Here is a 72,089-nt window from a genome sequence, read left to right as displayed (position 1 = left end):
ACTGAAGCTTGATTCTGGAACCCTGTAGCCTGGGAACTTGACTGAGGTTTGATGGCAGAAACCTGTGGACTGGCAACATGACTGAGGTTTGATTGTGGAACCCTGTGCCCTGGAAACATGACTGTGGCCTGCTACTGGAAACCCATGGCCTGGGAACTTGACATTGCTTTGATTCTGGAACCCTGTGTCCTGGGAACATGACTGAGGTTTGATTCTGGAAATCATTGGCCTGGGAACATGACTGACGTTAGATTGTGGAATCTTGTGGCCTGGGAACATGACTGAGGTTTGATGGAGGAACCCTGTGGCCTGGGAACATGACTGAGGTTTGATGGGGGTACCCTGTGGCGTGGCAACATGACTGAGGCTTGATTCTGGAACCCTGTGGCCTGGGAAATTGACTCTGATTTGATCGCAGAAACCTGTGGACTGGCAACATGACTGAGGTTTGATGGTGGAACCCTGTGCACTGGGAACTTGACTGAGGCCTGATACTGCAACCCCGTGGCCTGGGAACATGACATTGGTTTAATTAAGGAACCCTGTTTCCTGGGAACATGACTGAGCTTTGATGGTTGAACCCTGTGGCCTGGCAAGATGACAGAGGTTTGATTGTGGAACCCTCAGGCTTGAGAACATGACTGAGGCTTGATGGTGGAACCCTGTGGCCTGGCAACAGGACTGAGGTTTGATGGTGGAATCCTGTGGCCTGGCAAGATGACTTTGGTTTGATTGTGGAACACTCTGGCCTGGGAATATGACTGACGTTTAATTCTGGAACCCTGTGGCCTGGGAATATGAGTGAGGCTTGATTCTGGAACCCTGTGGCCTTGGAACATGAATGGGGTTTTACTTTTGAATCCTGTGTCCAGGGAACATGACTGAGGTTTGATTCTGGAACCCTGTGTCCTGGGAACATGACTGAGGTTTGATTCTGGAACCATGTGGCCTGGGAATATGACTGAGGTTTGATTCTGGAAACCATTGGCCTGGGAACATGACTGATGTTAGATTGTGGAATCCTGTGGCCTGGGAACATGACATCGGTTTGGATTCTGAAAACCTGTGGTCTGGGAATATGACTGAGGTTTGATGGTGGTACCCTATGGCCTGGGAGCATGACTTAGCTTTGATTCTGGATCCCTGTGGCCTGGGAACATGACTGAGGCGTGATTCTGGAAACCTGAGGCCTGGGAACATGACATCTGTTTAGATTGTGGAATACTGTGCCCTGGGAACCTGACTGAGGCTTGGTACTTGAACCCTGTGGACTGGCAACATGACTGAGGTTTTATTCTGGAACCCTGTAGCATGGGAACATAACTGAGGATTGATTCTGGAAACCTGTGGCCTGGGAACATGACATCGGTGGAATCTGGAACCCTGTGGCCTGGGAACATGAGAACGGTGTGATTCTGGAACCCTGTGGCCTGAGAACATGTCTGAGGTTTGATGGTGGAAACCTGTGGCCTGGCAACATGACTGAGGTCTGGTTCTGGAACCCTGTTCCCTGGGAACATGACTGAGGTTTGATTCTGGACACCTTTGTCCTGGGAACATGACTGAGGTTTGATTGTGGAACCCTGTGTCCTGGGAACATGACTGAGTTTTGATTCTGGAACCATGTGTCCTGGGAATATGACTGAGGTTTGATTCTGGATACCTGTGGCCTGGGAAAATGACTGAGGTTTCATTGTGGAAATATGTGGCCTGGGATCTTGAGTGAGGTTTGATGGTGGAACACTCTGGCCTGGCAAAATGACTGAAGCTTGATTCTGGAACCCTGTGGCCTGGGAACTTGACTGAGGTTTGATGGCAGAAACCTGTGGACTGGCAACATGACTGAGGTTTGATTGTGGAACCCTGTGCCCTGGAAACATGACTGTGGCCTGGTACTGGAAACCCATGGCCTGGGAACTTGACGTTGGTTTGATTCTGGAACCCTGTGTCCTGGGAACATGATTGAGGTTTGATTCTGGAAACCATTGGTCTGGGAACATGACTGATGTTAGATTGTGGAATCCTGTGGCCTGGGAACATGACTGAGGTTTGATGGAGGAACCCTGTGGCCTGGGAACATGACTGAGGTTTGATGGTGGTACCCTGTGGACTGGCAACATGACTGAGGCTTGATTCTGGGACCCTGTGGCCTGGGAAATTGACTCTGATTTGATCGCAGAAACCTGTGGACTGGCAGCATGACTGAGGATTGATGGTGGAACCCTGGGCACTGGGAACATGACGAGATGCCTGACACTGTAACCCCGTGTCCTGAGAACATGACATTGTTTTGATTCTGGAAAGCTGTTTCCTGGGAACATGACTGAGGTTTGATGGTTGAACCCTGTGGACTGGCAACATGACTGACGTTTGATTGTGGCACCCTCAGGCTTGGGAACATTACTGAGGCTTGATGGTGGAACCCTGTGTCCTGGCACCAGGACTGAGGTTTGATGGTGGAACCCTGTGGCCTGGGAACATGACATCGTTTTGGATTCTGGTACCGTGTTGCCTGGGAACATGAAATCGTTTTGATTCTGGAAACCTGTGGCCTGGGAATATGACTGAGGTTTGATGGTGGTACCCTATGGCCTGGCAACATGACTGAGGTTTGATTCTGGATCCCTGTGGCCTGGGAACATGACTGAGGCGTGATTCTGGAAACCTGTGGCCTGGGAACATGACATCTGTTTAGATTGTGGAATACTGTGCCCTGGGAACCCGACTGAGGCTTGGTTCTGGAACCCTGTGGACTGGGAATATGACTGAGGTTTTATTCTGGAACCCTGTAGACTGGGAACATAACTGAGGATTGATTCTGGAACCCTGTGGCCTGGGAACATGACATCGGTTGGATTCTGGAACCCTGTGGCATGGGAACATGACTGCGGTTTGATTGTGGAACCCACTGGCCTGGGAACATGACCGTGGTTTGATTCTGAAATCCTGTGGCCTGGGAACATGACTGAGGTTTGGTTCTGGAACCCTGTTCCCTGGGAACATGACTGAGGTTTGATTCTGGGCTCCTGTGTCCTGGGAACAAGAATGAGGTTTGAATGTGGAACCCTGTGGCCTGGGAACATGACTGAGGTTTGATTCTGGAACCATGTGTCCTGGGAATATGACTGAGGTTTGCTTCTGGATAACTGTGGCCTGGGAAAATAACTGAGGTTTCATTGTGGAAATATGAGGCCTGGGATCATGAGTGAGGTTTGATGGTGGAACACTCTGGCCTGGCAAAATGACTGAAGCTTGATTCTGGAACCCTGTAGCCTGGGAACTTGACTGAGGTTTGATGGCAGAAACCTGTGGACTGGCAACATGACTGAGGTTTGATTGTGGAACCCTGTGCCCTGGAAACATGACTGTGGCCTGCTACTGGAAACCCATGGCCTGGGAAATTGACATTGCTTTGATTCTGGAACCCTGTGTCCTGGGAACATGACTGAGGTTTGATTCTGGAAATCATTGGCCTGGGAACATGACTGACGTTAGATTGTGGAATCTTGTGGCCTGGGAACATGACTGAGGTTTGATGGAGGAACCCTGTGGCCTGGGAACATGACTGAGGTTTGATGGGGGTACCCTGTGGCGTGGCAACATGACTGAGGCTTGATTCTGGAACCCTGTGGCCTGGGAAATTGACTCTGATTTGATCGCAGAAACCTGTGGACTGGCAACATGACTGAGGTTTGATGGTGGAACCCTGTGCACTGGGAACTTGACTGAGGCCTGATACTGCAACCCCGTGGCCTGGGAACATGACATTGGTTTAATTAAGGAACCCTGTTTCCTGGGAACATGACTGAGGTTTGATGCTTGAACCCTGTGGCCTGGCAAGATGACAGAGGTTTGAATGTGGAACCCTCAGGCTTGAGAAAATGACTGAGGCTTGATGGTGGAACCCTGTGGCCTGGCAACAGGACTGAGGTTTGATGGTGGAATCCTGTGGCCTGGCAAGATGACTTTGGTTTGATTGTGGAACACTCTGGCCTGGGAATATGACTGACGTTTAATTCTGGAACCCTGTGGCCTGGGAATATGAGTGAGGCTTGATTCTGGAACCCTGTGGCCTTGGAACATGAATGGGGTTTTACTTTTGAATCCTGTGTCCAGGGAACATGACTGAGGTTTGATTCTGGAACCCTGTGTCCTGGGAACATGACTGAGGTTTGATTCTGGAACCATGTGGCCTGGGAATATGACTGAGGTTTGATTCTGGAAACCATTGGCCTGGGAACATGACTGATGTTAGATTGTGGAATCCTGTGGCCTGGGAACATGACATCGGTTTGGATTCTGAAAACCTGTGGTCTGGGAATATGACTGAGGTTTGATGGTGGTACCCTATGGCCTGGGAGCATGACTTAGCTTTGATTCTGGATCCCTGTGGCCTGGGAACATGACTGAGGCGTGATTCTGGAAACCTGAGGCCTGGGAACATGACATCTGTTTAGATTGTGGAATACTGTGCCCTGGGAACCTGACTGAGGCTTGGTACTTGAACCCTGTGGACTGGCAACATGACTGAGGTTTTATTCTGGAACCCTGTAGCATGGGAACATAACTGAGGATTGATTCTGGAAACCTGTGGCCTGGGAACATGACATCGGTGGAATCTGGAACCCTGTGGCCTGGGAACATGAGAACGGTGTGATTCTGGAACCCTGTGGCCTGAGAACATGTCTGAGGTTTGATGGTGGAAACCTGTGGCCTGGCAACATGACTGAGGTTTGGTTCTGGAACCCTGTTCCCTGGGAACATGACTGAGGTTTGATTCTGGACACCTTTGTCCTGGGAACATGACTGAGGTTTGATTGTGGAACCCTGTGTCCTGGGAACATGACTGAGTTTTGATTCTGGAACCATGTGTCCTGGGAATATGACTGAGGTTTGATTCTGGATACCTGTGGCCTGGGAAAATGACTGAGGTTTCATTGTGGAAATATGTGGCCTGGGATCTTGAGTGAGGTTTGATGGTGGAACACTCTGGCCTGGCAAAATGACTGAAGCTTGATTCTGGAACCCTGTGGCCTGGGAACTTGACTGAGGTTTGATGGCAGAAACCTGTGGACTGGCAACATGACTGAGGTTTGATTGTGGAACCCTGTGCCCTGGAAACATGACTGTGGCCTGGTACTGGAAACCCATGGCCTGGGAACTTGACGTTGGTTTGATTCTGGAACCCTGTGTCCTGGGAACATGATTGAGGTTTGATTCTGGAAACCATTGGTCTGGGAACATGACTGATGTTAGATTGTGGAATCCTGTGGCCTGGGAACATGACTGAGGTTTGATGGAGGAACCCTGTGGCCTGGGAACATGACTGAGGTTTGATGGTGGTACCCTGTGGACTGGCAACATGACTGAGGCTTGATTCTGGGACCCTGTGGCCTGGGAAATTGACTCTGATTTGATCGCAGAAACCTGTGGACTGGCAGCATGACTGAGGATTGATGGTGGAACCCTGGGCACTGGGAACATGACGAGATGCCTGACACTGTAACCCCGTGTCCTGAGAACATGACATTGTTTTGATTCTGGAAAGCTGTTTCCTGGGAACATGACTGAGGTTTGATGGTTGAACCCTGTGGACTGGCAACATGACTGACGTTTGATTGTGGCACCCTCAGGCTTGGGAACATTACTGAGGCTTGATGGTGGAACCCTGTGTCCTGGCACCAGGACTGAGGTTTGATGGTGGAACCCTGTGGCCTGGGAACATGACATCGTTTTGGATTCTGGTACCGTGTTGCCTGGGAACATGAAATCGTTTTGATTCTGGAAACCTGTGGCCTGGGAATATGACTGAGGTTTGATGGTGGTACCCTATGGCCTGGCAACATGACTGAGGTTTGATTCTGGATCCCTGTGGCCTGGGAACACGACTGAGGCGTGATTCTGGAAACCTGTGGCCTGGGAACATGACATCTGTTTAGATTGTGGAATACTGTGCCCTGGGAACCCGACTGAGGCTTGGTTCTGGAACCCTGTGGACTGGGAATATGACTGAGGTTTTATTCTGGAACCCTGTAGACTGGGAACATAACTGAGGATTGATTCTGGAACCCTGTGGCCTGGGAACATGACATCGGTTGGATTCTGGAACCCTGTGGCATGGGAACATGACTGCGGTTTGATTGTGGAACCCACTGGCCTGGGAACATGACCGTGGTTTGATTCTGAAATCCTGTGGCCTGGGAACATGACTGAGGTTTGGTTCTGGAACCCTGTTCCCTGGGAACATGACTGAGGTTTGATTCTGGGCTCCTGTGTCCTGGGAACAAGAATGAGGTTTGAATGTGGAACCCTGTGGCCTGGGAACATGACTGAGGTTTGATTCTGGAACCATGTGTCCTGGGAATATGACTGAGGTTTGCTTCTGGATAACTGTGGCCTGGGAAAATAACTGAGGTTTCATTGTGGAAATATGAGGCCTGGGATCATGAGTGAGGTTTGATGGTGGAACACTCTGGCCTGGCAAAATGACTGAAGCTTGATTCTGGAACCCTGTAGCCTGGGAACTTGACTGAGGTTTGATGGCAGAAACCTGTGGACTGGCAACATGACTGAGGTTTGATTGTGGAACCCTGTGCCCTGGAAACATGACTGTGGCCTGCTACTGGAAACCCATGGCCTGGGAACTTGACATTGCTTTGATTCTGGAACCCTGTGTCCTGGGAACATGACTGAGGTTTGATTCTGGAAATCATTGGCCTGGGAACATGACTGACGTTAGATTGTGGAATCTTGTGGCCTGGGAACATGACTGAGGTTTGATGGAGGAACCCTGTGGCCTGGGAACATGACTGAGGTTTGATGGGGGTACCCTGTGGCGTGGCAACATGACTGAGGCTTGATTCTGGAACCCTGTGGCCTGGGAAATTGACTCTGATTTGATCGCAGAAACCTGTGGACTGGCAACATGACTGAGGTTTGATGGTGGAACCCTGTGCACTGGGAACTTGACTGAGGCCTGATACTGCAACCCCGTGGCCTGGGAACATGACATTGGTTTAATTAAGGAACCCTGTTTCCTGAGAACATGACTGAGCTTTGATGGTTGAACCCTGTGGCCTGGCAAGATGACAGAGGTTTGATTGTGGAACCCTCAGGCTTGAGAACATGACTGAGGCTTGATGGTGGAACCCTGTGGCCTGGCAACAGGACTGAGGTTTGATGGTGGAATCCTGTGGCCTGGCAAGATGACTTTGGTTTGATTGTGGAACACTCTGGCCTGGGAATATGACTGACGTTTAATTCTGGAACCCTGTGGCCTGGGAATATGAGTGAGGCTTGATTCTGGAACCCTGTGGCCTTGGAACATGAATGGGGTTTTACTTTTGAATCCTGTGTCCAGGGAACATGACTGAGGTTTGATTCTGGAACCCTGTGTCCTGGGAACATGACTGAGGTTTGATTCTGGAACCATGTGGCCTGGGAATATGACTGAGGTTTGATTCTGGAAACCATTGGCCTGGGAACATGACTGATGTTAGATTGTGGAATCCTGTGGCCTGGGAACATGACATCGGTTTGGATTCTGAAAACCTGTGGTCTGGGAATATGACTGAGGTTTGATGGTGGTACCCTATGGCCTGGGAGCATGACTTAGCTTTGATTCTGGATCCCTGTGGCCTGGGAACATGACTGAGGCGTGATTCTGGAAACCTGAGGCCTGGGAACATGACATCTGTTTAGATTGTGGAATACTGTGCCCTGGGAACCTGACTGAGGCTTGGTACTTGAACCCTGTGGACTGGCAACATGACTGAGGTTTTATTCTGGAACCCTGTAGCATGGGAACATAACTGAGGATTGATTCTGGAAACCTGTGGCCTGGGAACATGACATCGGTGGAATCTGGAACCCTGTGGCCTGGGAACATGAGAACGGTGTGATTCTGGAACCCTGTGGCCTGAGAACATGTCTGAGGTTTGATGGTGGAAACCTGTGGCCTGGCAACATGACTGAGGTCTGGTTCTGGAACCCTGTTCCCTGGGAACATGACTGAGGTTTGATTCTGGACACCTTTGTCCTGGGAACATGACTGAGGTTTGATTGTGGAACCCTGTGTCCTGGGAACATGACTGAGTTTTGATTCTGGAACCATGTGTCCTGGGAATATGACTGAGGTTTGATTCTGGATACCTGTGGCCTGGGAAAATGACTGAGGTTTCATTGTGGAAATATGTGGCCTGGGATCTTGAGTGAGGTTTGATGGTGGAACACTCTGGCCTGGCAAAATGACTGAAGCTTGATTCTGGAACCCTGTGGCCTGGGAACTTGACTGAGGTTTGATGGCAGAAACCTGTGGACTGGCAACATGACTGAGGTTTGATTGTGGAACCCTGTGCCCTGGAAACATGACTGTGGCCTGGTACTGGAAACCCATGGCCTGGGAACTTGACGTTGGTTTGATTCTGGAACCCTGTGTCCTGGGAACATGATTGAGGTTTGATTCTGGAAACCATTGGTCTGGGAACATGACTGATGTTAGATTGTGGAATCCTGTGGCCTGGGAACATGACTGAGGTTTGATGGAGGAACCCTGTGGCCTGGGAACATGACTGAGGTTTGATGGTGGTACCCTGTGGACTGGCAACATGACTGAGGCTTGATTCTGGGACCCTGTGGCCTGGGAAATTGACTCTGATTTGATCGCAGAAACCTGTGGACTGGCAGCATGACTGAGGATTGATGGTGGAACCCTGGGCACTGGGAACATGACGAGATGCCTGACACTGTAACCCCGTGTCCTGAGAACATGACATTGTTTTGATTCTGGAAAGCTGTTTCCTGGGAACATGACTGAGGTTTGATGGTTGAACCCTGTGGACTGGCAACATGACTGACGTTTGATTGTGGCACCCTCAGGCTTGGGAACATTACTGAGGCTTGATGGTGGAACCTTGTGTCCTGGCACCAGGACTGAGGTTTGATGGTGGAACCCTGTGGCCTGGGAACATGACATCGTTTTGGATTCTGGTACCGTGTTGCCTGGGAACATGAAATCGTTTTGATTCTGGAAACCTGTGGCCTGGGAATATGACTGAGGTTTGATGGTGGTACCCTATGGCCTGGCAACATGACTGAGGTTTGATTCTGGATCCCTGTGGCCTGGGAACATGACTGAGGCGTGATTCTGGAAACCTGTGGCCTGGGAACATGACATCTGTTTAGATTGTGGAATACTGTGCCCTGGGAACCCGACTGAGGCTTGGTTCTGGAACCCTGTGGACTGGGAATATGACTGAGGTTTTATTCTGGAACCCTGTAGACTGGGAACATAACTGAGGATTGATTCTGGAACCCTGTGGCCTGGGAACATGACATCGGTTGGATTCTGGAACCCTGTGGCATGGGAACATGACTGCGGTTTGATTGTGGAACCCACTGGCCTGGGAACATGACCGTGGTTTGATTCTGAAATCCTGTGGCCTGGGAACATGACTGAGGTTTGGTTCTGGAACCCTGTTCCCTGGGAACATGACTGAGGTTTGATTCTGGGCTCCTGTGTCCTGGGAACAAGAATGAGGTTTGAATGTGGAACCCTGTGGCCTGGGAACATGACTGAGGTTTGATTCTGGAACCATGTGTCCTGGGAATATGACTGAGGTTTGCTTCTGGATAACTGTGGCCTGGGAAAATAACTGAGGTTTCATTGTGGAAATATGAGGCCTGGGATCATGAGTGAGGTTTGATGGTGGAACACTCTGGCCTGGCAAAATGACTGAAGCTTGATTCTGGAACCCTGTAGCCTGGGAACTTGACTGAGGTTTGATGGCAGAAACCTGTGGACTGGCAACATGACTGAGGTTTGATTGTGGAACCCTGTGCCCTGGAAACATGACTGTGGCCTGCTACTGGAAACCCATGGCCTGGGAACTTGACATTGCTTTGATTCTGGAACCCTGTGTCCTGGGAACATGACTGAGGTTTGATTCTGGAAATCATTGGCCTGGGAACATGACTGACGTTAGATTGTGGAATCTTGTGGCCTGGGAACATGACTGAGGTTTGATGGAGGAACCCTGTGGCCTGGGAACATGACTGAGGTTTGATGGGGGTACCCTGTGGCGTGGCAACATGACTGAGGCTTGATTCTGGAACCCTGTGGCCTGGGAAATTGACTCTGATTTGATCGCAGAAACCTGTGGACTGGCAACATGACTGAGGTTTGATGGTGGAACCCTGTGCACTGGGAACTTGACTGAGGCCTGATACTGCAACCCCGTGGGCTGGGAATATGACATTGGTTTAATTAAGGAAACCTGTTTCCTGGGAACATGACTGAGGTTTGATGGTTGAACCCTGTGGCCTGGCAAGATGACAGAGGTTTGAATGTGGAACCCTCAGGCTTGAGAACATGACTGAGGCTTGATGGTGGAACCCTGTGGCCTGGCAACAGGACTGAGGTTTGATGGTGGAATCCTGTGGCCTGGCAAGATGACTTTGGTTTGATTGTGGAACACTCTGGCCTGGGAATATGACTGACGTTTAATTCTGGAACCCTGTGGCCTGGGAATATGAGTGAGGCTTGATTCTGGAACCCTGTGGCCTTGGAACATGAATGGGGTTTTACTTTTGAATCCTGTGTCCAGGGAACATGACTGAGGTTTGATTCTGGAACCCTGTGTCCTGGGAACATGACTGAGGTTTCATTGTGGAAATATGTGGCCTGGGATCTTGAGTGAGGTTTGATGGTGGAACACTCTGGCCTGGCAAAATGACTGAAGCTTGATTCTGGAACCCTGTGGCCTGGGAACTTGACTGAGGTTTGATGGCAGAAACCTGTGGACTGGCAACATGACTGAGGTTTGATTGTGGAACCCTGTGCCCTGGAAACATGACTGTGGCCTGGTACTGGAAACCCATGGCCTGGGAACTTGACGTTGGTTTGATTCTGGAACCCTGTGTCCTGGGAACATGATTGAGGTTTCATTCTGGAAACCATTGGTCTGGGAACATGACTGATGTTAGATTGTGGAATCCTGTGGCCTGGGAACATGACTGAGGTTTGATGGAGGAACCCTGTGGCCTGGGAACATGACTGAGGTTTGATGGTGGTACCCTGTGGACTGGCAACATGACTGAGGCTTGATTCTGGGACCCTGTGGCCTGGGAAATTGACTCTGATTTGATCGCAGAAACCTGTGGACTGGCAGCATGACTGAGGATTGATGGTGGAACCCTGGGCACTGGGAACATGACGAGATGCCTGACACTGTAACCCCGTGTCCTGAGAACATGACATTGTTTTGATTCTGGAAAGCTGTTTCCTGGGAACATGACTGAGGTTTGATGGTTGAACCCTGTGGACTGGCAACATGACTGACGTTTGATTGTGGCACCCTCAGGCTTGGGAACATTACTGAGGCTTGATGGTGGAACCTTGTGTCCTGGCACCAGGACTGAGGTTTGATGGTGGAACCCTGTGGCCTGGGAACATGACATCGTTTTGGATTCTGGTACCGTGTTGCCTGGGAACATGAAATCGTTTTGATTCTGGAAACCTGTGGCCTGGGAATATGACTGAGGTTTGATGGTGGTACCCTATGGCCTGGCAACATGACTGAGGTTTGATTCTGGATCCCTGTGGCCTGGGAACATGACTGAGGCGTGATTCTGGAAACCTGTGGCCTGGGAACATGACATCTGTTTAGATTGTGGAATACTGTGCCCTGGGAACCCGACTGAGGCTTGGTTCTGGAACCCTGTGGACTGGGAATATGACTGAGGTTTTATTCTGGAACCCTGTAGACTGGGAACATAACTGAGGATTGATTCTGGAACCCTGTGGCCTGGGAACATGACATCGGTTGGATTCTGGAACCCTGTGGCATGGGAACATGACTGCGGTTTGATTGTGGAACCCACTGGCCTGGGAACATGACCGTGGTTTGATTCTGAAATCCTGTGGCCTGGGAACATGACTGAGGTTTGGTTCTGGAACCCTGTTCCCTGGGAACATGACTGAGGTTTGATTCTGGGCTCCTGTGTCCTGGGAACAAGAATGAGGTTTGAATGTGGAACCCTGTGGCCTGGGAACATGACTGAGGTTTGATTCTGGAACCATGTGTCCTGGGAATATGACTGAGGTTTGCTTCTGGATAACTGTGGCCTGGGAAAATAACTGAGGTTTCATTGTGGAAATATGAGGCCTGGGATCATGAGTGAGGTTTGATGGTGGAACACTCTGGCCTGGCAAAATGACTGAAGCTTGATTCTGGAACCCTGTAGCCTGGGAACTTGACTGAGGTTTGATGGCAGAAACCTGTGGACTGGCAACATGACTGAGGTTTGATTGTGGAACCCTGTGCCCTGGAAACATGACTGTGGCCTGCTACTGGAAACCCATGGCCTGGGAACTTGACATTGCTTTGATTCTGGAACCCTGTGTCCTGGGAACATGACTGAGGTTTGATTCTGGAAATCATTGGCCTGGGAACATGACTGACGTTAGATTGTGGAATCTTGTGGCCTGGGAACATGACTGAGGTTTGATGGAGGAACCCTGTGGCCTGGGAACATGACTGAGGTTTGATGGGGGTACCCTGTGGCGTGGCAACATGACTGAGGCTTGATTCTGGAACCCTGTGGCCTGGGAAATTGACTCTGATTTGATCGCAGAAACCTGTGGACTGGCAACATGACTGAGGTTTGATGGTGGAACCCTGTGCACTGGGAACTTGACTGAGGCCTGATACTGCAACCCCGTGGGCTGGGAATATGACATTGGTTTAATTAAGGAAACCTGTTTCCTGGGAACATGACTGAGGTTTGATGGTTGAACCCTGTGGCCTGGCAAGATGACAGAGGTTTGAATGTGGAACCCTCAGGCTTGAGAACATGACTGAGGCTTGATGGTGGAACCCTGTGGCCTGGCAACAGGACTGAGGTTTGATGGTGGAATCCTGTGGCCTGGCAAGATGACTTTGGTTTGATTGTGGAACACTCTGGCCTGGGAATATGACTGACGTTTAATTCTGGAACCCTGTGGCCTGGGAATATGAGTGAGGCTTGATTCTGGAACCCTGTGGCCTTGGAACATGAATGGGGTTTTACTTTTGAATCCTGTGTCCAGGGAACATGACTGAGGTTTGATTCTGGAACCCTGTGTCCTGGGAACATGACTGAGGTTTGATTCTGGAACCATGTGGCCTGGGAATATGACTGAGGTTTGATTCTGGAAACCATTGGCCTGGGAACATGACTGATGTTAGATTGTGGAATCCTGTGGCCTGGGAACATGAAATCGTTTTGATTTTGGAAAACTGTGGCCTGGGAATATGACTGAGGTTTCATGGTGGTACCCTATGGCCTGGCAACATGACTGAGGTGTGATTCTGGATCCCTGTGGCCTGGGAACATGACTGAGGCGTGATTCTGGAAACCTGTGGCCTGGGAACATGACATCTGTTTAGATTGTGGCATACTGTGCCCTGGGAACCCGACTGAGGCTTGCTTCTGGAACCCTGTGGACTGGGAATATGACTGAGGTTTTATTCTGGAACCCTGTAGACTGGGAACATAACTGAGGATTGATTCTGGAACCCTGTGGCATGGGAACATGACTGCGGTTTGATTGTGGAACCCACTGGCCTGGGAACATGACCGTGGTTTGATTCTGAAACCCTGTGGCCTGGGAACATGACTGAGGTTTGGTTCTGGAACCCTGTTCCCTGGGAACATGACTGAGGTTTGATTCTGGGCTCCTGTGTCCTGGGAACAAGAATGAGGTTTGAATGTGGAACCCTGTGGCCTGGGAACATGACTGAGGTTTGATTCTGGAACCATGTGTCCTGGGAATATGACTGAGGTTTGCTTCTGGATAACTGTGGCCTGGGAAAATAACTGAGGTTTCATTGTGGAAATATGAGGCCTGGGATCATGAGTGAGGTTTGATGGTGGAACCCTCTGGCCTGGCAAAATGACTGAAGCTTGATTCTGGAACCCTGTAGCCTGGGAACTTGACTGAGGTTTGATGGCAGAAACCTGTGGACTGGCAACATGACTGAGGTTTGATTGTGGAACCCTGTGCCCTGGAAACATGACTGTGGCCTGCTACTGGAAACCCATGGCCTGGGAACTTGACATTGGTTTGATTCTGGAACCCTGTGTCCTGGGAACATGACTGAGGTTTGATTCTGGAAATCATTGGCCTGGGAACATGACTGACGTTAGATTGTGGAATCTTGTGGCCTGGGAACATGACTGAGGTTTGATGGAGGAACCCTGTGGCCTGGGAACATGACTGAGGTTTGATGGGGGTACCCTGTGGCGTGGCAACATGACTGAGGCTTGATTCTGGAACCCTGTGGCCTGGGAAATTGACTCTGATTTGATCGCAGAAACCTGTGGACTGGCAACATGACTGAGGTTTGATGGTGGAACCCTGTGCACTGGGAACTTGACTGAGGCCTGATACTGCAACCCCGTGGCCTGGGAACATGACATTGGTTTAATTAAGGAACCCTGTTTCCTGGGAATATGACTGAGCTTTGATGGTTGAACCCTGTGGCCTGGCAAGATGACAGAGGTTTGATTGTGGAACCCTCAGGCTTGAGAACATGACTGAGGCTTGATGGTGGAACCCTGTGGCCTGGCAACAGGACTGAGGTTTGATGGTGGAATCCTGTGGCCTGGCAAGATGACTTTGGTTTGATTGTGGAACACTCTGGCCTGGGAATATGACTGACGTTTAATTCTGGAACCCTGTGGCCTGGGAATATGAGTGAGGCTTGATTCTGGAACCCTGTGGCCTTGGAACATGAATGGGGTTTTACTTTTGAATCCTGTGTCCAGGGAACATGACTGAGGTTTGATTCTGGAACCCTGTGTCCTGGGAACATGACTGAGGTTTGATTCTGGAACCATGTGGCCTGGGAATATGACTGAGGTTTGATTCTGGAAACCATTGGCCTGGGAACATGACTGATGTTAGATTGTGGAATCCTGTGGCCTGGGAACATGACATCGGTTTGGATTCTGAAAACCTGTGGTCTGGGAATATGACTGAGGTTTGATGGTGGTACCCTATGGCCTGGGAGCATGACTTAGCTTTGATTCTGGATCCCTGTGGCCTGGGAACATGACTGAGGCGTGATTCTGGAAACCTGAGGCCTGGGAACATGACATCTGTTTAGATTGTGGAATACTGTGCCCTGGGAACCTGACTGAGGCTTGGTACTTGAACCCTGTGGACTGGCAACATGACTGAGGTTTTATTCTGGAACCCTGTAGCATGGGAACATAACTGAGGATTGATTCTGGAAACCTGTGGCCTGGGAACATGACATCGGTGGAATCTGGAACCCTGTGGCCTGGGAACATGAGAACGGTGTGATTCTGGAACCCTGTGGCCTGAGAACATGTCTGAGGTTTGATGGTGGAAACCTGTGGCCTGGCAACATGACTGAGGTCTGGTTCTGGAACCCTGTTCCCTGGGAACATGACTGAGGTTTGATTCTGGACACCTTTGTCCTGGGAACATGACTGAGGTTTGATTGTGGAACCCTGTGTCCTGGGAACATGACTGAGTTTTGATTCTGGAACCATGTGTCCTGGGAATATGACTGAGGTTTGATTCTGGATACCTGTGGCCTGGGAAAATGACTGAGGTTTCATTGTGGAAATATGTGGCCTGGGATCTTGAGTGAGGTTTGATGGTGGAACACTCTGGCCTGGCAAAATGACTGAAGCTTGATTCTGGAACCCTGTGGCCTGGGAACTTGACTGAGGTTTGATGGCAGAAACCTGTGGACTGGCAACATGACTGAGGTTTGATTGTGGAACCCTGTGCCCTGGAAACATGACTGTGGCCTGCTACTGGAAACCCATGGCCTGGGAACTTGACGTTGGTTTGATTCTGGAACCCTGTGTCCTAGGAACATGATTGAGGTTTGATTCTGGAAACCATTGGTCTGGGAACATGACTGATGTTAGATTGTGGAATCCTGTGGCCTGGGAACATGACTGAGGTTTGATGGAGGAACCCTGTGGCCTGGGAACATGACTGAGGTTTGATGGTGGTACCCTGTGGACTGGCAACATGACTGAGGCTTGATTCTGGAACCCTGTGGCCTGGGAAATTGACTCTGATTTGATCGCAGAAACCTGTGGACTGGCAACATGACTGAGGATTGATGGTGGAACCCTGGGCACTGGGAACATGACGAGATGCCTGACACTGTAACCCCGTGTCCTGAAAACATGACATTGTTTTGATTCTGGAAAGCTGTTTCCTGGGAACATGACTGAGGTTTGATGGTTGAACCCTGTGGACTGGCAACATGACTGACGTTTGATTGTGGCACCCTCAGGCTTGGGAACATTACTGAGGCTTGATGGTGGAACCCTGTGTCCTGGCACCAGGACTGAGGTTTGATGGTGGAACCCTGTGGCCTGGGAACATGACATCGTTTTGGATTCTGGTACCGTGTTGCCTGGGAACATGAAATCGTTTTGATTCTGGAAACCTGTGGCCTGGGAATATGACTGAGGTTTGATGGTGGTACCCTATGGCCTGGCAACATGACTGAGGTTTGATTCTGGATCCCTGTGGCCTGGGAACACGACTGAGGCGTGATTCTGGAAACCTGTGGCCTGGGAACATGACATCTGTTTAGATTGTGGAATACTGTGCCCTGGGAACCCGACTGAGGCTTGGTTCTGGAACCCTGTGGACTGGGAATATGACTGAGGTTTTATTCTGGAACCCTGTAGACTGGGAACATAACTGAGGATTGATTCTGGAACCCTGTGGCCTGGGAACATGACATCGGTTGGATTCTGGAACCCTGTGGCATGGGAACATGACTGCGGTTTGATTGTGGAACCCACTGGCCTGGGAACATGACCGTGGTTTGATTCTGAAACCCTGTGGCCTGGGAACATGACTGAGGTTTGGTTCTGGAACCCTGTTCCCTGGGAACATGACTGAGGTTTGATTCTGGGCTCCTGTGTCCTGGGAACAAGAATGAGGTTTGAATGTGGAACCCTGTGGCCTGGGAACATGACTGAGGTTTGATTCTGGAACCATGTGTCCTGGGAATATGACTGAGGTTTGCTTCTGGATAACTGTGGCCTGGGAAAATAACTGAGGTTTCATTGTGGAAATATGAGGCCTGGGATCATGAGTGAGGTTTGATGGTGGAACACTCTGGCCTGGCAAAATGACTGAAGCTTGATTCTGGAACCCTGTAGCCTGGGAACTTGACTGAGGTTTGATGGCAGAAACCTGTGGACTGGCAACATGACTGAGGTTTGATTGTGGAACCCTGTGCCCTGGAAACATGACTGTGGCCTGCTACTGGAAACCCATGGCCTGGGAACTTGACATTGGTTTGATTCTGGAACCCTGTGTCCTGGGAACATGACTGAGGTTTGATTCTGGAAATCATTGGCCTGGGAACATGACTGACGTTAGATTGTGGAATCTTGTGGCCTGGGAACATGACTGAGGTTTGATGGAGGAACCCTGTGGCCTGGGAACATGACTGAGGTTTGATGGGGGTACCCTGTGGTGTGGCAACATGACTGAGGCTTTGTTCTGGAACCCTGTGGCCTGGGAAATTGACTCTGATTTGATCGCAGAAACCTGTGGACTGGCAACATGACTGAGGTTTGATGGTGGAACCCTGTGGCCTGGCAAGATGACAGAGGTTTGATTGTGGAACCCTCAGGCTTGAGAACATGACTGAGGCTTGATGGTGGAACCCTGTGCACTGGGAACTTGACTGAGGCCTGATACTGCAACCCCGTGGCCTGGGAACATGACATTGGTTTAATTAAGGAACCCTGTTTCCTGGGAATATGACTGGGCTTTGATGGTTGAACCCTGTGGCCTGGCAAGATGACAGAGGTTTGATTGTGGAACCCTCAGGCTTGAGAACATGACTGAGGCTTGATGGTGGAACCCTGTGGCCTGGCAACAGGACTGAGGTTTGATGGTGGAATCCTGTGGCCTGGCAAGATGACTTTGGTTTGATTGTGGAACACTCTGGCCTGGGAATATGACTGACGTTTAATTCTGGAACCCTGTGGCCTGGGAATATGAGTGAGGCTTGATTCTGGAACCCTGTGGCCTTGGAACATGAATGGGGTTTTACTTTTGAATCCTGTGTCCAGGGAACATGACTGAGGTTTGATTCTGGAACCCTGTGTCCTGGGAACATGACTGAGGTTTGATTCTGGAACCATGTGGCCTGGGAATATGACTGAGGTTTGATTCTGGAAACCATTGGCCTGGGAACATGACTGATGTTAGATTGTGGAATCCTGTGGCCTGGGAACATGACATCGGTTTGGATTCTGAAAACCTGTGGTCTGGGAATATGACTGAGGTTTGATGGTGGTACCCTATGGCCTGGGAGCATGACTTAGCTTTGATTCTGGATCCCTGTGGCCTGGGAACATGACTGAGGCGTGATTCTGGAAACCTGAGGCCTGGGAACATGACATCTGTTTAGATTGTGGAATACTGTGCCCTGGGAACCTGACTGAGGCTTGGTACTTGAACCCTGTGGACTGGCAACATGACTGAGGTTTTATTCTGGAACCCTGTAGCATGGGAACATAACTGAGGATTGATTCTGGAAACCTGTGGCCTGGGAACATGACATCGGTGGAATCTGGAACCCTGTGGCCTGGGAACATGAGAACGGTGTGATTCTGGAACCCTGTGGCCTGAGAACATGTCTGAGGTTTGATGGTGGAAACCTGTGGCCTGGCAACATGACTGAGGTCTGGTTCTGGAACCCTGTTCCCTGGGAACATGACTGAGGTTTGATTCTGGACACCTTTGTCCTGGGAACATGACTGAGGTTTGATTGTGGAACCCTGTGTCCTGGGAACATGACTGAGTTTTGATTCTGGAACCATGTGTCCTGGGAATATGACTGAGGTTTGATTCTGGATACCTGTGGCCTGGGAAAATGACTGAGGTTTCATTGTGGAAATATGTGGCCTGGGATCTTGAGTGAGGTTTGATGGTGGAACACTCTGGCCTGGCAAAATGACTGAAGCTTGATTCTGGAACCCTGTGGCCTGGGAACTTGACTGAGGTTTGATGGCAGAAACCTGTGGACTGGCAACATGACTGAGGTTTGATTGTGGAACCCTGTGCCCTGGAAACATGACTGTGGCCTGGTACTGGAAACCCATGGCCTGGGAACTTGACGTTGGTTTGATTCTGGAACCCTGTGTCCTGGGAACATGATTGAGGTTTGATTCTGGAAACCATTGGTCTGGGAACATGACTGATGTTAGATTGTGGAATCCTGTGGCCTGGGAACATGACTGAGGTTTGATGGAGGAACCCTGTGGCCTGGGAACATGACTGAGGTTTGATGGTGGTACCCTGTGGACTGGCAACATGACTGAGGCTTGATTCTGGGACCCTGTGGCCTGGGAAATTGACTCTGATTTGATCGCAGAAACCTGTGGACTGGCAGCATGACTGAGGATTGATGGTGGAACCCTGGGCACTGGGAACATGACGAGATGCCTGACACTGTAACCCCGTGTCCTGAGAACATGACATTGTTTTGATTCTGGAAAGCTGTTTCCTGGGAACATGACTGAGGTTTGATGGTTGAACCCTGTGGACTGGCAACATGACTGACGTTTGATTGTGGCACCCTCAGGCTTGGGAACATTACTGAGGCTTGATGGTGGAACCCTGTGTCCTGGCACCAGGACTGAGGTTTGATGGTGGAACCCTGTGGCCTGGGAACATGACATCGTTTTGGATTCTGGTACCGTGTTGCCTGGGAACATGAAATCATTTTGATTCTGGAAACCTGTGGCCTGGGAATATGACTGAGGTTTGATGGTGGTACCCTATGGCCTGGCAACATGACTGAGGTTTGATTCTGGATCCCTGTGGCCTGGGAACATGACTGAGGCGTGATTCTGGAAACCTGTGGCCTGGGAACATGACATCTGTTTAGATTGTGGAATACTGTGCCCTGGGAACCCGACTGAGGCTTGGTTCTGGAACCCTGTGGACTGGGAATATGACTGAGGTTTTATTCTGGAACCCTGTAGACTGGGAACATAACTGAGGATTGATTCTGGAACCCTGTGGCCTGGGAACATGACATCGGTTGGATTCTGGAACCCTGTGGCATGGGAACATGACTGCGGTTTGATTGTGGAACCCACTGGCCTGGGAACATGACCGTGGTTTGATTCTGAAATCCTGTGGCCTGGGAACATGACTGAGGTTTGGTTCTGGAACCCTGTTCCCTGGGAACATGACTGAGGTTTGATTCTGGGCTCCTGTGTCCTGGGAACAAGAATGAGGTTTGAATGTGGAACCCTGTGGCCTGGGAACATGACTGAGGTTTGATTCTGGAACCATGTGTCCTGGGAATATGACTGAGGTTTGCTTCTGGATAACTGTGGCCTGGGAAAATAACTGAGGTTTCATTGTGGAAATATGAGGCCTGGGATCATGAGTGAGGTTTGATGGTGGAACACTCTGGCCTGGCAAAATGACTGAAGCTTGATTCTGGAACCCTGTAGCCTGGGAACTTGACTGAGGTTTGATGGCAGAAACCTGTGGACTGGCAACATGACTGAGGTTTGATTGTGGAACCCTGTGCCCTGGAAACATGACTGTGGCCTGCTACTGGAAACCCATGGCCTGGGAACTTGACATTGCTTTGATTCTGGAACCCTGTGTCCTGGGAACATGACTGAGGTTTGATTCTGGAAATCATTGGCCTGGGAACATGACTGACGTTAGATTGTGGAATCTTGTGGCCTGGGAACATGACTGAGGTTTGATGGAGGAACCCTGTGGCCTGGGAACATGACTGAGGTTTGATGGGGGTACCCTGTGGCGTGGCAACATGACTGAGGCTTGATTCTGGAACCCTGTGGCCTGGGAAATTGACTCTGATTTGATCGCAGAAACCTGTGGACTGGCAACATGACTGAGGTTTGATGGTGGAACCCTGTGCACTGGGAACTTGACTGAGGCCTGATACTGCAACCCCGTGGCCTGGGAACATGACATTGGTTTAATTAAGGAACCCTGTTTCCTGGGAATATGACTGGGCTTTGATGGTTGAACCCTGTGGCCTGGCAAGATGACAGAGGTTTGATTGTGGAACCCTCAGGCTTGAGAACATGACTGAGGCTTGATGGTGGAACCCTGTGGCCTGGCAACAGGACTGAGGTTTGATGGTGGAATCCTGTGGCCTGGCAAGATGACTTTGGTTTGATTGTGGAACACTCTGGCCTGGGAATATGACTGACGTTTAATTCTGGAACCCTGTGGCCTGGGAATATGAGTGAGGCTTGATTCTGGAACCCTGTGGCCTTGGAACATGAATGGGGTTTTACTTTTGAATCCTGTGTCCAGGGAACATGACTGAGGTTTGATTCTGGAACCCTGTGTCCTGGGAACATGACTGAGGTTTGATTCTGGAACCATGTGGCCTGGGAATATGACTGAGGTTTGATTCTGGAAACCATTGGCCTGGGAACATGACTGATGTTAGATTGTGGAATCCTGTGGCCTGGGAACATGACATCGGTTTGGATTCTGAAAACCTGTGGTCTGGGAATATGACTGAGGTTTGATGGTGGTACCCTATGGCCTGGGAGCATGACTTAGCTTTGATTCTGGATCCCTGTGGCCTGGGAACATGACTGAGGCGTGATTCTGGAAACCTGAGGCCTGGGAACATGACATCTGTTTAGATTGTGGAATACTGTGCCCTGGGAACCTGACTGAGGCTTGGTACTTGAACCCTGTGGACTGGCAACATGACTGAGGTTTTATTCTGGAACCCTGTAGCATGGGAACATAACTGAGGATTGATTCTGGAAACCTGTGGCCTGGGAACATGACATCGGTGGAATCTGGAACCCTGTGGCCTGGGAACATGAGAACGGTGTGATTCTGCAACCCTGTGGCCTGAGAACATGTCTGAGGTTTCATGGTGGAAACCTGTGGCCTGGCAACATGACTGAGGTTTGGTTCTGGAACCCTGTTCCCTGGGAACATGACTGAGGTTTGATTCTGGACACCTTTGTCCTGGGAACATGACTGAGGTTTGATTGTGGAACCCTGTGTCCTGGGAACATGACTGAGTTTTGATTCTGGAACCATGTGTCCTGGGAATATGACTGAGGTTTGATTCTGGATACCTGTGGCCTGGGAAAATGACTGAGGTTTCATTGTGGAAATATGTGGCCTGGGATCTTGAGTGAGGTTTGATGGTGGAACACTCTGGCCTGGCAAAATGACTGAAGCTTGATTCTGGAACCCTGTGGCCTGGGAACTTGACTGAGGTTTGATGGCAGAAACCTGTGGACTGGCAACATGACTGAGGTTTGATTGTGGAACCCTGTGCCCTGGAAACATGACTGTGGCCTGGTACTGGAAACCCATGGCCTGGGAACTTGACGTTGGTTTGATTCTGGAACCCTGTGTCCTGGGAACATGATTGAGGTTTGATTCTGGAAACCATTGGTCTGGGAACATGACTGATGTTAGATTGTGGAATCCTGTGGCCTGGGAACATGACTGAGGTTTGATGGAGGAACCCTGTGGCCTGGGAACATGACTGAGGTTTGATGGTGGTACCCTGTGGACTGGCAACATGACTGAGGCTTGATTCTGGGACCCTGTGGCCTGGGAAATTGACTCTGATTTGATCGCAGAAACCTGTGGACTGGCAGCATGACTGAGGATTGATGGTGGAACCCTGGGCACTGGGAACATGACGAGATGCCTGACACTGTAACCCCGTGTCCTGAGAACATGACATTGTTTTGATTCTGGAAAGCTGTTTCCTGGGAACATGACTGAGGTTTGATGGTTGAACCCTGTGGACTGGCAACATGACTGACGTTTGATTGTGGCACCCTCAGGCTTGGGAACATTACTGAGGCTTGATGGTGGAACCCTGTGTCCTGGCACCAGGACTGAGGTTTGATGGTGGAACCCTGTGGCCTGGGAACATGACATCGTTTTGGATTCTGGTACCGTGTTGCCTGGGAACATGAAATCGTTTTGATTCTGGAAACCTGTGGCCTGGGAATATGACTGAGGTTTGATGGTGGTACCCTATGGCCTGGCAACATGACTGAGGTTTGATTCTGGATCCCTGTGGCCTGGGAACACGACTGAGGCGTGATTCTGGAAACCTGTGGCCTGGGAACATGACATCTGTTTAGATTGTGGAATACTGTGCCCTGGGAACCCGACTGAGGCTTGGTTCTGGAACCCTGTGGACTGGGAATATGACTGAGGTTTTATTCTGGAACCCTGTAGACTGGGAACATAACTGAGGATTGATTCTGGAACCCTGTGGCCTGGGAACATGACATCGGTTGGATTCTGGAACCCTGTGGCATGGGAACATGACTGCGGTTTGATTGTGGAACCCACTGGCCTGGGAACATGACCGTGGTTTGATTCTGAAACCCTGTGGCCTGGGAACATGACTGAGGTTTGGTTCTGGGCTCCTGTGTCCTAGGAACAAGAATGAGGTTTGAATGTGGAACCCTGTGGCCTGGGAACATGACTGAGGTTTGATTCTGGAACCATGTGTCCTGGGAATATGACTGAGGTTTGCTTCTGGATAACTGTGGCCTGGGAAAATAACTGAGGTTTCATTGTGGAAATATGAGGCCTGGGATCATGAGTGAGGTTTGATGGTGGAACACTCTGGCCTGGCAAAATGACTGAAGCTTGATTCTGGAACCCTGTAGCCTGGGAACTTGACTGAGGTTTGATGGCAGAAACCTGTGGACTGGCAACATGACTGAGGTTTGATTGTGGAACCCTGTGCCCTGGAAACATGACTGTGGCCTGCTACTGGAAACCCATGGCCTGGGAACTTGACATTGCTTTGATTCTGGAACCCTGTGTCCTGGGAACATGACTGAGGTTTGATTCTGGAAATCATTGGCCTGGGAACATGACTGACGTTAGATTGTGGAATCTTGTGGCCTGGGAACATGACTGAGGTTTGATGGAGGAACCCTGTGGCCTGGGAACATGACTGAGGTTTGATGGGGGTACCCTGTGGCGTGGCAACATGACTGAGGCTTGATTCTGGAACCCTGTGGCCTGGGAAATTGACTCTGATTTGATCGCAGAAACCTGTGGACTGGCAACATGACTGAGGTTTGATGGTGGAACCCTGTGCACTGGGAACTTGACTGAGGCCTGATACTGCAACCCCGTGGCCTGGGAACATGACATTGGTTTAATTAAGGAACCCTGTTTCCTGGGAATATGACTGAGCTTTGATGGTTGAACCCTGTGGCCTGGCAAGATGACAGAGGTTTGATTGTGGAACCCTCAGGCTTGAGAACATGACTGAGGCTTGATGGTGGAACCCTGTGGCCTGGCAACAGGACTGAGGTTTGATGGTGGAATCCTGTGGCCTGGCAAGATGACTTTGGTTTGATTGTGGAACACTCTGGCCTGGGAATATGACTGACGTTTAATTCTGGAACCCTGTGGCCTGGGAATATGAGTGAGGCTTGATTCTGGAACCCTGTGGCCTTGGAACATGAATGGGGTTTTACTTTTGAATCCTGTGTCCAGGGAACATGACTGAGGTTTGATTCTGGAACCCTGTGTCCTGGGAACATGACTGAGGTTTGATTCTGGAACCATGTGGCCTGGGAATATGACTGAGGTTTGATTCTGGAAACCATTGGCCTGGGAACATGACTGATGTTAGATTGTGGAATCCTGTGGCCTGGGAACATGACATCGGTTTGGATTCTGAAAACCTGTGGTCTGGGAATATGACTGAGGTTTGATGGTGGTACCCTATGGCCTGGGAGCATGACTTAGCTTTGATTCTGGATCCCTGTGGCCTGGGAAAATGACTGAGGCGTTATTCTGGAAACCTGAGGCCTGGGAACATGACATCTGTTTAGATTGTGGAATACTGTGCCCTGGGAACCTGACTGAGGCTTGGTACTTGAACCCTGTGGACTGGCAACATGACTGAGGTTTTATTCTGGAACCCTGTAGCATGGGAACATAACTGAGGATTGATTCTGGAAACCTGTGGCCTGGGAACATGACATCGGTGGAATCTGGAACCCTGTGGCCTGGGAACATGAGAACGGTGTGATTCTGGAACCCTGTGGCCTGAGAACATGTCTGAGGTTTGATGGTGGAAACCTGTGGCCTGGCAACATGACTGAGGTTTGGTTCTGGAACCCTGTTCCCTGGGAACATGACTGAGGTTTGATTCTGGACACCTTTGTCCTGGGAACATGACTGAGGTTTGATTGTGGAACCCTGTGTCCTGGGAACATGACTGAGTTTTGATTCTGGAACCATGTGTCCTGGGAATATGACTGAGGTTTGATTCTGGATACCTGTGGCCTGGGAAAATGACTGAGGTTTCATTGTGGAAATATGTGGCCTGGGATCTTGAGTGAGGTTTGATGGTGGAACACTCTGGCCTGGCAAAATGACTGAAGCTTGATTCTGGAACCCTGTGGCCTGGGAACTTGACTGAGGTTTGATGGCAGAAACCTGTGGACTGGCAACATGACTGAGGTTTGATTGTGGAACCCTGTGCCCTGGAAACATGACTGTGGCCTGGTACTGGAAACCCATGGCCTGGGAACTTGACGTTGGTTTGATTCTGGAACCCTGTGTCCTGGGAACATGATTGAGGTTTGATTCTGGAAACCATTGGTCTGGGAACATGACTGATGTTAGATTGTGGAATCCTGTGGCCTGGGAACATGACTGAGGTTTGATGGAGGAACCCTGTGGCCTGGGAACATGACTGAGGTTTGATGGTGGTACCCTGTGGACTGGCAACATGACTGAGGCTTGATTCTGGGACCCTGTGGCCTGGGAAATTGACTCTGATTTGATCGCAGAAACCTGTGGACTGGCAGCATGACTGAGGATTGATGGTGGAACCCTGGGCACTGGGAACATGACGAGATGCCTGACACTGTAACCCCGTGTCCTGAGAACATGACATTGTTTTGATTCTGGAAAGCTGTTTCCTGGGAACATGACTGAGGTTTGATGGTTGAACCCTGTGGACTGGCAACATGACTGACGTTTGATTGTGGCACCCTCAGGCTTGGGAACATTACTGAGGCTTGATGGTGGAACCCTGTGTCCTGGCACCAGGACTGAGGTTTGATGGTGGAACCCTGTGGCCTGGGAACATGACATCGTTTTGGATTCTGGTACCGTGTTGCCTGGGAACATGAAATCGTTTTGATTCTGGAAACCTGTGGCCTGGGAATATGACTGAGGTTTGATGGTGGTACCCTATGGCCTGGCAACATGACTGAGGTTTGATTCTGGATCCCTGTGGCCTGGGAACATGACTGATGCGTGATTCTGGAAACCTGTGGCCTGGGAACATGACATCTGTTTAGATTGTGGAATACTGTGCCCTGGGAACCCGACTGAGGCTTGGTTCTGGAACCCTGTGGACTGGGAATATGACTGAGGTTTTATTCTGGAACCCTGTAGAGTGGGAACATAACTGAGGATTGATTCTGGAACCCTGTGGCCTGGGAACATGACATCGGTTGGATTCTGGAACCCTGTGGCATGGGAACATGACTGCGGTTTGATTGTGGAACCCACTGGCCTGGGAACATGACCGTGGTTTGATTCTGAAACCCTGTGGCCTGGGAACATGACTGAGGTTTGGTTCTGGAACCCTGTTCCCTGGGAACATGACTGAGGTTTGATTCTGGGCTCCTGTGTCCTGGGAACAAGAATGAGGTTTGAATGTGGAACCCTGTGGCCTGGGAACATGACTGAGGTTTGATTCTGGAACCATGTGTCCTGGGAATATGACTGAGGTTTGCTTCTGGATAACTGTGGCCTGGGAAAATAACTGAGGTTTCATTGTGGAAATATGAGGCCTGGGATCATGAGTGAGGTTTGATGGTGGAACACTCTGGCCTGGCAAAATGACTGAAGCTTGATTCTGGAACCCTGTGGCCTGGGAACTTGACTGAGGTTTGATGGCAGAAACCTGTGGACTGGCAACATGACTGAGGTTTGATTGTGGAACCCTGTGCCCTGGAAACATGACTGTGGCCTGGTACTGGAAACCCATGGCCTGGGAACTTGACGTTGGTTTGATTCTGGAACCCTGTGTCCTGGGAACATGATTGAGGTTTGATTCTGGAAACCATTGGTCTGGGAACATGACTGATGTTAGATTGTGGAATCCTGTGGCCTGGGAACATGACTGAGGTTTGATGGAGGAACCCTGTGGCCTGGGAACATGACTGAGGTTTGATGGTGGTACCCTGTGGACTGGCAACATGACTGAGGCTTGATTCTGGGACCCTGTGGCCTGGGAAATTGACTCTGATTTGATCGCAGAAACCTGTGGACTGGCAGCATGACTGAGGATTGATGGTGGAACCCTGGGCACTGGGAACATGACGAGATGCCTGACACTGTAACCCCGTGTCCTGAGAACATGACATTGTTTTGATTCTGGAAAGCTGTTTCCTGGGAACATGACTGAGGTTTGATGGTTGAACCCTGTGGACTGGCAACATGACTGACGTTTGATTGTGGCACCCTCAGGCTTGGGAACATTACTGAGGCTTGATGGTGGAACCCTGTGTCCTGGCACCAGGACTGAGGTTTGATGGTGGAACCCTGTGGCCTGGGAACATGACATCGTTTTGGATTCTGGTACCGTGTTGCCTGGGAACATGAAATCGTTTTGATTCTGGAAACCTGTGGCCTGGGAATATGACTGAGGTTTGATGGTGGTACCCTATGGCCTGGCAACATGACTGAGGTTTGATTCTGGATCCCTGTGGCCTGGGAACATGACTGAGGCGTGATTCTGGAAACCTGTGGCCTGGGAACATGACATCTGTTTAGATTGTGGAATACTGTGCCCTGGGAACCCGACTGAGGCTTGGTTCTGGAACCCTGTGGACTGGGAATATGACTGAGGTTTTATTCTGGAACCCTGTAGACTGGGAACATAACTGAGGATTGATTCTGGAACCCTGTGGCCTGGGAACATGACATCGGTTGGATTCTGGAACCCTGTGGCATGGGAACATGACTGCGGTTTGATTGTGGAACCCACTGGCCTGGGAACATGACCGTGGTTTGATTCTGAAACCCTGTGGCCTGGGAACATGACTGAGGTTTGGTTCTGGAACCCTGTTCCCTGGGAACATGACTGAGGTTTGATTCTGGGCTCCTGTGTCCTGGGAACAAGAATGAGGTTTGAATGTGGAACCCTGTGGCCTGGGAACATGACTGAGGTTTGATTCTGGAACCATGTGTCCTGGGAATATGACTGAGGTTTGCTTCTGGATAACTGTGGCCTGGGAAAATAACTGAGGTTTCATTGTGGAAATATGAGGCCTGGGATCATGAGTGAGGTTTGATGGTGGAACACTCTGGCCTGGCAAAATGACTGAAGCTTGATTCTGGAACCCTGTAGCCTGGGAACTTGACTGAGGTTTGATGGCAGAAACCTGTGGACTGGCAACATGACTGAGGTTTGATTGTGGAACCCTGTGCCCTGGAAACATGACTGTGGCCTGGTACTGGAAACCCATGGCCTGGGAACTTGACGTTGGTTTGATTCTGGAACCCTGTGTCCTGGGAACATGACTGAGGTTTGATTCTGGAAATCATTGGCCTGGGAACATGACTGACGTTAGATTGTGGAATCTTGTGGCCTGGGAACATGACTGAGGTTTGATGGAGGAACCCTGTGGCCTGGGAACATGACTGAGGTTTGATGGGGGTACCCTGTGGCGTGGCAACATGACTGAGGCTTGATTCTGGAACCCTGTGGCCTGGGAAATTGACTCTGATTTGATCGCAGAAACCTGTGGACTGGCAACATGACTGAGGTTTGATGGTGGAACCCTGTGCACTGGGAACTTGACTGAGGCCTGATACTGCAACCCCGTGGCCTGGGAACATGACATTGGTTTAATTAAGGAACCCTGTTTCCTGGGAATATGACTGAGCTTTGATGGTTGAACCCTGTGGCCTGGCAAGATGACAGAGGTTTGATTGTGGAACCCTCAGGCTTGAGAACATGACTGAGGCTTGATGGTGGAACCCTGTGGCCTGGCAACAGGACTGAGGTTTGATGGTGGAATCCTGTGGCCTGGCAAGATGACTTTGGTTTGATTGTGGAACACTCTGGCCTGGGAATATGACTGACGTTTAATTCTGGAACCCTGTGGCCTGGGAATATGAGTGAGGCTTGATTCTGGAACCCTGTGGCCTTGGAACATGAATGGGGTTTTACTTTTGAATCCTGTGTCCAGGGAACATGACTGAGGTTTGATTCTGGAACCCTGTGTCCTGGGAACATGACTGAGGTTTGATTCTGGAACCATGTGGCCTGGGAATATGACTGAGGTTTGATTCTGGAAACCATTGGCCTGGGAACATGACTGATGTTAGATTGTGGAATCCTGTGGCCTGGGAACATGACATCGGTTTGGATTCTGAAAACCTGTGGTCTGGGAATATGACTGAGGTTTGATGGTGGTACCCTATGGCCTGGGAGCATGACTTAGCTTTGATTCTGGATCCCTGTGGCCTGGGAACATGACTGAGGCGTTATTCTGGAAACCTGAGGCCTGGGAACATGACATCTGTTTAGATTGTGGAATACTGTGCCCTGGGAACCTGACTGAGGCTTGGTACTTGAACCCTGTGGACTGGCAACATGACTGAGGTTTTATTCTGGAACCCTGTAGCATGGGAACATAACTGAGGATTGATTCTGGAACCCTGTGGCCTGGGAACATGAGAACGGTGTGATTCTGGAACCCTGTGGCCTGAGAACATGTCTGAGGTTTGATGGTGGAAACCTGTGGCCTGGCAACATGACTGAGGTCTGGTTCTGGAACCCTGTTCCCTGGGAACATGACTGAGGTTTGATTCTGGACACCTTTGTCCTGGGAACATGACTGAGGTTTGATTGTGGAACCCTGTGTCCTGGGAACATGACTGAGTTTTGATTCTGGAACCATGTGTCCTGGGAATATGACTGAGGTTTGATTCTGGATACCTGTGGCCTGGGAAAATGACTGAGGTTTCATTGTGGAAATATGTGGCCTGGGATCTTGAGTGAGGTTTGATGGTGGAACACTCTGGCCTGGCAAAATGACTGAAGCTTGATTCTGGAACCCTGTGGCCTGGGAACTTGACTGAGGTTTGATGGCAGAAACCTGTGGACTGGCAACATGACTGAGGTTTGATTGTGGAACCCTGTGCCCTGGAAACATGACTGTGGCCTGGTACTGGAAACCCATGGCCTGGGAACTTGACGTTGGTTTGATTCTGGAACCCTGTGTCCTGGGAACATGATTGAGGTTTGATTCTGGAAACCATTGGTCTGGGAACATGACTGATGTTAGATTGTGGAATCCTGTGGCCTGGGAACATGACTGAGGTTTGATGGAGGAACCCTGTGGCCTGGGAACATGACTGAGGTTTGATGGTGGTACCCTGTGGACTGGCAACATGACTGAGGCTTGATTCTGGGACCCTGTGGCCTGGGAAATTGACTCTGATTTGATCGCAGAAACCTGTGGACTGGCAGCATGACTGAGGATTGATGGTGGAACCCTGGGCACTGGGAACATGACGAGATGCCTGACACTGTAACCCCGTGTCCTGAGAACATGACATTGTTTTGATTCTGGAAAGCTGTTTCCTGGGAACATGACTGAGGTTTGATGGTTGAACCCTGTGGACTGGCAACATGACTGAGGTTTGATTGTGGCACCCTCAGGCTTGGGAACATTACTGAGGCTTGATGGTGGAACCCTGTGTCCTGGCACCAGGACTGAGGTTTGATGGTGGAACCCTGTGGCCTGGGAACATGACATCGTTTTGGATTCTGGTACCGTGTTGCCTGGGAACATGAAATCGTTTTGATTCTGGAAACCTGTGGCCTGGGAATATGACTGAGGTTTGATGGTGGTACCCTATGGCCTGGCAACATGACTGAGGTTTGATTCTGGATCCCTGTGGCCTGGGAACATGACTGAGGCGTGATTCTGGAAACCTGTGGCCTGGGAACATGACATCTGTTTAGATTGTGGAATACTGTGCCCTGGGAACCCGACTGAGGCTTGGTTCTGGAACCCTGTGGACTGGGAATATGACTGAGGTTTTATTCTGGAACCCTGTAGACTGGGAACATAACTGAGGATTGATTCTGGAACCCTGTGGCCTGGGAACATGACATCGGTTGGATTCTGGAACCCTGTGGCATGGGAACATGACTGCGGTTTGATTGTGGAACCCACTGGCCTGGGAACATGACCGTGGTTTGATTCTGAAATCCTGTGGCCTGGGAACATGACTGAGGTTTGGTTCTGGAACCCTGTTCCCTGGGAACATGACTGAGGTTTGATTCTGGGCTCCTGTGTCCTGGGAACAAGAATGAGGTTTGAATGTGGAACCCTGTGGCCTGGGAACATGACTGAGGTTTGATTCTGGAACCATGTGTCCTGGGAATATGACTGAGGTTTGCTTCTGGATAACTGTGGCCTGGGAAAATAACTGAGGTTTCATTGTGGAAATATGAGGCCTGGGATCATGAGTGAGGTTTGATGGTGGAACACTCTGGCCTGGCAAAATGACTGAAGCTTGATTCTGGAACCCTGTAGCCTGGGAACTTGACTGAGGTTTGATGGCAGAAACCTGTGGACTGGCAACATGACTGAGGTTTGATTGTGGAACCCTGTGCCCTGGAAACATGACTGTGGCCTGCTACTGGAAACCCATGGCCTGGGAACTTGACATTGCTTTGATTCTGGAACCCTGTGTCCTGGGAACATGACTGAGGTTTGATTCTGGAAATCATTGGCCTGGGAACATGACTGACGTTAGATTGTGGAATCTTGTGGCCTGGGAACATGACTGAGGTTTGATGGAGGAACCCTGTGGCCTGGGAACATGACTGAGGTTTGATGGGGGTACCCTGTGGCGTGGCAACATGACTGAGGCTTGATTCTGGAACCCTGTGGCCTGGGAAATTGACTCTGATTTGATCGCAGAAACCTGTGGACTGGCAACATGACTGAGGTTTGATGGTGGAACCCTGTGCACTGGGAACTTGACTGAGGCCTGATACTGCAACCCCGTGGCCTGGGAACATGACATTGGTTTAATTAAGGAACCCTGTTTCCTGGGAATATGACTGGGCTTTGATGGTTGAACCCTGTGGCCTGGCAAGATGACAGAGGTTTGATTGTGGAACCCTCAGGCTTGAGAACATGACTGAGGCTTGATGGTGGAACCCTGTGGCCTGGCAACAGGACTGAGGTTTGATGGTGGAATCCTGTGGCCTGGCAAGATGACTTTGGTTTGATTGTGGAACACTCTGGCCTGGGAATATGACTGACGTTTAATTCTGGAACCCTGTGGCCTGGGAATATGAGTGAGGCTTGATTCTGGAACCCTGTGGCCTTGGAACATGAATGGGGTTTTACTTTTGAATCCTGTGTCCAGGGAACATGACTGAGGTTTGATTCTGGAACCCTGTGTCCTGGGAACATGACTGAGGTTTGATTCTGGAACCATGTGGCCTGGGAATATGACTGAGGTTTGATTCTGGAAACCATTGGCCTGGGAACATGACTGATGTTAGATTGTGGAATCCTGTGGCCTGGGAACATGACATCGGTTTGGATTCTGAAAACCTGTGGTCTGGGAATATGACTGAGGTTTGATGGTGGTACCCTATGGCCTGGGAGCATGACTTAGCTTTGATTCTGGATCCCTGTGGCCTGGGAACATGACTGAGGCGTGATTCTGGAAACCTGAGGCCTGGGAACATGACATCTGTTTAGATTGTGGAATACTGTGCCCTGGGAACCTGACTGAGGCTTGGTACTTGAACCCTGTGGACTGGCAACATGACTGAGGTTTTATTCTGGAACCCTGTAGCATGGGAACATAACTGAGGATTGATTCTGGAAACCTGTGGCCTGGGAACATGACATCGGTGGAATCTGGAACCCTGTGGCCTGGGAACATGAGAACGGTGTGATTCTGGAACCCTGTGGCCTGAGAACATGTCTGAGGTTTGATGGTGGAAACCTGTGGCCTGGCAACATGACTGAGGTCTGGTTCTGGAACCCTGTTCCCTGGGAACATGACTGAGGTTTGATTCTGGACACCTTTGTCCTGGGAACATGACTGAGGTTTGATTGTGGAACCCTGTGTCCTGGGAACATGACTGAGTTTTGATTCTGGAACCATGTGTCCTGGGAATATGACTGAGGTTTGATTCTGGATACCTGTGGCCTGGGAAAATGACTGAGGTTTCATTGTGGAAATATGTGGCCTGGGATCTTGAGTGAGGTTTGATGGTGGAACACTCTGGCCTGGCAAAATGACTGAAGCTTGATTCTGGAACCCTGTGGCCTGGGAACTTGACTGAGGTTTGATGGCAGAAACCTGTGGACTGGCAACATGACTGAGGTTTGATTGTGGAACCCTGTGCCCTGGAAACATGACTGTGGCCTGGTACTGGAAACCCATGGCCTGGGAACTTGACGTTGGTTTGATTCTGGAACCCTGTGTCCTGGGAACATGATTGAGGTTTGATTCTGGAAACCATTGGTCTGGGAACATGACTGATGTTAGATTGTGGAATCCTGTGGCCTGGGAACATGACTGAGGTTTGATGGAGGAACCCTGTGGCCTGGGAACATGACTGAGGTTTGATGGTGGTACCCTGTGGACTGGCAACATGACTGAGGCTTGATTCTGGGACCCTGTGGCCTGGGAAATTGACTCTGATTTGATCGCAGAAACCTGTGGACTGGCAGCATGACTGAGGATTGATGGTGGAACCCTGGGCACTGGGAACATGACGAGATGCCTGACACTGTAACCCCGTGTCCTGAGAACATGACATTGTTTTGATTCTGGAAAGCTGTTTCCTGGGAACATGACTGAGGTTTGATGGTTGAACCCTGTGGACTGGCAACATGACTGAGGTTTGATTGTGGCACCCTCAGGCTTGGGAACATTACTGAGGCTTGATGGTGGAACCCTGTGTCCTGGCACCAGGACTGAGGTTTGATGGTGGAACCCTGTGGCCTGGGAACATGACATCGTTTTGGATTCTGGTACCGTGTTGCCTGGGAACATGAAATCATTTTGATTCTGGAAACCTGTGGCCTGGGAATATGACTGAGGTTTGATGGTGGTACCCTATGGCCTGGCAACATGACTGAGGTTTGATTCTGGATCCCTGTGGCCTGGGAACATGACTGAGGCGTGATTCTGGAAACCTGTGGCCTGGGAACATGACATCTGTTTAGATTGTGGAATACTGTGCCCTGGGAACCCGACTGAGGCTTGGTTCTGGAACCCTGTGGACTGGGAATATGACTGAGGTTTTATTCTGGAACCCTGTAGACTGGGAACATAACTGAGGATTGATTCTGGAACCCTGTGGCCTGGGAACATGACATCGGTTGGATTCTGGAACCCTGTGGCATGGGAACATGACTGCGGTTTGATTGTGGAACCCACTGGCCTGGGAACATGACCGTGGTTTGATTCTGAAATCCTGTGGCCTGGGAACATGACTGAGGTTTGGTTCTGGAACCCTGTTCCCTGGGAACATGACTGAGGTTTGATTCTGGGCTCCTGTGTCCTGGGAACAAGAATGAGGTTTGAATGTGGAACCCTGTGGCCTGGGAACATGACTGAGGTTTGATTCTGGAACCATGTGTCCTGGGAATATGACTGAGGTTTGCTTCTGGATAACTGTGGCCTGGGAAAATAACTGAGGTTTCATTGTGGAAATATGAGGCCTGGGATCATGAGTGAGGTTTGATGGTGGAACACTCTGGCCTGGCAAAATGACTGAAGCTTGATTCTGGAACCCTGTAGCCTGGGAACTTGACTGAGGTTTGATGGCAGAAACCTGTGGACTGGCAACATGACTGAGGTTTGATTGTGGAACCCTGTGCCCTGGAAACATGACTGTGGCCTGCTACTGGAAACCCATGGCCTGGGAACTTGACATTGCTTTGATTCTGGAACCCTGTGTCCTGGGAACATGACTGAGGTTTGATTCTGGAAATCATTGGCCTGGGAACATGACTGACGTTAGATTGTGGAATCTTGTGGCCTGGGAACATGACTGAGGTTTGATGGAGGAACCCTGTGGCCTGGGAACATGACTGAGGTTTGATGGGGGTACCCTGTGGCGTGGCAACATGACTGAGGCTTGATTCTGGAACCCTGTGGCCTGGGAAATTGACTCTGATTTGATCGCAGAAACCTGTGGACTGGCAACATGACTGAGGTTTGATGGTGGAACCCTGTGCACTGGGAACTTGACTGAGGCCTGATACTGCAACCCCGTGGCCTGGGAACATGACATTGGTTTAATTAAGGAACCCTGTTTCCTGGGAATATGACTGGGCTTTGATGGTTGAACCCTGTGGCCTGGCAAGATGACAGAGGTTTGATTGTGGAACCCTCAGGCTTGAGAACATGACTGAGGCTTGATGGTGGAACCCTGTGGCCTGGCAACAGGACTGAGGTTTGATGGTGGAATCCTGTGGCCTGGCAAGATGACTTTGGTTTGATTGTGGAACACTCTGGCCTGGGAATATGACTGACGTTTAATTCTGGAACCCTGTGGCCTGGGAATATGAGTGAGGCTTGATTCTGGAACCCTGTGGCCTTGGAACATGAATGGGGTTTTACTTTTGAATCCTGTGTCCAGGGAACATGACTGAGGTTTGATTCTGGAACCCTGTGTCCTGGGAACATGACTGAGGTTTGATTCTGGAACCATGTGGCCTGGGAATATGACTGAGGTTTGATTCTGGAAACCATTGGCCTGGGAACATGACTGATGTTAGATTGTGGAATCCTGTGGCCTGGGAACATGACATCGGTTTGGATTCTGAAAACCTGTGGTCTGGGAATATGACTGAGGTTTGATGGTGGTACCCTATGGCCTGGGAGCATGACTTAGCTTTGATTCTGGATCCCTGTGGCCTGGGAACATGACTGAGGCGTGATTCTGGAAACCTGAGGCCTGGGAACATGACATCTGTTTAGATTGTGGAATACTGTGCCCTGGGAACCTGACTGAGGCTTGGTACTTGAACCCTGTGGACTGGCAACATGACTGAGGTTTTATTCTGGAACCCTGTAGCATGGGAACATAACTGAGGATTGATTCTGGAAACCTGTGGCCTGGGAACATGACATCGGTGGAATCTGGAACCCTGTGGCCTGGGAACATGAGAACGGTGTGATTCTGCAACCCTGTGGCCTGAGAACATGTCTGAGGTTTCATGGTGGAAACCTGTGGCCTGGCAACATGACTGAGGTTTGGTTCTGGAACCCTGTTCCCTGGGAACATGACTGAGGTTTGATTCTGGACACCTTTGTCCTGGGAACATGACTGAGGTTTGATTGTGGAACCCTGTGTCCTGGGAACATGACTGAGTTTTGATTCTGGAACCATGTGTCCTGGGAATATGACTGAGGTTTGATTCTGGATACCTGTGGCCTGGGAAAATGACTGAGGTTTCATTGTGGAAATATGTGGCCTGGGATCTTGAGTGAGGTTTGATGGTGGAACACTCTGGCCTGGCAAAATGACTGAAGCTTGATTCTGGAACCCTGTGGCCTGGGAACTTGACTGAGGTTTGATGGCAGAAACCTGTGGACTGGCAACATGACTGAGGTTTGATTGTGGAACCCTGTGCCCTGGAAACATGACTGTGGCCTGGTACTGGAAACCCATGGCCTGGGAACTTGACGTTGGTTTGATTCTGGAACCCTGTGTCCTGGGAACATGATTGAGGTTTGATTCTGGAAACCATTGGTCTGGGAACATGAATGATGTTAGATTGTGGAATCCTGTGGCCTGGGAACATGACTGAGGTTTGATGGAGGAACCCTGTGGCCTGGGAACATGACTGAGGTTTGATGGGGGTACCCTGTGGCGTGGCAACATGACTGAGGCTTGATTCTGGAACCCTGTGGCCTGGGAACATGACTGAGGCGTGATTCTGGAAACCTGAGGCCTGGGAACATGACATCTGTTTAGATTGTGGAATACTGTGCCCTGGGAACCTGACTGAGGCTTGGTACTTGAACCCTGTGGACTGGCAACATGACTGAGGTTTTATTCTGGAACCCTGTAGCATGGGAACATAACTGAGGATTGATTCTGGAAACCTGTGGCCTGGGAACATGACATCGGTGGAATCTGGAACCCTGTGGCCTGGGAACATGAGAACGGTGTGATTCGGGAACCCTGTGGCCTGAGAACATGTCTGAGGTTTGATGGTGGAAACCTGTGGCCTGGCAACATGACTGAGGTTTGGTTCTGGAACCCTGTTCCCTGGGAACATGACTGAGGTTTGATTCTGGAACCATGTGGCCTGGGAATATGACTGAGGTTTGATTCTGGAAACCATTGGCCTGGGAACATGACTGATGTTAGATTGTGGAATCCTGTGGCCTGGGAACATGACATCGGTTTGGATTCTGAAAACCTGTGGTCTGGGAATATGACTGAGGTTTGATGGTGGTACCCTATGGCCTGGGAGCATGACTTAGCTTTGATTCTGGATCCCTGTGGCCTGGGAACATGACTGAGGCGTGATTCTGGAAACCTGAGGCCTGGGAACATGACATCTGTTTAGATTGTGGAATACTGTGCCCTGGGAACCTGACTGAGGCTTGGTACTTGAACCCTGTGGACTGGCAACATGACTGAGGTTTTATTCTGGAACCCTGTAGCATGGGAACATAACTGAGGATTGATTCTGGAAACCTGTGGCCTGGGAACATGACATCGGTGGAATCTGGAACCCTGTGGCCTGGGAACATGAGAACGGTGTGATTCTGGAACCCTGTGGCCTGAGAACATGTCTGAGGTTTGATGGTGGAAACCTGTGGCCTGGCAACATGACTGAGGTCTGGTTCTGGAACCCTGTTCCCTGGGAACATGACTGAGGTGTGATTCTGGACACCTTTGTCCTGGGAACATGACTGACCTTTGATTGTGGCACCCTCAGGCTTGGGAACATTACTGAGGCTTGATGGTGGAACCCTGTGTCCTGGCACCAGGACTGAGGTTTGATGGTGGAACCCTGTGGCCTGGGAACATGACATCGTTTTGGATTCTGGTACCGTGTTGCCTGGGAACATGAAATCGTTTTGATTCTGGAAACCTGTGGCCTGGGAATATGACTGAGGTTTGATGGTGGTACCCTATGGCCTGGCAACATGACTGAGGTTTGATTCTGGATCCCTGTGGCCTGGGAACACGACTGAGGCGTGATTCTGGAAACCTGTGGCCTGGGAACATGACATCTGTTTAGATTGTGGAATACTGTGCCCTGGGAACCCGACTGAGGCTTGGTTCTGGAACCCTGTGGACTGGGAATATGACTGAGGTTTTATTCTGGAACCCTGTAGACTGGGAACATAACTGAGGATTGATTCTGGAACCCTGTGGCCTGGGAACATGACATCGGTTGGATTCTGGAACCCTGTGGCATGGGAACATGACTGCGGTTTGATTGTGGAACCCACTGGCCTGGGAACATGACCGTGGTTTGATTCTGAAACCCTGTGGCCTGGGAACATGACTGAGGTTTGGTTCTGGAACCCTGTTCCCTGGGAACATGACTGAGGTTTGATTCTGGGCTCCTGTGTCCTGGGAACAAGAATGAGGTTTGAATGTGGAACCCTGTGGCCTGGGAACATGACTGAGGTTTGATTCTGGAACCATGTGTCCTGGGAATATGACTGAGGTTTGCTTCTGGATAACTGTGGCCTGGGAAAATAACTGAGGTTTCATTGTGGAAATATGAGGCCTGGGATCATGAGTGAGGTTTGATGGTGGAACACTCTGGCCTGGCAAAATGACTGAAGCTTGATTCTGGAACCCTGTAGCCTGGGAACTTGACGGAGGTTTGATGGCAGAAACCTGTGGACTGGCAACATGACTGAGGTTTGATTGTGGAACCCTGTGCCCTGGAAACATGACTGTGGCCTGCTACTGGAAACCCATGGCCTGGGAACTTGACATTGGTTTGATTCTGGAACCCTGTGTCCTGGGAACATGACTGAGGTTTGATTCTGGAAATCATTGGCCTGGGAACATGACTGACGTTAGATTGTGGAATCTTGTGGCCTGGGAACATGACTGAGGTTTGATGGAGGAACCCTGTGGCCTGGGAACATGACTGAGGTTTGATGGGGGTACCCTGTGGTGTGGCAACATGACTGAGGCTTTGTTCTGGAACCCTGTGGCCTGGGAAATTGACTCTGATTTGATCGCAGAAACCTGTGGACTGGCAACATGACTGAGGTTTGATGGTGGAACCCTGTGGCCTGGCAAGATGACAGAGGTTTGATTGTGGAACCCTCAGGCTTGAGAACATGACTGAGGCTTGATGGTGGAACCCTGTGGCCTGGCAACAGGACTGAGGTTTGATGGTGGAATCCTGTGGCCTGGCAAGATGACTTTGGTTTGATTGTGGAACACTCTGGCCTGGGAATATGACTGACGTTTAATTCTGGAACCCTGTGGCCTGGGAAAATGAGTGAGGCTTGATTCTGGAACCCTGTGGCCTTGGAACATGAATGGGGTTTTACTTTTGAATCCTGTGTCCAGGGAACATGACTGAGGCTTGATTCTGGAACCCTGTGTCCTGGGAACATGACTGAGGTTTGATTCTGGAACCATGTGGCCTGGGAATATGACTGAGGTTTGATTCTGGAAACCATTGGCCTGGGAACATGACTGATGTTAGATTGTGGAATCCTGTGGCCTGGGAACATGACATCGGTTTGGATTCTGAAAACCTGTGGTCTGGGAATATGACTGAGGTTTGATGGTGGTACCCTATGGCCTGGGAGCATGACTTAGCTTTGATTCTGGATCCCTGTGGCCTGGGAACATGACTGAGGCGTGATTCTGGAAACCTGAGGCCTGGGAACATGACATCTGTTTAGATTGTGGAATACTGTGCCCTGGGAACCTGACTGAGGCTTGGTACTTGAACCCTGTGGACTGGCAACATGACTGAGGTTTTATTCTGGAACCCTGTAGCATGGGAACATAACTGAGGATTGATTCTGGAAACCTGTGGCCTGGGAACATGACATCGGTGGAATCTGGAACCCTGTGGCCTGGGAACATGAGAACGGTGTGATTCTGGAACCCTGTGGCCTGAGAACATGTCTGAGGTTTGATGGTGGAAACCTGTGGCCTGGCAACATGACTGAGGTTTGGTTCTGGAACCCTGTTCCCTGGGAACATGACTGAGGTTTGATTCTGGACACCTTTGTCCTGGGAACATGACTGAGGTTTGATTCTGGACACCTTTGTCCTGGGAACATGACTGAGGTTTGATTGTGGAACCCTGTGTCCTGGGAACATGATGAGTTTTGATTCTGGAACCATGTGTCCTGGGAATATGACTGAGGTTTGATTCTGAATACCTGTGGCCTGGGAAAATGACTGAGGTTTCATTGTGGAAATATGTGGCCTGGGATCTTGAGTGAGGTTTGATGGTGGAACACTCTGGCCTGGCAAAATGACTGAAGCTTGATTCTGGAACCCTGTGGCCTGGGAACTTGACTGAGGTTTGATGGCAGAAACCTGTGGACTGGCAACATGACTGAGGTTTGATTGTGGAACCCTGTGCCCTGGAAACATGACTGTGGCCTGCTACTGGAAACCCATGGCCTGGGAACTTGACGTTGGTTTGATTCTGGAACCCTGTGTCCTGGGAACATGATTGAGGTTTGATTCTGGAAACCATTGGTCTGGGAACATGACTGATGTTAGATTGTGGAATCCTGTGGCCTGGGAACATGACTGAGGTTTGATGGAGGAACCCTGTGGCCTGGGAACATGACTGAGGTTTGATGGTGGTACCCTGTGGACTGGCAACATGACTGAGGCTTGATTCTGGGACCCTGTGGCCTGGGAAATTGACTCTGATTTGATCGCAGAAACCTGTGGACTGGCAACATGACTGAGGATTGATGGTGGAACCCTGGGCACTGGGAACATGCCGAGATGCCTGACACTGTAACCCCGTGTCCTGAGAACATGACATTGTTTTGATTCTGGAAAGCTGTTTCCTGGGAACATGACTGAGGTTTGATGGTTGAACCCTGTGGACTGGCAACATGACTGAGGTTTGATTGTGGCACCCTCAGGCTTGGGAACATTACTGAGGCTTGATGGTGGAACCCTGTGTCCTGGCACCAGGACTGAGGTTTGATGGTGGAACCCTGTGGCCTGGGAACATGACATCGTTTTGGATTCTGGTACCGTGTTGCCTGGGAACATGAAATCGTTTTGATTCTGGATACCTGTGGCCTGGGAATATGACTGAGGTTTGATGGTGGTAACCTATGGCCTGGCAACATGACTGAGGTTTGATTCTGGAACCCTGTGTCCTGGGAACATGACTGAGGTTTGATTCTGGAACCATGTGGCCTGGGAATATGACTGAGGTTTGATTCTGGAAACCATTGGCCTGGGAACATGACTGATGTTAGATTGTGGAACCCTGTGGCCTGGGAACATGACATCGGTTTGATTCTGGAAACCATTGGCCTGGGAACATGACTGATGTTAGATTGTGGAATCCTGTGGCCTGGGAACATGACATCGGTTTGGATTCTGAAAACCTGTGGTCTGGGAATATGACTGAGGTTTGATTGTCGTACCCTATGGCCTGGGAGCATGACTTAGCTTTGATTCTGGATCCCTGTGGCCTGGGAACATGACTGAGGTTTGATTCTGGAAATCATTGGCCTGGGAACATGACTGAGGTTTGATTCTGGAAATCATTGGCCTGGCAACATGACTGAGGTTTGATTCTGGATCCCTGTGGCCTGGGAACATGACTGAGGCGTGATTCTGGAAACCTGTGGCCTGGGAACATGACATCTGTTTAGATTGTGGAATACTGTGCCCTGGGAACCCGACTGAGGCTTGGTTCTGGAACCCTGTGGACTGGGAATATGACTGAGGTTTTATTCTGGAACCCTGTAGACTGGGAACATAACTGAGGATTGATTCTGGAACCCTGTGGCCTGGGAACATGACATCGGTTGGATTCTGGAACCCTGTGGCATGGGAACATGACTGCGGTTTGATTGTGGAACCCACTGGCCTGGGAACATGACCGTGGTTTGATTCTGAAACCCTGTGGCCTGGGAACATGACTGAGGTTTGGTTCTGGAACCCTGTTCCCTGGGAACATGACTGAGGTTTGATTCTGGGCTCCTGTGTCCTGGGAACAAGAATGAGGTTTGAATGTGGAACCCTGTGGCCTGGGAACATGACTGAGGTTTGATTCTGGAACCATGTGTCCTGGGAATATGACTGAGGTTTGCTTCTGGATAACTGTGGCCTGGGAAAATAACTGAGGTTTCATTGTGGAAATATGAGGCCTGGGATCATGAGTGAGGTTTGATGGTGGAACACTCTGGCCTGGCAAAATGACTGAAGCTTGATTCTGGAACCCTGTAGCCTGGGAACTTGACTGAGGTTTGATGGCAGAAACCTGTGGACTGGCAACATGACTGAGGTTTGATTGTGGAACCCTGTGCCCTGGAAACATGACTGTGGCCTGCTACTGGAAACCCATGGCCTGGGAACTTGACATTGCTTTGATTCTGGAACCCTGTGTCCTGGGAACATGACTGAGGTTTGATTCTGGAAATCATTGGCCTGGGAACATGACTGACGTTAGATTGTGGAATCTTGTGGCCTGGGAACATGACTGAGGTTTGATGGAGGAACCCTGTGGCCTGGGAACATGACTGAGGTTTGATGGGGGTACCCTGTGGCGTGGCAACATGACTGAGGCTTGATTCTGGAACCCTGTGGCCTGGGAAATTGACTCTGATTTGATCGCAGAAACCTGTGGACTGGCAACATGACTGAGGTTTGATGGTGGAACCCTGTGGCCTGGCAAGATGACAGAGGTTTGATTGTGGAACACTCTGGCCTGGGAATATGACTGACGTTTAATTCTGGAACCCTGTGGCCTGGGAATATGAGTGAGGCTTGATTCTGGAACCCTGTGGCCTTGGAACATGAATGGGGTTTTACTTTTGAATCCTGTGTCCAGGGAACATGACTGAGGTTTGATTCTGGAACCCTGTGTCCTGGGAACATGACTGAGGTTTGATTCTGGAACCATGTGGCCTGGGAATATGACTGAGGTTTGATTCTGGAAACCATTGGCCTGGGAACATGACTGATGTTAGATTGTGGAATCCTGTGGCCTGGGAACATGACATCGGTTTGGATTCTGAAAACCTGTGGTCTGGGAATATGACTGAGGTTTGATGGTGGTACCCTATGGCCTGGGAGCATGACTTAGCTTTGATTCTGGATCCCTGTGGCCTGGGAACATGACTGAGGCGTGATTCTGGAAACCTGAGGCCTGGGAACATGACATCTGTTTAGATTGTGGAATACTGTGCCCTGGGAACCTGACTGAGGCTTGGTACTTGAACCCTGTGGACTGGCAACATGACTGAGGTTTTATTCTGGAAGCCTGTAGCATGGGAACATAACTGAGGATTGATTCTGGAAACCTGTGGCCTGGGAACATGACATCGGTGGAATCTGGAACCCTGTGGCCTGGGAACATGAGAACGGTGTGATTCTGGAACCCTGTGGCCTGAGAACATGTCTGAGGTTTGATGGTGGAAACCTGTGGCCTGGCAACATGACTGAGGTTTGGTTCTGGAACCCTGTTCCCTGGGAACATGACTGAGGTTTGATTCTGGACACCTTTGTCCTGGGAACATGACTGAGGTTTGATTGTGGAACCCTGTGTCCTGGGAACATGACTGAGTTTTGATTCTGGAACCATGTGTCCTGGGAATATGACTGAGGTTTGATTCTGGATACCTGTGGCCTGGGAAAATGACTGAGGTTTCATTGTGGAAATATGTGGCCTGGGATCTTGAGTGAGGTTTGATGGTGGAACACTCTGGCCTGGCAAAATGACTGAAGCTTGATTCTGGAACCCTGTGGCCTGGGAACTTGACTGAGGTTTGAAGGCAGAAACCTGTGGACTGGCAACATAACTGAGTTTTGATTGTGGAACCCTGTGCCCTGGAAACATGACTGTGGCCTGCTACTGGAAACCCATGGCCTGGGAACTTGACGTTGGTTTGATTCTGGAACCCTGTGTCCTGGGAACATGATTGAGGTTTGATTCTGGAAACCATTGGTCTGGGAACATGACTGATGTTAGATTGTGGAATCCTGTGGCCTGGGAACATGACTGAGGTTTGATGGAGGAACCCTGTGGCCTGGGAACATGACTGAGGTTTGATGGTGGTACCCTGTGGACTGGCAACATGACTGAGGCTTGATTCTGGGACCCTGTGGCCTGGGAAATTGACTCTGATTTGATCGCAGAAACCTGTGGACTGGCAGCATGACTGAGGATTGATGGTGGAACCCTGGGCACTGGGAACATGACGAGATGCCTGACACTGTAACCCCGTGTCCTGAGAACATGACATTGTTTTGATTCTGGAAAGCTGTTTCCTGGGAACATGACTGAGGTTTGATGGTTGAACCCTGTGGACTGGCAACATGACTGAGGTTTGATTGTGGCACCCTCAGGCTTGGGAACATTACTGAGGCTTGATGGTGGAACCCTGTGTCCTGGCACCAGGACTGAGGTTTGATGGTGGAACCCTGTGGCCTGGGAGCATGACATCGTTTTGGATTCTGGTACCGTGTTGCCTGGGGACATGAAATCGTTTTGATTCTGGAAACCTGTGGCCTGGGAATATGACTGAGGTTTGATGGTGGTACCCTATGGCCTGGCAACATGACTGAGGTTTGATTCTGGATCCCTGTGGCCTGGGAACATGACTGAGGCGTGATTCTGGAAACCTGTGGCCTGGGAACATGACATCTGTTTAGATTGTGGAATACTGTGCCCTGGGAACCCGACTGAGGCTTGGTTCTGGAACCCTGTGGACTGGGAATATGACTGAGGTTTTATTCTGGAACCCTGTAGACTGGGAACATAACTGAGGATTGATTCTGGAACCCTGTGGCCTGGGAACATGACATCGGTTGGATTCTGGAACCCTGTGGCATGGGAACATGACTGCGGTTTGATTGTGGAACCCACTGGCCTGGGAACATGACCGTGGTTTGATTCTGAAACCCTGTGGCCTGGGAACATGACTGAGGTTTGGTTCTGGAACCCTGTTCCCTGGGAACATGACTGAGGTTTGATTCTGGGCTCCTGTGTCCTGGGAACAAGAATGAGGTTTGAATGTGGAACCCTGTGGCCTGGGAACATGACTGAGGTTTGATTCTGGAACCATGTGTCCTGGGAATATGACTGAGGTTTGCTTCTGGATAACTGTGGCCTGGGAAAATAACTGAGGTTTCATTGTGGAAATATGAGGCCTGGGATCATGAGTGAGGTTTGATGGTGGAACACTCTGGCCTGGCAAAATGACTGAAGCTTGATTCTGGAACCCTGTAGCCTGGGAACTTGACTGAGGTTTGATGGCAGAAACCTGTGGACTGGCAACATGACTGAGGTTTGATTGTGGAACCCTGTGCCCTGGAAACATGACTGTGGCCTGCTACTGGAAACCCATGGCCTGGGAACTTGACATTGCTTTGATTCTGGAACCCTGTGTCCTGGGAACATGACTGAGGTTTGATTCTGGAAATCATTGGCCTGGGAACATGACTGACGTTAGATTGTGGAATCTTGTGGCCTGGGAACATGACTGAGGTTTGATGGAGGAACCCTGTGGCCTGGGAACATGACTGAGGTTTGATGGGGGTACCCTGTGGCGTGGCAACATGACTGAGGCTTGATTCTGGAACCCTGTGGCCTGGGAAATTGACTCTGATTTGATCGCAGAAACCTGTGGACTGGCAACATGACTGAGGTTTGATGGTGGAACCCTGTGGCCTGGCAAGATGACAGAGGTTTGATTGTGGAACCCTCAGGCTTGAGAACATGACTGAGGCTTGATGGTGGAACCCTGTGGCCTGGCAACAGGACTGAGGTTTGATGGTGGAATCCTGTGGCCTGGCAAGATGACTTTGGTTTGATTGTGGAACACTCTGGCCTGGGAACATGACTGACGTTTAATTCTGGAAACCTGTGGCCTGGGAATATGAGTGAGGCTTGATTCTGGAACCCTGTGGCCTTGGAACATGAATGGGGTTTTACTTTTGAATCCTGTGTCCAGGGAACATGACTGAGGTTTGATTCTGGAACCCTGTGTCCTGGGAACATGACTGAGGTTTGATTCTGGAACCATGTGGCCTGGGAATATGACTGAGGTTTGATTCTGGAAACCATTGGCCTGGGAACATGACTGATGTTAGATTGTGGAATCCTGTGGCCTGGGAACATGACATCGGTTTGGATTCTGAAAACCTGTGGTCTGGGAATATGACTGAGGTTTGATGGTGGTACCCTATGGCCTGGGAGCATGACTTAGCTTTGATTCTGGATCCCTGTGGCCTGGGAACATGACTGAGGCGTGATTCTGGAAACCTGAGGCCTGGGAACATGACATCTGTTTAGATTGTGGAATACTGTGCCCTGGGAACCTGACTGAGGCTTGGTACTTGAACCCTGTGGACTGGCAACATGACTGAGGTTTTATTCTGGAACCCTGTAGCATGGGAACATAACTGAGGATTGATTCTGGAAACCTGTGGCCTGGGAACATGACATCGGTGGAATCTGGAACCCTGTGGCCTGGGAACATGAGAACGGTGTGATTCTGGAACCCTGTGGCCTGAGAACATGTCTGAGGTTTGATGGTGGAAACCTGTGGCCTGGCAACATGACTGAGGTTTGGTTCTGGAACCCTGTTCCCTGGGAACATGACTGAGGTTTGATTCTGGACACCTTTGTCCTGGGAACATGACTGAGGTTTGATTGTGGAACCCTGTGTCCTGGGAACATGACTGAGTTTTGATTCTGGAACCATGTGTCCTGGGAATATGACTGAGGTTTGATTCTGGATACCTGTGGCCTGGGAAAATGACTGAGGTTTCATTGTGGAAATATGTGGCCTGGGATCTTGAGTGAGGTTTGATGGTGGAACACTCTGGCCTGGCAAAATGACTGAAGCTTGATTCTGGAACCCTGTGGCCTGGGAACTTGACTGAGGTTTGATGGCAGAAACCTGTGGACTGGCAACATGACTGAGGTTTGATTGTGGAACCCTGTGCCCTGGAAACATGACTGTGGCCTGGTACTGGAAACCCATGGCCTGGGAACTTGACGTTGGTTTGATTCTGGAACCCTGTGTCCTGGGAACATGATTGAGGTTTGATTCTGGAAACCATTGGTCTGGGAACATGACTGATGTTAGATTGTGGAATCCTGTGGCCTGGGAACATGACTGAGGTTTGATGGAGGAACCCTGTGGCCTGGGAACATGACTGAGGTTTGATGGTGGTACCCTGTGGACTGGCAACATGACTGAGGCTTGATTCTGGGACCCTGTGGCCTGGGAAATTGACTCTGATTTGATCGCAGAAACCTGTGGACTGGCAGCATGACTGAGGATTGATGGTGGAACCCTGGGCACTGGGAACATGACGAGATGCCTGACACTGTAACCCCGTGTCCTGAGAACATGACATTGTTTTGATTCTGGAAAGCTGTTTCCTGGGAACATGACTGAGGTTTGATGGTTGAACCCTGTGGACTGGCAACATGACTGACGTTTGATTGTGGCACCCTCAGGCTTGGGAACATTACTGAGGCTTGATGGTGGAACCCTGTGTCCTGGCACCAGGACTGAGGTTTGATGGTGGAACCCTGTGGCCTGGGAACATGACATCGTTTTGGATTCTGGTACCGTGTTGCCTGGGAACATGAAATCGTTTTGATTCTGGAAACCTGTGGCCTGGGAATATGACTGAGGTTTGATGGTGGTACCCTATGGCCTGGCAACATGACTGAGGTTTGATTCTGGATCCCTGTGGCCTGGGAACATGACTGAGGCGTGATTCTGGAAACCTGTGGCCTGGGAACATGACATCTGTTTAGATTGTGGAATACTGTGCCCTGGGAACCCGACTGAGGCTTGGTTCTGGAACCCTGTGGACTGGGAATATGACTGAGGTTTTATTCTGGAACCCTGTAGACTGGGAACATAACTGAGGATTGATTCTGGAACCCTGTGGCCTGGGAACATGACATCGGTTGGATTCTGGAACCCTGTGGCATGGGAACATGACTGCGGTTTGATTGTGGAACCCACTGGCCTGGGAACATGACCGTGGTTTGATTCTGAAATCCTGTGGCCTGGGAACATGACTGAGGTTTGGTTCTGGAACCCTGTTCCCTGGGAACATGACTGAGGTTTGATTCTGGGCTCCTGTGTCCTGGGAACAAGAATGAGGTTTGAATGTGGAACCCTGTGGCCTGGGAACATGACTGAGGTTTGATTCTGGAACCATGTGTCCTGGGAATATGACTGAGGTTTGCTTCTGGATAACTGTGGCCTGGGAAAATAACTGAGGTTTCATTGTGGAAATATGAGGCCTGGGATCATGAGTGAGGTTTGATGGTGGAACACTCTGGCCTGGCAAAATGACTGAAGCTTGATTCTGGAACCCTGTAGCCTGGGAACTTGACTGAGGTTTGATGGCAGAAACCTGTGGACTGGCAACATGACTGAGGTTTGATTGTGGAACCCTGTGCCCTGGAAACATGACTGTGGCCTGCTACTGGAAACCCATGGCCTGGGAACTTGACATTGCTTTGATTCTGGAACCCTGTGTCCTGGGAACATGACTGAGGTTTGATTCTGGAAATCATTGGCCTGGGAACATGACTGACGTTAGATTGTGGAATCTTGTGGCCTGGGAACATGACTGAGGTTTGATGGAGGAACCCTGTGGCCTGGGAACATGACTGAGGTTTGATGGGGGTACCCTGTGGCGTGGCAACATGACTGAGGCTTGATTCTGGAACCCTGTGGCCTGGGAAATTGACTCTGATTTGATCGCAGAAACCTGTGGACTGGCAACATGACTGAGGTTTGATGGTGGAACCCTGTGGCCTGGCAAGATGACAGAGGTTTGATTGTGGAACCCTCAGGCTTGAGAACATGACTGAGGCTTGATGGTGGAACCCTGTGGCCTGGCAACAGGACTGAGGTTTGATGGTGGAATCCTGTGGCCTGGCAAGATGACTTTGGTTTGATTGTGGAACACTCTGGCCTGGGAACATGACTGACGTTTAATTCTGGAAACCTGTGGCCTGGGAATATGAGTGAGGCTTGATTCTGGAACCCTGTGGCCTTGGAACATGAATGGGGTTTTACTTTTGAATCCTGTGTCCAGGGAACATGACTGAGGTTTGATTCTGGAACCCTGTGTCCTGGGAACATGACTGAGGTTTGATTCTGGAACCATGTGGCCTGGGAATATGACTGAGGTTTGATTCTGGAAACCATTGGCCTGGGAACATGACTGATGTTAGATTGTGGAATCCTGTGGCCTGGGAACATGACATCGGTTTGGATTCTGAAAACCTGTGGTCTGGGAATATGACTGAGGTTTGATGGTGGTACCCTATGGCCTGGGAGCATGACTTAGCTTTGATTCTGGATCCCTGTGGCCTGGGAACATGACTGAGGCGTGATTCTGGAAACCTGAGGCCTGGGAACATGACATCTGTTTAGATTGTGGAATACTGTGCCCTGGGAACCTGACTGAGGCTTGGTACTTGAACCCTGTGGACTGGCAACATGACTGAGGTTTTATTCTGGAACCCTGTAGCATGGGAACATAACTGAGGATTGATTCTGGAAACCTGTGGCCTGGGAACATGACATCGGTGGAATCTGGAACCCTGTGGCCTGGGAACATGAGAACGGTGTGATTCTGGAACCCTGTGGCCTGAGAACATGTCTGAGGTTTGATGGTGGAAACCTGTGGCCTGGCAACATGACTGAGGTTTGGTTCTGGAACCCTGTTCCCTGGGAACATGACTGAGGTTTGATTCTGGACACCTTTGTCCTGGGAACATGACTGAGGTTTGATTGTGGAACCCTGTGTCCTGGGAACATGACTGAGTTTTGATTCTGGAACCATGTGTCCTGGGAATATGACTGAGGTTTGATTCTGGATACCTGTGGCCTGGGAAAATGACTGAGGTTTCATTGTGGAAATATGTGGCCTGGGATCTTGAGTGAGGTTTGATGGTGGAACACTCTGGCCTGGCAAAATGACTGAAGCTTGATTCTGGAACCCTGTGGCCTGGGAACTTGACTGAGGTTTGATGGCAGAAACCTGTGGACTGGCAACATGACTGAGGTTTGATTGTGGAACCCTGTGCCCTGGAAACATGACTGTGGCCTGGTACTGGAAACCCATGGCCTGGGAACTTGACGTTGGTTTGATTCTGGAACCCTGTGTCCTGGGAACATGATTGAGGTTTGATTCTGGAAACCATTGGTCTGGGAACATGACTGATGTTAGATTGTGGAATCCTGTGGCCTGGGAACATGACTGAGGTTTGATGGAGGAACCCTGTGGCCTGGGAACATGACTGAGGTTTGATGGTGGTACCCTGTGGACTGGCAACATGACTGAGGCTTGATTCTGGGACCCTGTGGCCTGGGAAATTGACTCTGATTTGATCGCAGAAACCTGTGGACTGGCAGCATGACTGAGGATTGATGGTGGAACCCTGGGCACTGGGAACATGACGAGATGCCTGACACTGTAACCCCGTGTCCTGAGAACATGACATTGTTTTGATTCTGGAAAGCTGTTTCCTGGGAACATGACTGAGGTTTGATGGTTGAACCCTGTGGACTGGCAACATGACTGACGTTTGATTGTGGCACCCTCAGGCTTGGGAACATTACTGAGGCTTGATGGTGGAACCCTGTGTCCTGGCACCAGGACTGAGGTTTGATGGTGGAACCCTGTGGCCTGGGAACATGACATCGTTTTGGATTCTGGTACCGTGTTGCCTGGGAACATGAAATCGTTTTGATTCTGGAAACCTGTGGCCTGGGAATATGACTGAGGTTTGATGGTGGTACCCTATGGCCTGGCAACATGACTGAGGTTTGATTCTGGATCCCTGTGGCCTGGGAACATGACTGAGGCGTGATTCTGGAAACCTGTGGCCTGGGAACATGACATCTGTTTAGATTGTGGAATACTGTGCCCTGGGAACCCGACTGAGGCTTGGTTCTGGAACCCTGTGGACTGGGAATATGACTGAGGTTTTATTCTGGAACCCTGTAGACTGGGAACATAACTGAGGATTGATTCTGGAACCCTGTGGCCTGGGAACATGACATCGGTTGGATTCTGGAACCCTGTGGCATGGGAACATGACTGCGGTTTGATTGTGGAACCCACTGGCCTGGGAACATGACCGTGGTTTGATTCTGAAATCCTGTGGCCTGGGAACATGACTGAGGTTTGGTTCTGGAACCCTGTTCCCTGGGAACATGACTGAGGTTTGATTCTGGGCTCCTGTGTCCTGGGAACAAGAATGAGGTTTGAATGTGGAACCCTGTGGCCTGGGAACATGACTGAGGTTTGATTCTGGAACCATGTGTCCTGGGAATATGACTGAGGTTTGCTTCTGGATAACTGTGGCCTGGGAAAATAACTGAGGTTTCATTGTGGAAATATGAGGCCTGGGATCATGAGTGAGGTTTGATGGTGGAACACTCTGGCCTGGCAAAATGACTGAAGCTTGATTCTGGAACCCTGTAGCCTGGGAACTTGACTGAGGTTTGATGGCAGAAACCTGTGGACTGGCAACATGACTGAGGTTTGATTGTGGAACCCTGTGCCCTGGAAACATGACTGTGGCCTGCTACTGGAAACCCATGGCCTGGGAACTTGACATTGCTTTGATTCTGGAACCCTGTGTCCTGGGAACATGACTGAGGTTTGATTCTGGAAATCATTGGCCTGGGAACATGACTGACGTTAGATTGTGGAATCTTGTGGCCTGGGAACATGACTGAGGTTTGATGGAGGAACCCTGTGGCCTGGGAACATGACTGAGGTTTGATGGGGGTACCCTGTGGCGTGGCAACATGACTGAGGCTTGATTCTGGAACCCTGTGGCCTGGGAAATTGACTCTGATTTGATCGCAGAAACCTGTGGACTGGCAACATGACTGAGGTTTGATGGTGGAACCCTGTGGCCTGGCAAGATGACAGAGGTTTGATTGTGGAACCCTCAGGCTTGAGAACATGACTGAGGCTTGATGGTGGAACCCTGTGGCCTGGCAACAGGACTGAGGTTTGATGGTGGAATCCTGTGGCCTGGCAAGATGACTTTGGTTTGATTGTGGAACACTCTGGCCTGGGAACATGACTGACGTTTAATTCTGGAAACCTGTGGCCTGGGAATATGAGTGAGGCTTGATTCTGGAACCCTGTGGCCTTGGAACATGAATGGGGTTTTACTTTTGAATCCTGTGTCCAGGGAACATGACTGAGGTTTGATTCTGGAACCCTGTGTCCTGGGAACATGACTGAGGTTTGATTCTGGAACCATGTGGCCTGGGAATATGACTGAGGTTTGATTCTGGAAACCATTGGCCTGGGAACATGACTGATGTTAGATTGTGGAATCCTGTGGCCTGGGAACATGACATCGGTTTGGATTCTGAAAACCTGTGGTCTGGGAATATGACTGAGGTTTGATGGTGGTACCCTATGGCCTGGGAGCATGACTTAGCTTTGATTCTGGATCCCTGTGGCCTGGGAACATGACTGAGGCGTGATTCTGGAAACCTGAGGCCTGGGAACATGACATCTGTTTAGATTGTGGAATACTGTGCCCTGGGAACCTGACTGAGGCTTGGTACTTGAACCCTGTGGACTGGCAACATGACTGAGGTTTTATTCTGGAACCCTGTAGCATGGGAACATAACTGAGGATTGATTCTGGAAACCTGTGGCCTGGGAACATGACATCGGTGGAATCTGGAACCCTGTGGCCTGGGAACATGAGAACGGTGTGATTCTGGAACCCTGTGGCCTGAGAACATGTCTGAGGTTTGATGGTGGAAACCTGTGGCCTGGCAACATGACTGAGGTTTGGTTCTGGAACCCTGTTCCCTGGGAACATGACTGAGGTTTGATTCTGGACACCTTTGTCCTGGGAACATGACTGAGGTTTGATTGTGGAACCCTGTGTCCTGGGAACATGACTGAGTTTTGATTCTGGAACCATGTGTCCTGGGAATATGACTGAGGTTTGATTCTGGATACCTGTGGCCTGGGAAAATGACTGAGGTTTCATTGTGGAAATATGTGGCCTGGGATCTTGAGTGAGGTTTGATGGTGGAACACTCTGGCCTGGCAAAATGACTGAAGCTTGATTCTGGAACCCTGTGGCCTGGGAACTTGACTGAGGTTTGATGGCAGAAACCTGTGGACTGGCAACATGACTGAGGTTTGATTGTGGAACCCTGTGCCCTGGAAACATGACTGTGGCCTGGTACTGGAAACCCATGGCCTGGGAACTTGACGTTGGTTTGATTCTGGAACCCTGTGTCCTGGGAACATGATTGAGGTTTGATTCTGGAAACCATTGGTCTGGGAACATGACTGATGTTAGATTGTGGAATCCTGTGGCCTGGGAACATGACTGAGGTTTGATGGAGGAACCCTGTGGCCTGGGAACATGACTGAGGTTTGATGGTGGTACCCTGTGGACTGGCAACATGACTGAGGCTTGATTCTGGGACCCTGTGGCCTGGGAAATTGACTCTGATTTGATCGCAGAAACCTGTGGACTGGCAGCATGACTGAGGATTGATGGTGGAACCCTGGGCACTGGGAACATGACGAGATGCCTGACACTGTAACCCCGTGTCCTGAGAACATGACATTGTTTTGATTCTGGAAAGCTGTTTCCTGGGAACATGACTGAGGTTTGATGGTTGAACCCTGTGGACTGGCAACATGACTGAGGTTTGATTGTGGCACCCTCAGGCTTGGGAACATTACTGAGGCTTGATGGTGGAACCCTGTGTCCTGGCACCAGGACTGAGGTTTGATGGTGGAACCCTGTGGCCTGGGAACATGACATCGTTTTGGATTCTGGTACCGTGTTGCCTGGGAACATGAAATCGTTTTGATTCTGGAAACCTGTGGCCTGGGAATATGACTGAGGTTTGATGGTGGTACCCTATGGCCTGGCAACATGACTGAGGTTTGATTCTGGATCCCTGTGGCCTGGGAACATGACTGAGGCGTGATTCTGGAAACCTGTGGCCTGGGAACATGACATCTGTTTAGATTGTGGAATACTGTGCCCTGGGAACCCGACTGAGGCTTGGTTCTGGAACCCTGTGGACTGGGAATATGACTGAGGTTTTATTCTGGAACCCTGTAGACTGGGAACATAACTGAGGATTGATTCTGGAACCCTGTGGCCTGGGAACATGACATCGGTTGGATTCTGGAACCCTGTGGCATGGGAACATGACTGCGGTTTGATTGTGGAACCCACTGGCCTGGGAACATGACCGTGGTTTGATTCTGAAACCCTGTGGCCTGGGAACATGACTGAGGTTTGGTTCTGGAACCCTGTTCCCTGGGAACATGACTGAGGTTTGATTCTGGGCTCCTGTGTCCTGGGAACAAGAATGAGGTTTGAATGTGGAACCCTGTGGCCTGGGAACATGACTGAGGTTTGATTCTGGAACCATGTGTCCTGGGAATATGACTGAGGTTTGCTTCTGGATAACTGTGGCCTGGGAAAATAACTGAGGTTTCATTGTGGAAATATGAGGCCTGGGATCATGAGTGAGGTTTGATGGTGGAACACTCTGGCCTGGCAAAATGACTGAAGCTTGATTCTGGAACCCTGTAGCCTGGGAACTTGACTGAGGTTTGATGGCAGAAACCTGTGGACTGGCAACATGACTGAGGTTTGATTGTGGAACCCTGTGCCCTGGAAACATGACTGTGGCCTGCTACTGGAAACCCATGGCCTGGGAACTTGACATTGCTTTGATTCTGGAACCCTGTGTCCTGGGAACATGACTGAGGTTTGATTCTGGAAATCATTGGCCTGGGAACATGACTGACGTTAGATTGTGGAATCTTGTGGCCTGGGAACATGACTGAGGTTTGATGGAGGAACCCTGTGGCCTGGGAACATGACTGAGGTTTGATGGGGGTACCCTGTGGCGTGGCAACATGACTGAGGCTTGATTCTGGAACCCTGTGGCCTGGGAAATTGACTCTGATTTGATCGCAGAAACCTGTGGACTGGCAACATGACTGAGGTTTGATGGTGGAACCCTGTGCACTGGGAACTTGACTGAGGCCTGATACTGCAACCCCGTGGCCTGGGAACATGACATTGGTTTAATTAAGGAACCCTGTTTCCTGGGAATATGACTGAGCTTTGATGGTTGAACCCTGTGGCCTGGCAAGATGACAGAGGTTTGATTGTGGAACCCTCAGGCTTGAGAACATGACTGAGGCTTGATGGTGGAACCCTGTGGCCTGGCAACAGGACTGAGGTTTGATGGTGGAATCCTGTGGCCTGGCAAGATGACTTTGGTTTGATTGTGGAACACTCTGGCCTGGGAATATGACTGACGTTTAATTCTGGAACCCTGTGGCCTGGGAATATGAGTGAGGCTTGATTCTGGAACCCTGTGGCCTTGGAACATGAATGGGGTTTTACTTTTGAATCCTGTGTCCAGGGAACATGACTGAGGTTTGATTCTGGAACCCTGTGTCCTGGGAACATGACTGAGGTTTGATTCTGGAACCATGTGGCCTGGGAATATGACTGAGGTTTGATTCTGGAAACCATTGGCCTGGGAACATGACTGATGTTAGATTGTGGAATCCTGTGGCCTGGGAACATGACATCGGTTTGGATTCTGAAAACCTGTGGTCTGGGAATATGACTGAGGTTTGATGGTGGTACCCTATGGCCTGGGAGCATGACTTAGCTTTGATTCTGGATCCCTGTGGCCTGGGAACATGACTGAGGCGTTATTCTGGAAACCTGAGGCCTGGGAACATGACATCTGTTTAGATTGTGGAATACTGTGCCCTGGGAACCTGACTGAGGCTTGGTACTTGAACCCTGTGGACTGGCAACATGACTGAGGTTTTATTCTGGAACCCTGTAGCATGGGAACATAACTGAGGATTGATTCTGGAAACCTGTGGCCTGGGAACATGACATCGGTGGAATCTGGAACCCTGTGGCCTGGGAACATGAGAACGGTGTGATTCTGGAACCCTGTGGCCTGAGAACATGTCTGAGGTTTGATGGTGGAAACCTGTGGCCTGGCAACATGACTGAGGTCTGGTTCTGGAACCCTGTTCCCTGGGAACATGACTGAGGTTTGATTCTGGACACCTTTGTCCTGGGAACATGACTGAGGTTTGATTGTGGAACCCTGTGTCCTGGGAACATGACTGAGTTTTGATTCTGGAACCATGTGTCCTGGGAATATGACTGAGGTTTGATTCTGGATACCTGTGGCCTGGGAAAATGACTGAGGTTTCATTGTGGAAATATGTGGCCTGGGATCTTGAGTGAGGTTTGATGGTGGAACACTCTGGCCTGGCAAAATGACTGAAGCTTGATTCTGGAACCCTGTGGCCTGGGAACTTGACTGAGGTTTGATGGCAGAAACCTGTGGACTGGCAACATGACTGAGGTTTGATTGTGGAACCCTGTGCCCTGGAAACATGACTGTGGCCTGGTACTGGAAACCCATGGCCTGGGAACTTGACGTTGGTTTGATTCTGGAACCCTGTGTCCTGGGAACATGATTGAGGTTTGATTCTGGAAACCATTGGTCTGGGAACATGACTGATGTTAGATTGTGGAATCCTGTGGCCTGGGAACATGACTGAGGTTTGATGGAGGAACCCTGTGGCCTGGGAACATGACTGAGGTTTGATGGTGGTACCCTGTGGACTGGCAACATGACTGAGGCTTGATTCTGGGACCCTGTGGCCTGGGAAATTGACTCTGATTTGATCGCAGAAACCTGTGGACTGGCAACATGACTGAGGATTGATGGTGGAACCCTGGGCACTGGGAACATGACGAGATGCCTGACACTGTAACCCCGTGTCCTGAAAACATGACATTGTTTTGATTCTGGAAAGCTGTTTCCTGGGAACATGACTGAGGTTTGATGGTTGAACCCTGTGGACTGGCAACATGACTGACGTTTGATTGTGGCACCCTCAGGCTTGGGAACATTACTGAGGCTTGATGGTGGAACCCTGTGTCCTGGCACCAGGACTGAGGTTTGATGGTGGAACCCTGTGGCCTGGGAACATGACATCGTTTTGGATTCTGGTACCGTGTTGCCTGGGAACATGAAATCGTTTTGATTCTGGAAACCTGTGGCCTGGGAATATGACTGAGGTTTGATGGTGGTACCCTATGGCCTGGCAACATGACTGAGGTTTGATTCTGGATCCCTGTGGCCTGGGAACACGACTGAGGCGTGATTCTGGAAACCTGTGGCCTGGGAACATGACATCTGTTTAGATTGTGGAATACTGTGCCCTGGGAACCCGACTGAGGCTTGGTTCTGGAACCCTGTGGACTGGGAATATGACTGAGGTTTTATTCTGGAACCCTGTAGACTGGGAACATAACTGAGGATTGATTCTGGAACCCTGTGGCCTGGGAACATGACATCGGTTGGATTCTGGAACCCTGTGGCATGGGAACATGACTGCGGTTTGATTGTGGAACCCACTGGCCTGGGAACATGACCGTGGTTTGATTCTGAAACCCTGTGGCCTGGGAACATGACTGAGGTTTGGTTCTGGAACCCTGTTCCCTGGGAACATGACTGAGGTTTGATTCTGGGCTCCTGTGTCCTGGGAACAAGAATGAGGTTTGAATGTGGAACCCTGTGGCCTGGGAACATGACTGAGGTTTGATTCTGGAACCATGTGTCCTGGGAATATGACTGAGGTTTGCTTCTGGATAACTGTGGCCTGGGAAAATAACTGAGGTTTCATTGTGGAAATATGAGGCCTGGGATCATGAGTGAGGTTTGATGGTGGAACACTCTGGCCTGGCAAAATGACTGAAGCTTGATTCTGGAACCCTGTAGCCTGGGAACTTGACGGAGGTTTGATGGCAGAAACCTGTGGACTGGCAACATGACTGAGGTTTGATTGTGGAACCCTGTGCCCTGGAAACATGACTGTGGCCTGCTACTGGAAACCCATGGCCTGGGAACTTGACATTGGTTTGATTCTGGAACCCTGTGTCCTGGGAACATGACTGAGGTTTGATTCTGGAAATCATTGGCCTGGGAACATGACTGACGTTAGATTGTGGAATCTTGTGGCCTGGGAACATGACTGAGGTTTGATGGAGGAACCCTGTGGCCTGGGAACATGACTGAGGTTTGATGGGGGTACCCTGTGGTGTGGCAACATGACTGAGGCTTTGTTCTGGAACCCTGTGGCATGGGAAATTGACTCTGATTTGATCGCAGAAACCTGTGGACTGGCAACATGACTGAGGTTTGATGGTGGAACCCTGTGGCCTGGCAAGATGACAGAGGTTTGATTGTGGAACCCTCAGGCTTGAGAACATGACTGAGGCTTGATGGTGGAACCCTGTGGCCTGGCAACAGGACTGAGGTTTGATGGTGGAATCCTGTGGCCTGGCAAGATGACTTTGGTTTGATTGTGGAACACTCTGGCCTGGGAATATGACTGACGTTTAATTCTGGAACCCTGTGGCCTGGGAATATGAGTGAGGCTTGATTCTGGAACCCTGTGGCCTTGGAACATGAATGGGGTTTTACTTTTGAATCCTGTGTCCAGGGAACATGACTGAGGTTTGATTCTGGAACCCTGTGTCCTGGGAACATGACTGAGGTTTGATTCTGGAACCATGTGGCCTGGGAATATGACTGAGGTTTGATTCTGGAAACCATTGGCCTGGGAACATGACTGATGTTAGATTGTGGAATCCTGTGGCCTGGGAACATGACATCGGTTTGGATTCTGAAAACCTGTGGTCTGGGAATATGACTGAGGTTTGATGGTGGTACCCTATGGCCTGGGAGCATGACTTAGCTTTGATTCTGGATCCCTGTGGCCTGGGAACATGACTGAGGCGTGATTCTGGAAACCTGAGGCCTGGGAACATGACATCTGTTTAGATTGTGGAATACTGTGCCCTGGGAACCTGACTGAGGCTTGGTACTTGAACCCTGTGGACTGGCAACATGACTGAGGTTTTATTCTGGAACCCTGTAGCATGGGAACATAACTGAGGATTGATTCTGGAAACCTGTGGCCTGGGAACATGACATCGGTGGAATCTGGAACCCTGTGGCCTGGGAACATGAGAACGGTGTGATTCGGGAACCCTGTGGCCTGAGAACATGTCTGAGGTTTGATGGTGGAAACCTGTGGCCTGGCAACATGACTGAGGTTTGGTTCTGGAACCCTGTTCCCTGGGAACATGACTGAGGTTTGATTCTGGACACCTTTGTCCTGGGAACATGACTGAGGTTTGATTGTGGAACCCTGTGTCCTGGGAACATGACTGAGTTTTGATTCTGGAACCATGTGTCCTGGGAATATGACTGAGGTTTGATTCTGGATACCTGTGGCCTGGGAAAATGACTGAGGTTTCATTGTGGAAATATGTGGCCTGGGATCTTGAGTGAGGTTTGATGGTGGAACACTCTGGCCTGGCAAAATGACTGAAGCTTGATTCTGGAACCCTGTGGCCTGGGAACTTGACTGAGGTTTGATGGCAGAAACCTGTGGACTGGCAACATGACTGAGGTTTGATTGTGGAACCCTGTGCCCTGGAAACATGACTGTGGCCTGCTACTGGAAACCCATGGCCTGGGAACTTGACGTTGGTTTGATTCTGGAACCCTGTGTCCTGGGAACATGATTGAGGTTTGATTCTGGAAACCATTGGTCTGGGAACATGACTGATGTTAGATTGTGGAATCCTGTGGCCTGGGAACATGACTGAGGTTTGATGGAGGAACCCTGTGGCCTGGGAACATGACTGAGGTTTGATGGTGGTACCCTGTGGACTGGCAACATGACTGAGGCTTGATTCTGGGACCCTGTGGCCTGGGAAATTGACTCTGATTTGATCGCAGAAACCTGTGGACTGGCAACATGACTGAGGATTGATGGTGGAACCCTGGGCACTGGGAACATGACGAGATGCCTGACACTGTAACCCCGTGTCCTGAGAACATGACATTGTTTTGATTCTGGAAAGCTGTTTCCTGGGAACATGACTGAGGTTTGATGGTTGAACCCTGTGGACTGGCAACATGACTGACGTTTGATTGTGGCACCCTCAGGCTTGGGAACATTACTGAGGCTTGATGGTGGAACCCTGTGTCCTGGCACCAGGACTGAGGTTTGATGGTGGAACCCTGTGGCCTGGGAACATGACATCGTTTTGGATTCTGGTACCGTGTTGCCTGGGAACATGAAATCGTTTTGATTCTGGAAACCTGTGGCCTGGGAATATGACTGAGGTTTGATGGTGGTAACCTATGGCCTGGCAACATGACTGAGGTTTGATTCTGGAACCCTGTGTCCTGGGAACATGACTGAGGTTTGATTCTGGAACCATGTGGCCTGGGAATATGACTGAGGTTTGATTCTGGAAACCATTGGCCTGGGAACATGACTGATGTTAGATTGTGGAACCCTGTGGCCTGGGAACATGACATCGGTTTGATTCTGGAAACCATTGGCCTGGGAACATGACTGATGTTAGATTGTGGAATCCTGTGGCCTGGGAACATGACATCGGTTTGGATTCTGAAAACCTGTGGTCTGGGAATATGACTGAGGTTTGATGGTCGTACCCTATGGCCTGGGAGCATGACTTAGCTTTGATTCTGGATCCCTGTGGCCTGGGAACATGACTGAGGCGTGATTCTGGAAACCTGAGGCCTGGGAACATGACATCTGTTTAGATTGTGGAATACTGTGCCCTGGGAACCCGACTGAGGCTTGGTTCTGGAACCCTGTGGACTGGGAATATGACTGAGGTTTTATTCTGGAACCCTGTAGACTGGGAACATAACTGAGGATTGATTCTGGAACCCTGTGGCCTGGGAACATGACATCGGTTGGATTTTGGAACCCTGTGGCATGGGAACATGACTGCGGTTTGATTGTGGAACCCACTGGCCTGGGAACATGACCGTGGTTTGATTCTGAAACCCTGTGGCCTGGGAACATGACTGAGGTTTGGTTCTGGAACCCTGTTCCCTGGGAACATGACTGAGGTTTGATTCTGGGCTCCTGTGTCCTGGGAACAAGAATGAGGTTTGAATGTGGAACCCTGTGGCCTGGGAACATGACTGAGGTTTGATTCTGGAACCATGTGTCCTGGGAATATGGCTGAGGTTTGCTTCTGGATAACTGTGGCCTGGAAAAATAACTGAGGTTTCATTGTGGAAATATGAGGCCTGGGATCATGAGTGAGGTTTGATGGGGGTACCCTGTGGCGTGGCAGCATGAGTGAGGCTTGATTCTAGAACCCTGTGGCCTGGGAAATTGACTCTGATTTAATCGCAGAAACCTGTGGACTGGCAACATGACTGAGGTTTGATGGTGGAACCCTGTGGCCTGGCAAGATGACAGAGGTTTGATGGTGGAATCCTGTGGCCTGGCAAGATGACTTTGGTTTGATTGTGGAACACTCTGGCCTGGGAATATGACTGACGTTTAATTCTCGAAACCTGTGGCCTGGGAATATGAGTGAGGCTTGATTCTGGAACCCTGTGGCCTTGGAACATGAATGGGGTTTTACTTTTGAATCCTGTGTCCAGGGAACATGACTGAGGTTTGATTCTGGAACCCTGTGTCCTGGGAACATGACTGAGGTTTGATTCTGTAACCATGTGGCCTGGGAATATGACTGAGGTTTGATTCTGCAAACCATTGGCCTGGGAACATGACTGATGTTAGATTGTGGAATCCTGTGGCCTGGGAACATGAAATCGTTTTGATTCTGGAAAACTGTGGCCTGGGAATATGACTGAGGTTTGATGGTGGTACCCTATGGCCTGGCAACATGACTGAGGTTTGATTCTGGATCCCTGTGGCCTGGGAACATGACTGAGGCGTGATTCTGGAAACCTGTGGCCTGGGAACATGACATCTGTTTAGATTGTGGAATACTGTGCCCTGGGAACCCGACTGAGGCTTGGTTCTGGAACCCTGTGGACTGGGAATATGACTGAGGTTTTATTCTGGAACCCTGTAGACTGGGAACATAACTGAGGATTGATTCTGGAACCCTGTGGCCTGGGAACATGACATCGGTTGGATTCTGGAACCCTGTGGCATGGGAACATGACTGCGGTTTGATTGTGGAACCCATTGGCCTGGGAACATGACCGTGGTTTGATTCTGAAACCCTGTGGCCTGGGAACATGACTGAGGTTTGGTTCTGGAACCCTGTTCCCTGGGAACATGACTGAGGTTTGATTCTGGGCTCCTGTGTCCTGGGAACAAGAATGAGGTTTGAATGTGGAACCCTGTGGCCTGGGAACATGACTGAGGTTTGATTCTGGAACCATGTGTCCTGGGAATATGACTGAGGTTTGCTTCTGGATAACTGTGGCCTGGGAAAATAACTGAGGTTTCATTGTGGAAATATGAGGCCTGGGATCATGAGTGAGGTTTGATGGTGGAACACTCTGGCCTGGCAAAATGACTGAAGCTTGATTCTGGAACCCTGTAGCCTGGGAACTTGACTGAGGTTTGATGGCAGAAACCTGTGGACTGGCAACATGACTGAGGTTTGATTGTGGAAACCTGTGCCCTGGAAACATGACTGTGGCCTGCTACTGGAAACCCATGGCCTGGGAACTTGACATTGCTTTGATTCTGGAACCCTGTGTCCTGGGAACATGACTGAGGTTTGATTCTGGAAATCATTGGCCTGGGAACATGACTGACGTTAGATTGTGGAATCTTGTGGCCTGGGAACATGACTGAGGTTTGATGGAGGAACCCTGTGGCCTGGGAACATGACTGAGGTTTGATGGGGGTACCCTGTGGCGTGGCAACATGACTGAGGCTTGATTCTGGAACCCTGTGGCCTGGGAAATTGACTCTGATTTGATCGCAGAAACCTGTGGACTGGCAACATGATTGAGGTTTGATGGTGGAACCCTGTGGCCTGGCAAGATGACAGAGGTTTGATTGTGGAACACTCTGGCCTGGGAATATGACTGACGTTTAATTCTGGAACCCTGTGGCCTGGGAATATGAGTGAGGCTTGATTCTGGAACCCTGTGGCCTTGGAACATGAATGGGGTTTTACTTTTGAATCCTGTGTCCAGGGAACATGACTGAGGTTTGATTCTGGAACCCTGTGTCCTGGGAACATGACTGAGGTTTGATTCTGGAACCATGTGGCCTGGGAATATGACTGAGGTTTGATTCTGGAAACCATTGGCCTGGGAACATGACTGATGTTAGATTGTGGAATCCTGTGGCCTGGGAACATGACATCGGTTTGGATTCTGAAAACCTGTGGTCTGGGAATATGACTGAGGTTTGATGGTGGTACCCTATGGCCTGGGAGCATGACTTAGCTTTGATTCTGGATCCCTGTGGCCTGGGAACATGACTGAGGCGTGATTCTGGAAACCTGAGGCCTGGGAACATGACATCTGTTTAGATTGTGGAATACTGTGCCCTGGGAACCTGACTGAGGCTTGGTACTTGAACCCTGTGGACTGGCAACATGACTGAGGTTTTATTCTGGAACCCTGTAGCATGGGAACATAACTGAGGATTGATTCTGGAAACCTGTGGCCTGGGAACATGACATCGGTGGAATCTGGAACCCTGTGGCCTGGGAACATGAGAACGGTGTGATTCTGCAACCCTGTGGCCTGAGAACATGTCTGAGGTTTCATGGTGGAAACCTGTGGCCTGGCAACATGACTGAGGTTTGGTTCTGGAACCCTGTTCCCTGGGAACATGACTGAGGTTTGATTCTGGACACCTTTGTCCTGGGAACATGACTGAGGTTTGATTGTGGAACCCTGTGTCCTGGGAACATGACTGAGTTTTGATTCTGGAACCATGTGTCCTGGGAATATGACTGAGGTTTGATTCTGGATACCTGTGGCCTGGGAAAATGACTGAGGTTTCATTGTGGAAATATGTGGCCTGGGATCTTGAGTGAGGTTTGATGGTGGAACACTCTGGCCTGGCAAAATGACTGAAGCTTGATTCTGGAACCCTGTGGCCTGGGAACTTGACTGAGGTTTGAAGGCAGAAACCTGTGGACTGGCAACATAACTGAGTTTTGATTGTGGAACCCTGTGCCCTGGAAACATGACTGTGGCCTGGTACTGGAAACCCATGGCCTGGGAACTTGACGTTGGTTTGATTCTGGAACCCTGTGTCCTGGGAACATGATTGAGGTTTGATTCTGGAAACCATTGGTCTGGGAACATGACTGATGTTAGATTGTGGAATCCTGTGGCCTGGGAACATGACTGAGGTTTGATGGAGGAACCCTGTGGCCTGGGAACATGACTGAGGTTTGATGGTGGTACCCTGTGGACTGGCAACATGACTGAGGCTTGATTCTGGGACCCTGTGGCCTGGGAAATTGACTCTGATTTGATCGCAGAAACCTGTGGACTGGCAGCATGACTGAGGATTGATGGTGGAACCCTGGGCACTGGGAACATGACGAGATGCCTGACACTGTAACCCCGTGTCCTGAGAACATGACATTGTTTTGATTCTGGAAAGCTGTTTCCTGGGAACATGACTGAGGTTTGATGGTTGAACCCTGTGGACTGGCAACATGACTGAGGTTTGATTGTGGCACCCTCAGGCTTGGGAACATTACTGAGGCTTGATGGTGGAACCCTGTGTCCTGGCACCAGGACTGAGGTTTGATGGTGGAACCCTGTGGCCTGGGAACATGACATCGTTTTGGATTCTGGTACCGTGTTGCCTGGGAACATGAAATCGTTTTGATTCTGGAAACCTGTGGCCTGGGAATATGACTGAGGTTTGATGGTGGTACCCTATGGCCTGGCAACATGACTGAGGTTTGATTCTGGATCCCTGTGGCCTGGGAACATGACTGAGGCGTGATTCTGGAAACCTGTGGCCTGGGAACATGACATCTGTTTAGATTGTGGAATACTGTGCCCTGGGAACCCGACTGAGGCTTGGTTCTGGAACCCTGTGGACTGGGAATATGACTGAGGTTTTATTCTGGAACCCTGTAGACTGGGAACATAACTGAGGATTGATTCTGGAACCCTGTGGCCTGGGAACATGACATCGGTTGGATTCTGGAACCCTGTGGCATGGGAACATGACTGCGGTTTGATTGTGGAACCCACTGGCCTGGGAACATGACCGTGGTTTGATTCTGAAACCCTGTGGCCTGGGAACATGACTGAGGTTTGGTTCTGGAACCCTGTTCCCTGGGAACATGACTGAGGTTTGATTCTGGGCTCCTGTGTCCTGGGAACAAGAATGAGGTTTGAATGTGGAACCCTGTGGCCTGGGAACATGACTGAGGTTTGATTCTGGAACCATGTGTCCTGGGAATATGACTGAGGTTTGCTTCTGGATAACTGTGGCCTGGGAAAATAACTGAGGTTTCATTGTGGAAATATGAGGCCTGGGATCATGAGTGAGGTTTGATGGTGGAACACTCTGGCCTGGCAAAATGACTGAAGCTTGATTCTGGAACCCTGTAGCCTGGGAACTTGACTGAGGTTTGATGGCAGAAACCTGTGGACTGGCAACATGACTGAGGTTTGATTGTGGAACCCTGTGCCCTGGAAACATGACTGTGGCCTGCTACTGGAAACCCATGGCCTGGGAACTTGACATTGCTTTGATTCTGGAACCCTGTGTCCTGGGAACATGACTGAGGTTTGATTCTGGAAATCATTGGCCTGGGAACATGACTGACGTTAGATTGTGGAATCTTGTGGCCTGGGAACATGACTGAGGTTTGATGGAGGAACCCTGTGGCCTGGGAACATGACTGAGGTTTGATGGGGGTACCCTGTGGCGTGGCAACATGACTGAGGCTTGATTCTGGAACCCTGTGGCCTGGGAAATTGACTCTGATTTGATCGCAGAAACCTGTGGACTGGCAACATGACTGAGGTTTGATGTTGGAACCCTGTGGCCTGGCAAGATGACAGAGGTTTGATTGTGGAACCCTCAGGCTTGAGAACATGACTGAGGCTTGATGGTGGAACCCTGTGGCCTGGCAACAGGACTGAGGTTTGATGGTGGAATCCTGTGGCCTGGCAAGATGACTTTGGTTTGATTGTGGAACACTCTGGCCTGGGAACATGACTGACGTTTAATTCTGGAAACCTGTGGCCTGGGAATATGAGTGAGGCTTGATTCTGGAACCCTGTGGCCTTGGAACATGAATGGGGTTTTACTTTTGAATCCTGTGTCCAGGGAACATGACTGAGGTTTGATTCTGGAACCCTGTGTCCTGGGAACATGACTGAGGTTTGATTCTGGAACCATGTGGCCTGGGAATATGACTGAGGTTTGATTCTGGAAACCATTGGCCTGGGAACATGACTGATGTTAGATTGTGGAATCCTGTGGCCTGGGAACATGACATCGGTTTGGATTCTGAAAACCTGTGGTCTGGGAATATGACTGAGGTTTGATGGTGGTACCCTATGGCCTGGGAGCATGACTTAGCTTTGATTCTGGATCCCTGTGGCCTGGGAACATGACTGAGGCGTGATTCTGGAAACCTGAGGCCTGGGAACATGACATCTGTTTAGATTGTGGAATACTGTGCCCTGGGAACCTGACTGAGGCTTGGTACTTGAACCCTGTGGACTGGCAACATGACTGAGGTTTTATTCTGGAACCCTGTAGCATGGGAACATAACTGAGGATTGATTCTGGAAACCTGTGGCCTGGGAACATGACATCGGTGGAATCTGGAACCCTGTGGCCTGGGAACATGAGAACGGTGTGATTCTGGAACCCTGTGGCCTGAGAACATGTCTGAGGTTTGATGGTGGAAACCTGTGGCCTGGCAACATGACTGAGGTTTGGTTCTGGAACCCTGTTCCCTGGGAACATGACTGAGGTTTGATTCTGGACACCTTTGTCCTGGGAACATGACTGAGGTTTGATTGTGGAACCCTGTGTCCTGGGAACATGACTGAGTTTTGATTCTGGAACCATGTGTCCTGGGAATATGACTGAGGTTTGATTCTGGATACCTGTGGCCTGGGAAAATGACTGAGGTTTCATTGTGGAAATATGTGGCCTGGGATCTTGAGTGAGGTTTGATGGTGGAACACTCTGGCCTGGCAAAATGACTGAAGCTTGATTCTGGAACCCTGTGGCCTGGGAACTTGACTGAGGTTTGATGGCAGAAACCTGTGGACTGGCAACATGACTGAGGTTTGATTGTGGAACCCTGTGCCCTGGAAACATGACTGTGGCCTGGTACTGGAAACCCATGGCCTGGGAACTTGACGTTGGTTTGATTCTGGAACCCTGTGTCCTGGGAACATGATTGAGGTTTGATTCTGGAAACCATTGGTCTGGGAACATGACTGATGTTAGATTGTGGAATCCTGTGGCCTGGGAACATGACTGAGGTTTGATGGAGGAACCCTGTGGCCTGGGAACATGACTGAGGTTTGATGGTGGTACCCTGTGGACTGGCAACATGACTGAGGCTTGATTCTGGGACCCTGTGGCCTGGGAAATTGACTCTGATTTGATCGCAGAAACCTGTGGACTGGCAGCATGACTGAGGATTGATGGTGGAACCCTGGGCACTGGGAACATGACGAGATGCCTGACACTGTAACCCCGTGTCCTGAGAACATGACATTGTTTTGATTCTGGAAAGCTGTTTCCTGGGAACATGACTGAGGTTTGATGGTTGAACCCTGTGGACTGGCAACATGACTGACGTTTGATTGTGGCACCCTCAGGCTTGGGAACATTACTGAGGCTTGATGGTGGAACCCTGTGTCCTGGCACCAGGACTGAGGTTTGATGGTGGAACCCTGTGGCCTGGGAACATGACATCGTTTTGGATTCTGGTACCGTGTTGCCTGGGAACATGAAATCGTTTTGATTCTGGAAACCTGTGGCCTGGGAATATGACTGAGGTTTGATGGTGGTACCCTATGGCCTGGCAACATGACTGAGGTTTGATTCTGGATCCCTGTGGCCTGGGAACATGACTGAGGCGTGATTCTGGAAACCTGTGGCCTGGGAACATGACATCTGTTTAGATTGTGGAATACTGTGCCCTGGGAACCCGACTGAGGCTTGGTTCTGGAACCCTGTGGACTGGGAATATGACTGAGGTTTTATTCTGGAACCCTGTAGACTGGGAACATAACTGAGGATTGATTCTGGAACCCTGTGGCCTGGGAACATGACATCGGTTGGATTCTGGAACCCTGTGGCATGGGAACATGACTGCGGTTTGATTGTGGAACCCACTGGCCTGGGAACATGACCGTGGTTTGATTCTGAAACCCTGTGGCCTGGGAACATGACTGAGGTTTGGTTCTGGAACCCTGTTCCCTGGGAACATGACTGAGGTTTGATTCTGGGCTCCTGTGTCCTGGGAACAAGAATGAGGTTTGAATGTGGAACCCTGTGGCCTGGGAACATGACTGAGGTTTGATTCTGGAACCATGTGTCCTGGGAATATGACTGAGGTTTGCTTCTGGATAACTGTGGCCTGGGAAAATAACTGAGGTTTCATTGTGGAAATATGAGGCCTGGGATCATGAGTGAGGTTTGATGGTGGAACACTCTGGCCTGGCAAAATGACTGAAGCTTGATTCTGGAACCCTGTAGCCTGGGAACTTGACTGAGGTTTGATGGCAGAAACCTGTGGACTGGCAACATGACTGAGGTTTGATTGTGGAACCCTGTGCCCTGGAAACATGACTGTGGCCTGCTACTGGAAACCCATGGCCTGGGAACTTGACATTGCTTTGATTCTGGAACCCTGTGTCCTGGGAACATGACTGAGGTTTGATTCTGGAAATCATTGGCCTGGGAACATGACTGACGTTAGATTGTGGAATCTTGTGGCCTGGGAACATGACTGAGGTTTGATGGAGGAACCCTGTGGCCTGGGAACATGACTGAGGTTTGATGGGGGTACCCTGTGGCGTGGCAACATGACTGAGGCTTGATTCTGGAACCCTGTGGCCTGGGAAATTGACTCTGATTTGATCGCAGAAACCTGTGGACTGGCAACATGACTGAGGTTTGATGTTGGAACCCTGTGGCCTGGCAAGATGACAGAGGTTTGATTGTGGAACCCTCAGGCTTGAGAACATGACTGAGGCTTGATGGTGGAACCCTGTGGCCTGGCAACAGGACTGAGGTTTGATGGTGGAATCCTGTGGCCTGGCAAGATGACTTTGGTTTGATTGTGGAACACTCTGGCCTGGGAACATGACTGACGTTTAATTCTGGAAACCTGTGGCCTGGGAATATGAGTGAGGCTTGATTCTGGAACCCTGTGGCCTTGGAACATGAATGGGGTTTTACTTTTGAATCCTGTGTCCAGGGAACATGACTGAGGTTTGATTCTGGAACCCTGTGTCCTGGGAACATGACTGAGGTTTGATTCTGGAACCATGTGGCCTGGGAATATGACTGAGGTTTGATTCTGGAAACCATTGGCCTGGGAACATGACTGATGTTAGATTGTGGAATCCTGTGGCCTGGGAACATGACATCGGTTTGGATTCTGAAAACCTGTGGTCTGGGAATATGACTGAGGTTTGATGGTGGTACCCTATGGCCTGGGAGCATGACTTAGCTTTGATTCTGGATCCCTGTGGCCTGGGAACATGACTGAGGCGTGATTCTGGAAACCTGAGGCCTGGGAACATGACATCTGTTTAGATTGTGGAATACTGTGCCCTGGGAACCTGACTGAGGCTTGGTACTTGAACCCTGTGGACTGGCAACATGACTGAGGTTTTATTCTGGAACCCTGTAGCATGGGAACATAACTGAGGATTGATTCTGGAAACCTGTGGCCTGGGAACATGACATCGGTGGAATCTGGAACCCTGTGGCCTGGGAACATGAGAACGGTGTGATTCTGGAACCCTGTGGCCTGAGAACATGTCTGAGGTTTGATGGTGGAAACCTGTGGCCTGGCAACATGACTGAGGTTTGGTTCTGGAACCCTGTTCCCTGGGAACATGACTGAGGTTTGATTCTGGACACCTTTGTCCTGGGAACATGACTGAGGTTTGATTGTGGAACCCTGTGTCCTGGGAACATGACTGAGTTTTGATTCTGGAACCATGTGTCCTGGGAATATGACTGAGGTTTGATTCTGGATACCTGTGGCCTGGGAAAATGACTGAGGTTTCATTGTGGAAATATGTGGCCTGGGATCTTGAGTGAGGTTTGATGGTGGAACACTCTGGCCTGGCAAAATGACTGAAGCTTGATTCTGGAACCCTGTGGCCTGGGAACTTGACTGAGGTTTGATGGCAGAAACCTGTGGACTGGCAACATGACTGAGGTTTGATTGTGGAACCCTGTGCCCTGGAAACATGACTGTGGCCTGGTACTGGAAACCCATGGCCTGGGAACTTGACGTTGGTTTGATTCTGGAACCCTGTGTCCTGGGAACATGATTGAGGTTTGATTCTGGAAACCATTGGTCTGGGAACATGACTGATGTTAGATTGTGGAATCCTGTGGCCTGGGAACATGACTGAGGTTTGATGGAGGAACCCTGTGGCCTGGGAACATGACTGAGGTTTGATGGTGGTACCCTGTGGACTGGCAACATGACTGAGGCTTGATTCTGGGACCCTGTGGCCTGGGAAATTGACTCTGATTTGATCGCAGAAACCTGTGGACTGGCAGCATGACTGAGGATTGATGGTGGAACCCTGGGCACTGGGAACATGACGAGATGCCTGACACTGTAACCCCGTGTCCTGAGAACATGACATTGTTTTGATTCTGGAAAGCTGTTTCCTGGGAACATGACTGAGGTTTGATGGTTGAACCCTGTGGACTGGCAACATGACTGACGTTTGATTGTGGCACCCTCAGGCTTGGGAACATTACTGAGGCTTGATGGTGGAACCCTGTGTCCTGGCACCAGGACTGAGGTTTGATGGTGGAACCCTGTGGCCTGGGAACATGACATCGTTTTGGATTCTGGTACCGTGTTGCCTGGGAACATGAAATCGTTTTGATTCTGGAAACCTGTGGCCTGGGAATATGACTGAGGTTTGATGGTGGTACCCTATGGCCTGGCAACATGACTGAGGTTTGATTCTGGATCCCTGTGGCCTGGGAACATGACTGAGGCGTGATTCTGGAAACCTGTGGCCTGGGAACATGACATCTGTTTAGATTGTGGAATACTGTGCCCTGGGAACCCGACTGAGGCTTGGTTCTGGAACCCTGTGGACTGGGAATATGACTGAGGTTTTATTCTGGAACCCTGTAGACTGGGAACATAACTGAGGATTGATTCTGGAACCCTGTGGCCTGGGAACATGACATCGGTTGGATTCTGGAACCCTGTGGCATGGGAACATGACTGCGGTTTGATTGTGGAACCCACTGGCCTGGGAACATGACCGTGGTTTGATTCTGAAACCCTGTGGCCTGGGAACATGACTGAGGTTTGGTTCTGGAACCCTGTTCCCTGGGAACATGACTGAGGTTTGATTCTGGGCTCCTGTGTCCTGGGAACAAGAATGAGGTTTGAATGTGGAACCCTGTGGCCTGGGAACATGACTGAGGTTTGATTCTGGAACCATGTGTCCTGGGAATATGACTGAGGTTTGCTTCTGGATAACTGTGGCCTGGGAAAATAACTGAGGTTTCATTGTGGAAATATGAGGCCTGGGATCATGAGTGAGGTTTGATGGTGGAACACTCTGGCCTGGCAAAATGACTGAAGCTTGATTCTGGAACCCTGTAGCCTGGGAACTT

The sequence above is a fragment of the Balaenoptera ricei genome, chromosome 20 (genome assembly GCF_028023285.1).
Source record: "Balaenoptera ricei isolate mBalRic1 chromosome 20, mBalRic1.hap2, whole genome shotgun sequence".
NCBI classification, from domain to species: Eukaryota; Metazoa; Chordata; class Mammalia; order Artiodactyla; family Balaenopteridae; genus Balaenoptera; species Balaenoptera ricei.
This window is presented reverse-complemented; position numbering follows the sequence as displayed.